This window comes from Lissotriton helveticus, chromosome 5_1 (assembly GCF_964261635.1).
Source record: "Lissotriton helveticus chromosome 5_1, aLisHel1.1, whole genome shotgun sequence".
NCBI lineage: Eukaryota > Metazoa > Chordata > Amphibia > Caudata > Salamandridae > Lissotriton > Lissotriton helveticus.
Window position 1 is genome coordinate 1,506,650,662 of NC_136065.1, and position 72,089 is coordinate 1,506,722,750.

Below are 72,089 nucleotides of genomic sequence, written 5' to 3' on the forward strand. Positions count from 1 at the left end.
GCTTGCCGTGTTTGTGGCTTCTTCATCTTGGGCAACCTTGTTTTCTTCATGTTAGCGGCCTGTCTACGCCGCGAAGAAGCCCCACTGCCTACCAAGCGGGTCCGTGGTGCCATGAACATTAAGACACTAACGGTACGACGAGTCTAATTTGAGGATGGAATATTGGCAGAGTCGCTTTCTGGCTTACTTCAAACACCCCACTTGGGTAAGAATTGTCAGCGCAGCGGCGCCCACTGGGGTTTGGATTTAAAAAGTGAACTACGATAACCATGGTGCAATCTTGGAAACGCCAACTGGGGTTTGATACTTAACATGGGGACTTGGTTCACTTTTCTTGCTGCTGTTCTGTGTGTACGCCAGTGATCAAGGGCTGCCATGCCCGAAACGCGTCTGGCACAACGATTGGTGTTTTTAGCGCTGGTGAAAGGCTGCTGCAATCCTCAAATAAATGGTTCAAGCTCGCCGTGTTTGTGGCTTCTTCATCTTGGGCAACCTTGTTTTCTTCATGTTAGCGGCCTGTCTACGCCGCGAAGAAGCCCCACTGCCTACCAAGCGGGTCCGTGGTGCCATGAACATTAAGACACTAACGGTACGACGAGTCTAATTTGAGGATGGAATATTGGCAGAGTCGCTTTCTGGCTTACTTCAAACACCCCACTTGGGTAAGAATTGTCAGCGCAGCGGCGCCCACTGGGGTTTGGATTTAAAAAGTGAACTACGATAACCATGGTGCAATCTTGGAAACGCCCACTGGGGTTTGATACTTAACATGGGGACTTGGTTCACTTTTCTTGCTGCTGTTCTGTGTGTACGCCAGTGATCAAGGGCTGCCATGCCCGAAACGCGTCTGGCACAACGATTGGTGTTTTTAGCGCTGGTGAAAGGCTGCTGCAATCCTCAAATAAATGGTTCAAGCTCGCCGTGTTTGTGGCTTCTTCATCTTGGGCAACCTTGTTTTCTTCATGTTAGCGGCCTGTCTACGCCGCGAAGAAGCCCCACTGCCTACCAAGCGGGTCCGTGGTGCCATGAACATTAAGACACTAACGGTACGACGAGTCTAATTTGAGGATGGAATATTGGCAGAGTCGCTTTCTGGCTTACTTCAAACACCCCACTTGGGTAAGAATTGTCAGCGCAGCGGCGCCCACTGGGGTTTGGATTTAAAAAGTGAACTACGATAACCATGGTGCAATCTTGGAAACGCCCACTGGGGTTTGATACTTAACATGGGGACTTGGTTCACTTTTCTTGCTGCTGTTCTGTGTGTACGCCAGTGATCAAGGGCTGCCATGCCCGAAACGCGTCTGGCACAACGATTGGATTTTTTTAGCGCTGGTGAAAGGCTGCTGCAATCCTCAAATAAATGGTTCAAGCTCGCCGTGTTTGTGGCTTCTTCATCTTGGGCAACCTTGTTTTCTTCATGTTAGCGGCCTGTCTACGCCGCGAAGAAGCCCCACTGCCTACCAAGCGGGTCCGTGGTGCCATGAACATTAAGACACTAACGGTACGACGAGTCTAATTTGAGGATGGAATATTGGCAGAGTCGCTTTCTGGCTTACTTCAAACACCCCACTTGGGTAAGAATTGTCAGCGCAGCGGCGCCCACTGGGGTTTGGATTTAAAAAGTGAACTACGATAACCATGGTGCAATCTTGGAAACGCCCACTGGGGTTTGATACTTAACATGGGGACTTGGTTCACTTTTCTTGCTGCTGTTCTGTGTGTACGCCAGTGATCAAGGGCTGCCATGCCCGAAACGCGTCTGGCACAACGATTGGTGTTTTTAGCGCTGGTGAAAGGCTGCTGCAATCCTCAAATAAATGGTTCAAGCTTGCCGTGTTTGTGGCTTCTTCATCTTGGGCAACCTTGTTTTCTTCATGTTAGCGGCCTGTCTACGCCGCGAAGAAGCCCCACTGCCTACCAAGCGGGTCCGTGGTGCCATGAACATTAAGACACTAACGGTACGACGAGTCTAATTTGAGGATGGAATATTGGCAGAGTCGCTTTCTGGCTTACTTCAAACACCCCACTTGGGTAAGAATTGTCAGCGCAGCGGCGCCCACTGGGGTTTGGATTTAAAAAGTGAACTACGATAACCATGGTGCAATCTTGGAAACGCCAACTGGGGTTTGATACTTAACATGGGGACTTGGTTCACTTTTCTTGCTGCTGTTCTGTGTGTACGCCAGTGATCAAGGGCTGCCATGCCCGAAACGCGTCTGGCACAACGATTGGTGTTTTTAGCGCTGGTGAAAGGCTGCTGCAATCCTCAAATAAATGGTTCAAGCTCGCCGTGTTTGTGGCTTCTTCATCTTGGGCAACCTTGTTTTCTTCATGTTAGCGGCCTGTCTACGCCGCGAAGAAGCCCCACTGCCTACCAAGCGGGTCCGTGGTGCCATGAACATTAAGACACTAACGGTACGACGAGTCTAATTTGAGGATGGAATATTGGCAGAGTCGCTTTCTGGCTTACTTCAAACACCCCACTTGGGTAAGAATTGTCAGCGCAGCGGCGCCCACTGGGGTTTGGATTTAAAAAGTGAACTACGATAACCATGGTGCAATCTTGGAAACGCCCACTGGGGTTTGATAGTTAACATGGGGACTTGGTTCACTTTTCTTGCTGCTGTTCTGTGTGTACGCCAGTGATCAAGGGCTGCCATGCCCGAAACGCGTCTGGCACAACGATTGGTGTTTTTAGCGCTGGTGAAAGGCTGCTGCAATCCTCAAATAAATGGTTCAAGCTCGCCGTGTTTGTGGCTTCTTCATCTTGGGCAACCTTGTTTTCTTCATGTTAGCGGCCTGTCTACGCCGCGAAGAAGCCCCACTGCCTACCAAGCGGGTCCGTGGTGCCATGAACATTAAGACACTAACGGTACGACGAGTCTAATTTGAGGATGGAATATTGGCAGAGTCGCTTTCTGGCTTACTTCAAACACCCCACTTGGGTAAGAATTGTCAGCGCAGCGGCGCCCACTGGGGTTTGGATTTAAAAAGTGAACTACGATAACCATGGTGCAATCTTGGAAACGCCCACTGGGGTTTGATACTTAACATGGGGACTTGGTTCACTTTTCTTGCTGCTGTTCTGTGTGTACGCCAGTGATCAAGGGCTGCCATGCCCGAAACGCGTCTGGCACAACGATTGGTGTTTTTAGCGCTGGTGAAAGGCTGCTGCAATCCTCAAATAAATGGTTCAAGCTCGCCGTGTTTGTGGCTTCTTCATCTTGGGCAACCTTGTTTTCTTCATGTTAGCGGCCTGTCTACGCCGCGAAGAAGCCCCACTGCCTACCAAGCGGGTCCGTGGTGCCATGAACATTAAGACACTAACGGTACGACGAGTCTAATTTGAGGATGGAATGTTGGCAGAGTCGCTTTCTGGCTTACTTAAAACACCCCACTTGGGTAAGAATTGTCAGCGCAGCGGCGCCCACTGGGGTTTGGATTTAAAAAGTGAACTACGATAACCATGGTGCAATCTTGGAAACGCCCACTGGGGTTTGATACTTAACATGGAGACTTGGTTCACTTTTCTTGCTGCTGTTCTGTGTGTACGCCAGTGATCAAGGGCTGCCATGCCCGAAACGCGTCTGGCACAACGATTGGTGTTTTTAGCGCTGGTGAAAGGCTGCTGCAATCCTCAAATAAATGGTTCAAGCTCGCCGTGTTTGTGGCTTCTTCATCTTGGGCAACCTTGTTTTCTTCATGTTAGCGGCCTGTCTACGCCGCGAAGAAGCCCCACTGCCTACCAAGCGGGTCCGTGGTGCCATGAACATTAAGACACTAACGGTACGACGAGTCTAATTTGAGGATGGAATATTGGCAGAGTCGCTTTCTGGCTTACTTCAAACACCCCACTTGGGTAAGAATTGTCAGCGCAGCGGCGCCCACTGGGGTTTGGATTTAAAAAGTGAACTACGATAACCATGGTGCAATCTTGGAAACGCCCACTGGGGTTGGATACTTAACATGGGGACTTGGTTCACTTTTCTTGCTGCTGTTCTGTGTGTACGCCAGTGATCAAGGGCTGCCATGCCCGAAACGCGTCTGGCACAACGATTGGTGTTTTTAGCGCTGGTGAAAGGCTGCTGCAATCCTCAAATAAATGGTTCAAGCTCGCCGTGTTTGTGGCTTCTTCATCTTGGGCAACCTTGTTTTCTTCATGTTAGCGGCCTGTCTACGCCGCGAAGAAGCCCCACTGCCTACCAAGCGGGTCCGTGGTGCCATGAACATTAAGACACTAACGGTACGACGAGTCTAATTTGAGGATGGAATATTGGCAGAGTCGCTTTCTGGCTTACTTCAAACACCCCACTTGGGTAAGAATTGTCAGCGCAGCGGCGCCCACTGGGGTTTGGATTTAAAAAGTGAACTACGATAACCATGGTGCAATCTTGGAAACGCCCACTGGGGTTTGATACTTAACATGGGGACTTGGTTCACTTTTCTTGCTGCTGTTCTGTGTGTACGCCAGTGATCAAGGGCTGCCATGCCCGAAACGCGTCTGGCACAACGATTGGTGTTTTTAGCGCTGGTGAAAGGCTGCTGCAATCCTCAAATAAATGGTTCAAGCTCGCCGTGTTTGTGGCTTCTTCATCTTGGGCAACCTTGTTTTCTTCATGTTAGCGGCCTGTCTACGCCGCGAAGAAGCCCCACTGCCTACCAAGCGGGTCCGTGGTGCCATGAACATTAAGACACTAACGGTACGACGAGTCTAATTTGAGGATGGAATATTGGCAGAGTCGCTTTCTGGCTTACTTCAAACACCCCACTTGGGTAAGAATTGTCAGCGCAGCGGCGCCCACTGGGGTTTGGATTTAAAAAGTGAACTACGATAACCATGGTGCAATCTTGGAAACGCCCACTGGGGTTTGATACTTAACATGGGGACTTGGTTCACTTTTCTTGCTGCTGTTCTGTGTGTACGCCAGTGATCAAGGGCTGCCATGCCCGAAACGCGTCTGGCACAACGATTGGTGTTTTTAGCGCTGGTGAAAGGCTGCTGCAATCCTCAAATAAATGGTTCAAGCTCGCCGTGTTTGTGGCTTCTTCATCTTGGGCAACCTTGTTTTCTTCATGTTAGCGGCCTGTCTACGCCGCGAAGAAGCCCCACTGCCTACCAAGCGGGTCCGTGGTGCCATGAACATTAAGACACTAACGGTACGACGAGTCTAATTTGAGGATGGAATATTGGCAGAGTCGCTTTCTGGCTTACTTCAAACACCCCACTTGGGTAAGAATTGTCAGCGCAGCGGCGCCCACTGGGGTTTGGATTTAAAAAGTGAACTACGATAACCATGGTGCAATCTTGGAAACGCCCACTGGGGTTTGATACTTAACATGGGGACTTGGTTCACTTTTCTTGCTGCTGTTCTGTGTGTACGCCAGTGATCAAGGGCTGCCATGCCCGAAACGCGTCTGGCACAACGATTGGTGTTTTTAGCGCTGGTGAAAGGCTGCTGCAATCCTCAAATAAATGGTTCAAGCTCGCCGTGTTTGTGGCTTCTTCATCTTGGGCAACCTTGTTTTCTTCATGTTAGCGGCCTGTCTACGCCACGAAGAAGCCCCACTGCCTACCAAGCGGGTCCGTGGTGCCATGAACATTAAGACACTAACGGTACGACGAGTCTAATTTGAGGATGGAATATTGGCAGAGTCGCTTTCTGGCTTACTTCAAACACCCCACTTGGGTAAGAATTGTCAGCGCAGCGGCGCCCACTGGGGTTTGGATTTAAAAAGTGAACTACGATAACCATGGTGCAATCTTGGAAACGCCCACTGGGGTTTGATACTTAACATGGGGACTTGGTTCACTTTTCTTGCTGCTGTTCTGTGTGTACGCCAGTGATCAAGGGCTGCCATGCCCGAAACGCGTCTGGCACAACGATTGGTGTTTTTAGCGCTGGTGAAAGGCTGCTGCAATCCTCAAATAAATGGTTCAAGCTCGCCGTGTTTGTGGCTTCTTCATCTTGGGCAACCTTGTTTTCTTCATGTTAGCGGCCTGTCTACGCCGCGAAGAAGCCCCACTGCCTACCAAGCGGGTCCGTGGTGCCATGAACATTAAGACACTAACGGTACGACGAGTCTAATTTGAGGATGGAATGTTGGCAGAGTCGCTTTCTGGCTTACTTAAAACACCCCACTTGGGTAAGAATTGTCAGCGCAGCGGCGCCCACTGGGGTTTGGATTTAAAAAGTGAACTACGATAACCATGGTGCAATCTTGGAAACGCCCACTGGGGTTTGATACTTAACATGGAGACTTGGTTCACTTTTCTTGCTGCTGTTCTGTGTGTACGCCAGTGATCAAGGGCTGCCATGCCCGAAACGCGTCTGGCACAACGATTGGTGTTTTTAGCGCTGGTGAAAGGCTGCTGCAATCCTCAAATAAATGGTTCAAGCTCGCCGTGTTTGTGGCTTCTTCATCTTGGGCAACCTTGTTTTCTTCATGTTAGCGGCCTGTCTACGCCGCGAAGAAGCCCCACTGCCTACCAAGCGGGTCCGTGGTGCCATGAACATTAAGACACTAACGGTACGACGAGTCTAATTTGAGGATGGAATATTGGCAGAGTCGCTTTCTGGCTTACTTCAAACACCCCACTTGGGTAAGAATTGTCAGCGCAGCGGCGCCCACTGGGGTTTGGATTTAAAAAGTGAACTACGATAACCATGGTGCAATCTTGGAAACGCCCACTGGGGTTGGATACTTAACATGGGGACTTGGTTCACTTTTCTTGCTGCTGTTCTGTGTGTACGCCAGTGATCAAGGGCTGCCATGCCCGAAACGCGTCTGGCACAACGATTGGTGTTTTTAGCGCTGGTGAAAGGCTGCTGCAATCCTCAAATAAATGGTTCAAGCTCGCCGTGTTTGTGGCTTCTTCATCTTGGGCAACCTTGTTTTCTTCATGTTAGCGGCCTGTCTACGCCGCGAAGAAGCCCCACTGCCTACCAAGCGGGTCCGTGGTGCCATGAACATTAAGACACTAACGGTACGACCAGTCTAATTTGAGGATGGAATATTGGCAGAGTCGCTTTCTGGCTTACTTCAAACACCCCACTTGGGTAAGAATTGTCAGCGCAGCGGCGCCCACTGGGGTTTGGATTTAAAAAGTGAACTACGATAACCATGGTGCAATCTTGGAAACGCCCACTGGGGTTTGATACTTAACATGGGGACTTGGTTCACTTTTCTTGCTGCTGTTCTGTGTGTACGCCAGTGATCAAGGGCTGCCATGCCCGAAACGCGTCTGGCACAACGATTGGTGTTTTTAGCGCTGGTGAAAGGCTGCTGCAATCCTCAAATAAATGGTTCAAGCTCGCCGTGTTTGTGGCTTCTTCATCTTGGGCAACCTTGTTTTCTTCATGTTAGCGGCCTGTCTACGCCGCGAAGAAGCCCCACTGCCTACCAAGCGGGTCCGTGGTGCCATGAACATTAAGACACTAACGGTACGACGAGTCTAATTTGAGGATGGAATATTGGCAGAGTCGCTTTCTGGCTTACTTCAAACACCCCACTTGGGTAAGAATTGTCAGCGCAGCGGCGCCCACTGGGGTTTGGATTTAAAAAGTGAACTACGATAACCATGGTGCAATCTTGGAAACGCCCACTGGGGTTTGATACTTAACATGGGGACTTGGTTCACTTTTCTTGCTGCTGTTCTGTGTGTACGCCAGTGATCAAGGGCTGCCATGCCCGAAACGCGTCTGGCACAACGATTGGTGTTTTTAGCGCTGGTGAAAGGCTGCTGCAATCCTCAAATAAATGGTTCAAGCTCGCCGTGTTTGTGGCTTCTTCATCTTGGGCAACCTTGTTTTCTTCATGTTAGCGGCCTGTCTACGCCGCGAAGAAGCCCCACTGCCTACCAAGCGGGTCCGTGGTGCCATGAACATTAAGACACTAACGGTACGACGAGTCTAATTTGAGGATGGAATATTGGCAGAGTCGCTTTCTGGCTTACTTCAAACACCCCACTTGGGTAAGAATTGTCAGCGCAGCGGCGCCCACTGGGGTTTGGATTTAAAAAGTGAACTACGATAACCATGGTGCAATCTTGGAAACGCCCACTGGGGTTTGATACTTAACATGGGGACTTGGTTCACTTTTCTTGCTGCTGTTCTGTGTGTACGCCAGTGATCAAGGGCTGCCATGCCCGAAACGCGTCTGGCACAACGATTGGTGTTTTTAGCGCTGGTGAAAGGCTGCTGCAATCCTCAAATAAATGGTTCAAGCTCGCCGTGTTTGTGGCTTCTTCATCTTGGGCAACCTTGTTTTCTTCATGTTAGCGGCCTGTCTACGCCGCGAAGAAGCCCCACTGCCTACCAAGCGGGTCCGTGGTGCCATGAACATTAAGACACTAACGGTACGACGAGTCTAATTTGAGGATGGAATATTGGCAGAGTCGTTTTCTGGCTTACTTCAAACACCCCACTTGGGTAAGAATTGTCAGCGCAGCGGCGCCCACTGGGGTCTGGATTTAAAAAGTGAACTACGATAACCATGGTGCAATCTTGGAAACGCCCACTGGGGTTTGATACTTAACATGGGGACTTGGTTCACTTTTCTTGCTGCTGTTCTGTGTGTACGCCAGTGATCAAGGGCTGCCATGCCCGAAACGCGTCTGGCACAACGATTGGTGTTTTTAGCGCTGGTGAAAGGCTGCTGCAATCCTCAAATAAATGGTTCAAGCTCGCCGTGTTTGTGGCTTCTTCAATATTGGGCAACCTTGTTTTCTTCATGTTAGCGGCCTGTCTACGCCGCGAAGAAGCCCCACTGCCTACCAAGCGGGTCCGTGGTGCCATGAACATTAAGACACTAACGGTACGACGAGTCTAATTTGAGGATGGAATATTGGCAGAGTCGCTTTCTGGCTTACTTCAAACACCCCACTTGGGTAAGAATTGTCAGCGCAGCGGCGCCCACTGGGGTTTGGATTTAAAAAGTGAACTACGATAACCATGGTGCAATCTTGGAAACGCCCACTGGGGTTTGATACTTAACATGGGGACTTGGTTCACTTTTCTTGCTGCTGTTCTGTGTGTACGCCAGTGATCAAGGGCTGCCATGCCCGAAACGCGTCTGGCACAACGATTGGTGTTTTTAGCGCTGGTGAAAGGCTGCTGCAATCCTCAAATAAATGGTTCAAGCTCGCCGTGTTTGTGGCTTCTTCATCTTGGGCAACCTTGTTTTCTTCATGTTAGCGGCCTGTCTACGCCACGAAGAAGCCCCACTGCCTACCAAGCGGGTCCGTGGTGCCATGAACATTAAGACACTAACGGTACGACGAGTCTAATTTGAGGATGGAATATTGGCAGAGTCGCTTTCTGGCTTACTTCAAACACCCCACTTGGGTAAGAATTGTCAGCGCAGCGGCGCCCACTGGGGTTTGGATTTAAAAAGTGAACTACGATAACCATGGTGCAATCTTGGAAATGCCCACTGGGGTTTGATACTTAACATGGGGACTTGGTTCACTTTTCTTGCTGCTGTTCTGTGTGTACGCCAGTGATCAAGGGCTGCCATGCCCGAAACGCGTCTGGCACAACGATTGGTGTTTTTAGCGCTGGTGAAAGGCTGCTGCAATCCTCAAATAAATGGTTCAAGCTCGCCGTGTTTGTGGCTTCTTCATCTTGGGCAACCTTGTTTTCTTCATGTTAGCGGCCTGTCTACGCCGCGAAGAAGCCCCACTGCCTACCAAGCGGGTCCGTGGTGCCATGAACATTAAGACACTAACGGTACGACGAGTCTAATTTGAGGATGGAATGTTGGCAGAGTCGCTTTCTGGCTTACTTAAAACACCCCACTTGGGTAAGAATTGTCAGCGCAGCGGCGCCCACTGGGGTTTGGATTTAAAAAGTGAACTACGATAACCATGGTGCAATCTTGGAAACGCCCACTGGGGTTTGATACTTAACATGGAGACTTGGTTCACTTTTCTTGCTGCTGTTCTGTGTGTACGCCAGTGATCAAGGGCTGCCATGCCCGAAACGCGTCTGGCACAACGATTGGTGTTTTTAGCGCTGGTGAAAGGCTGCTGCAATCCTCAAATAAATGGTTCAAGCTCGCCGTGTTTGTGGCTTCTTCATCTTGGGCAACCTTGTTTTCTTCATGTTAGCGGCCTGTCTACGCCGCGAAGAAGCCCCACTGCCTACCAAGCGGGTCCGTGGTGCCATGAACATTAAGACACTAACGGTACGACGAGTCTAATTTGAGGATGGAATATTGGCAGAGTCGCTTTCTGGCTTACTTCAAACACCCCACTTGGGTAAGAATTGTCAGCGCAGCGGCGCCCACTGGGGTTTGGATTTAAAAAGTGAACTACGATAACCATGGTGCAATCTTGGAAACGCCCACTGGGGTTGGATACTTAACATGGGGACTTGGTTCACTTTTCTTGCTGCTGTTCTGTGTGTACGCCAGTGATCAAGGGCTGCCATGCCCGAAACGCGTCTGGCACAACGATTGGTGTTTTTAGCGCTGGTGAAAGGCTGCTGCAATCCTCAAATAAATGGTTCAAGCTCGCCGTGTTTGTGGCTTCTTCATCTTGGGCAACCTTGTTTTCTTCATGTTAGCGGCCTGTCTACGCCGCGAAGAAGCCCCACTGCCTACCAAGCGGGTCCGTGGTGCCATGAACATTAAGACACTAACGGTACGACGAGTCTAATTTGAGGATGGAATATTGGCAGAGTCGCTTTCTGGCTTACTTCAAACACCCCACTTGGGTAAGAATTGTCAGCGCAGCGGCGCCCACTGGGGTTTGGATTTAAAAAGTGAACTACGATAACCATGGTGCAATCTTGGAAACGCCCACTGGGGTTTGATACTTAACATGGGGACTTGGTTCACTTTTCTTGCTGCTGTTCTGTGTGTACGCCAGTGATCAAGGGCTGCCATGCCCGAAACGCGTCTGGCACAACGATTGGTGTTTTTAGCGCTGGTGAAAGGCTGCTGCAATCCTCAAATAAATGGTTCAAGCTCGCCGTGTTTGTGGCTTCTTCATCTTGGGCAACCTTGTTTTCTTCATGTTAGCGGCCTGTCTACGCCGCGAAGAAGCCCCACTGCCTACCAAGCGGGTCCGTGGTGCCATGAACATTAAGACACTAACGGTACGACGAGTCTAATTTGAGGATGGAATATTGGCAGAGTCGCTTTCTGGCTTACTTCAAACACCCCACTTGGGTAAGAATTGTCAGCGCAGCGGCGCCCACTGGGGTTTGGATTTAAAAAGTGAACTACGATAACCATGGTGCAATCTTGGAAACGCCCACTGGGGTTTGATACTTAACATGGGGACTTGGTTCACTTTTCTTGCTGCTGTTCTGTGTGTACGCCAGTGATCAAGGGCTGCCATGCCCGAAACGCGTCTGGCACAACGATTGGTGTTTTTAGCGCTGGTGAAAGGCTGCTGCAATCCTCAAATAAATGGTTCAAGCTCGCCGTGTTTGTGGCTTCTTCATCTTGGGCAACCTTGTTTTCTTCATGTTAGCGGCCTGTCTACGCCGCGAAGAAGCCCCACTGCCTACCAAGCGGGTCCGTGGTGCCATGAACATTAAGACACTAACGGTACGACGAGTCTAATTTGAGGATGGAATATTGGCAGAGTCGCTTTCTGGCTTACTTCAAACACCCCACTTGGGTAAGAATTGTCAGCGCAGCGGCGCCCACTGGGGTTTGGATTTAAAAAGTGAACTACGATAACCATGGTGCAATCTTGGAAACGCCCACTGGGGTTTGATACTTAACATGGGGACTTGGTTCACTTTTCTTGCTGCTGTTCTGTGTGTACGCCAGTGATCAAGGGCTGCCATGCCCGAAACGCGTCTGGCACAACGATTGGTGTTTTTAGCGCTGGTGAAAGGCTGCTGCAATCCTCAAATAAATGGTTCAAGCTCGCCGTGTTTGTGGCTTCTTCATCTTGGGCAACCTTGTTTTCTTCATATATATATATATATATATATATATATAATATATTCACAGAAAAAACCATAGGTTTGAGGGGTGTTATAGTTAGCTGGCCATTTCACTCATACAAAACCATAGAAATTCCTCCGTTATAGTTAGTTCTGCTAACTATAACTCACACGCCCGCAATGCGCTGCTGATGATGTCACATACTGCATCATTCATGACATGGTCAGTGACATCAGTGATGTCATTTGATATGTTAAATGAGTTGCAATCCTACAGCCTGTAAGATTGTCACCTGAGGCACCAATGGTCTGCTGAATGTCCTTCAGCTACTGTGATTCAAATAAATGATTCTCTCATTTGATATGTCATCAGTGATGTCATCAGTGATGTCACTGACCATGTCATGAATGATGCAATATGTGACATCAACAGCAGTGCATTGCGGGCACGCGAGGTATAGTTATCAGAACTAACTATAACGGAGGAATTTCTAGGGTTTTGTACGAGTGAAATGACCAGCTAACTATAACCCCCCTGAAACCTATGTTTTGTTCTGTGAATTTCTAAGGTTTTTTTTAAATGCTAATTTCTAACTATAACGTCTCTGAAACACCTGTTTTTTTACGGTGAATTTCAAATGTTTTTTAAATGCTCACTTTTAAGTGTGATAGTAGTTATATCTACTTTTTTGTACTGATGTTCTACAGTTTTTTAAACTGTTTATTTATAAATATTTTATTCATTAAATAACATTATATAGTTTTCTGAAAACTGTAAAAAGATAATTAAAACAAATTCAAACTGAAATATTGATTAATTTTTTTGTTTTTATTTTTTATTTTAATATATTTATAATATTTTCTTTTAAAAAAAATGTTTTCCCAATTTTTTTTCAGTGTGGCGCACTCAAAGCGTACACATCATGGTGGGTGCGCGGATTCTAGACGCCATTTTAGAAAAGTCATGAAGGATCTGCGTACGGTGTGCGATGGCTGCGTGTTTTTCAGTTATATCATATACATTTCATATTACCTGATGTGCGGGATTGGTATGCAACCAATCCGCGACTCCTGCTCCCGCGCATTCACGACACATGCGCGTTACGGTACGAGATGCTTGCATGGTGGCGGGTCCCGCATGACATCATATACGTGCTGGGACGCGCTGGGTGCACGACTCCCGCAAAAAAAATGTATGTTCCAAAATGATATGTATGTGTCTTTAATATACATATTAGGGCAAGAGATTATCTAAGATATTCATAAAAATAATATATTTGTACTTATGATAAACTAATATTATTTTTAAATATAATTTCGTGAAGTCGGGTGCGCGCATCGTGAGCGCAGAGAAACCAGATCAGCAGAGCCGGTGTAGCGCCAGAGACCCAGGTCAGCAGAGCTGCTCCAGAGCCAGAGCCCCAGGTCAGCAGAGCTGCTCTAGAGGCCGAGAACCAGGTCAGCAGAACTGCTGTAGAGCCAGAGAAACAAGGTCAGCAGAGCTGCTTTAGACGGAGAGCACCAGGTCAGCAGAACTGCTTTAGAGCAAGAGAACCAGGTCAGCAGAGCTGCTCTAAAGCCAGAGAACCAGGTGTTGCATAGCGTTTTAGGACCCTAGTGTAATTTTCACGATTCATGCCCTTTTACAGGTAATATTCACATCACCCTTATATTAGCACAGAAATAATACCCATATTTCGGCATAACCCATCCAGTCCAAATACGGCATGGCTACTTCTACTAGTTCCAAAAAGCCACAACGATTTCTTGGAATACTCGGCTTCAGCAGTCAGGGACTTCCCCTTACTTGAATATTGATTTGTCCTAGAAATCATGGCGTTTTCAAAGAACTGCCATTCCCTTGGGGTCCTTCGATGACGTTATTATGTCCGACTTTACGTCAAACCAGGCACCTTCAAGGTATAAATATGCCCACACTTCCCCTAGCAAGCACACAGTGGTTTGGAGCAGTTCGACTATCTACTTGCCCGACGCAGCTCGCTACAGCAAGTGCCGAAGGAAGCCGACCCTCTAGCTGATGCACTGACAGAGAGGCTGCCTTTCTCTCGCTGAGAATCCAGCTCCAGTGTTTCCAAACTCCCCTTGCGGGGTGTTGGGAAATCGAGTCCCGAGACAGAGACAAAAGACCTCCTACATTCTAAACCAAGGTACGGAGCTGATTAGACCCTAGGAGAAATCTTGGATAGATTCTTGGCAAAGAAACTAAACCCATACTTGCTTCTTCCCTCGTACTAGACTTAGGTTTCGTACATCGGGGTAGGCGTATTTAAGAAGCACCAGTTGAGTACTTTTAGTCTTTGTTATTTATGTATGTATTTTATGGCTTAGAAACCATACCATGCTTTTACAGTATTATTTTATAATACTCTTCTTGTTGTACGCATTATACTTTACAGCCAGTATTACGATTGTAGCAGTTAATTTCTTCTGCATGAGAAAGAAGACTGTTCAATAAATACTTTTATTGAAAACGCCCGTCTCTCTATTTCTCTACACCTCTGATGAAACAAGGCATGCACTATTGACTGAGTGAAATATCTATCTATTGTTTCCACGACTCTGAAGATCAGTTTATTCTTGGGGAAACAAAGTTGTCATGTTTATGCGGTTGTCAGAAACTAATCCCTTCTTGTGTATTCAAGAAAGTTTCTAGTGACCTCTGAGCTAGCTGGCACTCAAAATTAAGTCTAATATATTCGATAGAGACCTAGTCGACCTAAGTCCTACGTCAAATCTATAGGATATATTATTCCAATGCGTAGAGCCTATTGGGAATATAGGAACTACAATACACAGGTCAGCAGAGCTGCTTTAGAGCCATAGAACCGGGTCAGCAGAGCTGCTCTAGAGGCAGAGAACCAGATCAGCAGAACTGCTTTAGAGGGAGAGAACCAGGTCAGCAGAGCTGCTTTAGAGCCAGAGAACCAGGTCAGCAGAGCTGCTCTAGAGCCAGAGAACCAGGACAGCAGAGCTGCTTTAGAGCCATATAACCAGGTCAGCAGAGCTGCTTTAGAGCCAGAGAACCAGGTCAGCAGAGCTGCTCTAGAGGCAGAGAAACCAGGTCAGCAGAGCTGCTTTAGAGGGAGAGAGCGAGGTCAGCAGATCTGACCTGGTCAGTGCCGGTCGCTCCTCACGCCCCATCGCTGCCGCTGCCCTCCGGAGATAAGTTCTGAGGCTGCATTCATTTGGTATTGTTGCTGCATTGATTTAATTGTATCTTCCTCCGTGCCCCTGCTGTACTGTTGTGTTCTGAGGCTGCATTCATTTGGTATTGCTGCTGCACTGATTTTATTTCCCCATGCTGATACTGTTGTGCCTGCTTTATTATTGTGCTTAATTTAGTTTTGTGTACATCGCGATCCCCGCCGCTGCTCCCCCGCGGCCCCACCCCCGCTCCCTCCAGCATCACCGATCCCCTCCCCACTCGCCACCCCGCACCTGCCTCCCAGCTGCTCCTCCCTCGCTCAGCCCCCCCCACTTTCTACTTATGACAGATGAACGTACGCGCAGCGTTCACGTGCAGCGGACGCGCCCCATGGTAAGCCTGTCTACGCCCATCCGCGCCTGGACCGCGACCAGCGCCAGACACCCTGGCCCACCCAGAGACCATCCCACCCGCCGAACTTACGACGCCGCAACCCTCTCTGCACTCAACACCGGACGCCTTATCGACTGTCACCGAGCCGCTCCAGGAAGTACCCATGGACCCTTCACTTGCCATTCCTGCAAGTTCTGCTGCATCAGGACCCACACTGCAACCACTAACACCAAACTGAACTCCAACAACAACCACCTGAAGTGCATCCTGCTCAACACCCACTCGGTCCACAGACACGCCATTGAACTATGGAACCTACTCGAAACCACAGCGCCGGACGTCGCCTTTCTCACGGAAACCTGGATGAACGCCTCATCAGCACCCCACATCGCCATAGCCATCCCGGACGGATACAAGATCATCCGAAGAGATCGCATCAACAAAACAGGAGTAGGCATCGCCATTGTCCACAAGAACACCATCCGCATCTCGACCAACTCCGACGACACCCCCTTAGCCACCGAACACCTCCACTTCCAAATCCAAACCGACCCCAAGACCACACTCAGAGGCACCCTCATATACAGACCCCCAGGACCCCGCACACAATTCAGCGAAGACTTCGCTGACTTTGTCAGCCCACACGCCCTCCCCTCCGAGGACTACATCCTCCATAACAGCAAGGAACTCTTTAGCATTGTCAAAGAGCTCACCAACGACATCACTCCCTCTCAAGACCTCTGCGACTCTCTAGCCTCATTCTTCCACAGCAAGATATCAGACATACACAACAGCTTTGGCGACCAGTCCACTCTTCCCACCACCAAACCGAAGCCCCCCACCAACAACCTCCACGCCTGGACCCCGATCAGCACTGAAGACACCATCCGCATGATGAACTCCATCCACTCCGGATCTCCAACCGACCCATGTCCCCATTACATCTTCAACAAGGCCGACTCCGTCATCGCACCCCAACTTCGGGACATCATCAACTGCTCATTCGACACAGCTACCTTCCTGGAAAGCTGGAAACATGCCGAACTCAGCGCCCTCCTGAAGAAACCTACAGCAGACCCCACCGAACTTAAAAACTACCGCCCCATCTCACTCCTGCCGTTCCCCGCCCAAGTCATAGAGAAGACCGTTAACAGTCAGATCGCCGCCTTCCTTGAATCAAACAATTCCCTCGACCCCTCAAAATCCGGCTTTCGAGCCAACCACAGCACCGAGACCGCCCTCATCGCAGCCACAGACGACATCCGGACCCTGCTCGACAACAGAGAAACAGCGGCCCTCATCCTCCTGGACCTCTCCGCAGCGTTCGACACGGTCTGCCACCGCACCCTTGTACGACGCCTCAGGGACGTCGGGATACAGGATAAGGCATTAGCTTGGATCATCTCGTTCCTCGCCGGAAGAACACAGCGAGTCCGCCTCCCCCTTTCAGATCAGAGGCCACCGAAGTCATATGCGGCGTTCCACAAGGATCATCGCTCAGCCCCACCCTCTTCAACATCTACATGTGCCCCCTCGCATCCATCGCACGCCAACACAACCTCAACATCATCTCCTATGCAGACGACACCCAGCTGATCCTCTCCCTCACCAAAGACCCACCCACCGCCAAAACCAATCTACACAAAGGGATGAAAGATGTAGCCGAATGGATGAAGAATAGCCGCCTAAAACTGAACTCTGACAAGACGGAAGTCCTCATCCTAGGCACATCTCCCTCTGCCTGGGATGACTCATGGTGGCACCCGGCACTAGGCAACGCACCAAAACCAACGGACCATGCTCGCAACTTGGGATTCATCCTAGACTCCTCCCTCTCGATGACCAGACAAATCAACGCCGTCTCCTTATCATGCTTCAACATCCTTCGCATGCTCCGAAAGATCTTCCGATGGATCCCCACCGAAACAAGGAAGACAGTCAACCAAGCACTCGTCACCGCCGTTTGGACTACGGAAATACGGAAATACCCATTACGCCGGACCCACAGCCAAATTGCAGAAAAGACAACGTATTCAGAACGCCTCCACTAGACTCATCCTAGACATACCCCGCCACAACCATATATCCGGTCACCTGAGAGACCTGCACTGTCTCCCCGTCAACAAAAGAATCACGTTCTGTCTCCTCACCCACGGACACAAGGCACTCCACGACCTAGGTCCCAGATACCTCAACACTCGCCTGACCTTCTACACCCCCACCCGCCACCTTCGATCGTCCAACCAAGCCCTCGCCATGATTCCACGCATCCGGAAAGCCACCATGGGAGGAGCATCCTTCTCCTACCTGGCGGCCAAAACCTGGAACTCCCTTCCCACCCACCTCCGTCTCACACAGAACCACCTCTCCTACAGAAAGCAACTCAAAACCTGGCTGTTCGATCAATAGTGAACTCATCTCCCTTAAGCGCCTTGAGACCTTCCGGGTGAGTGGCGCGCTATACAAATGTTTAACTTGAACTTGAACTTGAACTTGAACTTGCTTTAGAGCCAGAGAACCAGGTCAGCAGAGCTGCTTTGGAGCCATAGAACCAGGTCAGCAGAGCTGCTTTAGAGACAGAGAACCAGGTCAGCATAGATCCTCTAGAGCCAGAGAACCAGGTCAGCACAGCTGCTGTAGATCCAGAGAAACCAGGTCAGTAGAGCTGCTTTAGTGCGAGAGAACAAGATCAGGAGAGCTGCTTTAGAGGGAAAGTCCCAGGTCAGCAGAGCTGCTGTTGAGCCATAGAACCAGGTCAGCAGAGCTGCTCTAGAGCCAGAGAACATGGTCAGCAGAACTGCTTTAGAGCCATAGAACCGGGTCAGCAGAGCTTCTTTAGAGCCAGAGAACCAGATCAGCAGAGCTGTTGTAGAGCCAGAGAACCAGGTCAGCAGAGCTGCTATAGAGCCTAAGAACTAGGTCAGCAGAGCTGCTCTAGAGGCAGAGAACCAGGTCACCAGAGCTGCTTTAGAGCCATAGACCCAGGTCAGCAGAGCTGCATTAGAGCCAGAGAACCAGGTCAGCAGAGCTGCTCTAGAACCTACGAACCAGGTCAGCGGAGCTGCTGTAGAGCCAGAGAAACCAGGTCAGTAGAGCTGCCTTAGAGTGAGAGAACCAGATCAGCAGAGCTGCTTTGGAGGGAGAGTACCAGGTCAGCAGAGCTGCTTTAGAGCCAAGGGACCAGGTCAGCAGACCTGCTCTAGAGCCAGAGAACCAAGTAAGTAGAACTGCTTTAGAGCCTCAGAACCGGATCAGCAGAGCTGCTTTAGAGCAAGAGAACCAGGTCAGCAGAGCTGTTGTAGAGCCAGAGAACCAGGTCAGCAGAGCTGCTCTAGAGCCTAAGAACTAGGTCAGCAGACCTGCTCTAGAGCCAGAGAACCAGGTCAGCAGAGCTGCTGTAGAGCCAGAGAAACTAGGTCAGCACAGCTGCTTTAGAGCCAGAGAACCAGGCCAGTGGAGCTGCTTTAGAGCCAGAGAACCAGGTCAGCAGAGCTGCTTTAGAGGGAGAGAACCAGGTCAGCAGAGCTGCTCTAGAGCAAGAGAAAGCAGGTCAGCAGAGCTGCTTTAGAGGGAGAGAACCAGGTCAGCAGAGCTGCTCTAGAGCCAGAGGACCAGGTCAGCAGAGCTGCTCTAGAACCTAAGAACCATGTCAGCAGAGTTGCTGTAGAGCCAGAGAAACTAGGGGGCAGATTTATGTCGGACTTGCGCCACGTTTACGATGCCGCTGCGTCACGCAATGGCGCGGAAATGTGGCGCATCCCTGCGACCTATTTACAACGTGACGCATCTAGGCAGATGCGTCACGTTGTAAAGCCCTGCGCCACATGAAACCTGCGTCAGGTTTCATGTGGGCGTTCTGTCGCAGGGTGGGCGTTCCCTCGTAGGAAAGCCCCGTAAAACTGACGCAGTGAAATCTACAAGATTTCACTGAGTCAGTTTTACGACGCTGCTGGGTCAAATCCTTACGCCTGCTTGAACCAGGCGTAAGGAGTGACGCACCACGTTATGTATGGGTGGCCTCTGTACATTGCAGAAGTTGCGTCACACTTGCGACGCTACTCCATCAATGCGCCGCCCGTACACCACAAGATGCGTCACGCATCTGCCCTTCCTTGCACCATGGTGCGCCGCATTGTAAATGCGGTGCATCTGTGGTGCCGCAAGGAGGGAATTGCGTGACGCACCAGTTCTGGCGCATCCCTGCTGATTTGCAGAGATGCGCCAGAACTCATAAATCTGCCCCTAGGTCAGTAGAGCTGCTTTAGAGCGAGAGAACCAGATCAGCAGCGCTGCTTTAGAGGGACAGTACCAGGTCAGCAGAGCTGCTTCAGAGCCAAGGGGTCAGGTCAGCAGAGCTGTTCTAGAGCCAGAGAACCAGGTAAGCAGAACTGCTTTAGAGCCATAGAACCGGGTCAGCAGAGCTGCTTTAGAGTAAGAGAGCCAGGTCAGCAGAGCTGTTGTAGAGCCAGAGAACAAGGTCAGCAAAGCTGCTCTAGAGCCTAAGAACTAGGTCAGCAGACCTGCTCTAGAGCCAGAGAACCAGGTCAGCAGAGCTGCTGTAGAGCCAGAGAAACTAGGTCAGCAGAGCTGCTTTAGAGGGAGAGAAGGAGGTCAGCCCAGCTGCTTTAGCACCAGAGAACCAGGCCAGTAGAGCTGCTTTAGAGCCAGAGAACCAGGTCAGCAAAGCTGCTCTAGAGCATAAGACCCAGGTCAGCAGAGCTGCTCTAGAGCCAGACAACCAGGTCAGCACAGCTGCTGTAGAGCCAGAGAAACCAGGTTAGTAGAGCTGCTTTAGAGGGAGAGAACCAGGGCAGCAGAACTGCTCCAGAGGGAGAGAACCAGCTCAGCAGAGCTGCTCTAGAGCCAGAGAACCATGTCAGCAGAACTGCTCTAGAGCCATATAACCGGGTCAACAGAGTTGCTTTAGAGCCAGAGAACCAGGTGAGCAGAGCTGTTGTAGAGACAGATAATCAGATCAGCAGAGCTGCTCTTTAGCCTAAGAACTAGGTCAGCTGTGCTGCTCTGGAGCCAGAGAACCAGGTCAGCAGACCTGCTGTAGAGCCAGAGAAACCAGGACAGCAGACCTGCTTTAGAGGGAGAGAATCAGGTCAGCAGAGCTGTTTCAGAGCCAGAGAACCAGGTCAGCTGGGCTGCTTTAGAGCCAGAGAACAGGTCAGCAGAGCTGTTGTAGAGCCAGAGAACCAGGTCAGCAGAGCTGCTCTAGAGCCTAAGAACTAGGTCAGCAGAGCTGCTCAAGAGCCAGAGAACCAGGCCAGTAGAGCTGCTTTAGAGCCAGAGAAACTAGGTCAGCAGAGCTGCTTTAGAGGGAGAGAACCAGGTTAGCAGAGCTGCTTTAGAGCCAGAGAACAGGTCAGCAGCGCTGTTGTAGAGCCAGAAAACCAGGTCAGCAAAGCTGCTCTAGAGCATAAGAACCAGGTCAGCAGAGCTGCTCTATAGCCAGAGAACCAGGTCAGCACAGCTGCTGTTGAGCCAGAGAAACCAGGTCAGTAGAGCTGCTTTAGAGGGAGATAACCAGGTTAGCAGAACTGCTCCAGAGGGGGAGAACCAGGTCAGCAGACCTGCTCTAGAAACAGATAACCAGGTCAGTAGAACTGCTCTAGAGCCATAGAACAGGGTCAGCAGAGCTGCTTTAGAGCCAGAGAACCAGATCAGCAGAGCTTTTGTAGAGCCAGAGAACCAGATCAGCAGAGCTGCTCTTTAGCCTAAGAACTAGATCAGCAGTGCTGCTCTGGAGTAAGAGAACCAGGTCAGCAGACCTGCTGTAGAGCCAGAGAAACCAGGTCAGCAGAGCTGCTTTAGAGGGAGAGAATCAGGTCAGTAGAGCTGCTTTAGAGCCAGAGGACCAGGTCAGCCGAGCTGCTTTAGAGCCAGAGAACCAGGCCAGCAGAGCTGCTCTAGCTGACACTGACTGACACTGACTGACTGACACTGACTGATTGACACTGACTGACACTGATTGACTGACACTGACTGACACTGACTGACATTGATTGACTGACACTGACTGACTGACACTGATTGACTGACAATGACTGACTAACACTGACTGACTGACTGACACTGACTGACAATGATTGACTCACACTGACTGACACTGACTGACTAATCTCTACTACCCACTCTCTACTGCTCTCTCTCTACCACTCACTCTCTACTACTTTCTATTACTCACTCTCTACTACTTTACTACTCTCTACTACTCACTCTCTACTACTCGCTCTCTACTACTCTCTCTCTACTACTCACTCTCTACTACTCTCTGCTATTCAATCTCTACTACTCACTCTCTACTACTCACTGTCTACTACTCACTCTCTACTACTCTCTCTCTACTACTCACTCTCTACTTCTCACTCGCTACTACTCTCTACTACTCACTCTCTACTACTCACTCTCTTCTACTTTCTACTACTCTCTACTACTTACTCTCTACTACTCAGTCTACTACTCTCTACTATTCACTCTTCTACTCTCTACTACTCTCTACCACTCACTCTCTCCTACTCTACTACTCACTCTCTACTACTCTCTCTCTACTACTCACTCTCTACTACTCACACTATTACTCCCTACTACTCACTCTCTACTACTCTCTCTCTCTACCACTCACTCTCTACTACTTTCTATTACTCACTCTCTACTACTCTACTACTCTCTACTACTCACTCTCTACTACTCACTCTCTACTACTCTCTCTCTAATACTCACTCTCTACTACTCTCTACTATTCACTCTCTACTACTCACTCTCTACTACTCACTCTCTACTACTCACTCTCTACTACTCTCTCTACTACTCACTCTCTACTTCTCACTCGCTACTACTCTCTACTACTCACTCTCTACTACTCACTCTCTTCTACTTTCTACTACTCTCTACTACTCAGTCTACTACTCTCTACTATTCACTCTCCTACTCTCTACTACTCTCTAACACTCACTCTCTACTACTCTACTACTCACTCTCTACTACTCTCTCTCTAATACTCACTCTCTACTATTCACTCTCTACTACTCACTCTCTACTTCTCACTCTCTACTACTCGCTCTCTACTACTCTCTACTACTCACTCTACTACTCACTCTCTACTACTCTCTACTACTCACTCTACTACTCACTCTCTACTACTCACTCTCTACAACTCCAATACTCTCTACTACTCACTCTCTACTAATGTACTCCTCTCTACTACTCTCTCTCTACTACTCACTCTCTACTAATCTCTACTACTCACTCTCTACTACTCTCTCTACTACTCACTCTCTACTACTCACTCTCTACTGCTCTCTACTACTCACTCTCTACTACTCTCTTTACTACTCTATACTTCTCTCTACTACTCACTCTACTACTCACTCTACAACTCACTCTCTACTACTCTCTCTCTACTACTCTATACTGCTCTCTACTACTCACTCTCTACTACTCACTCTACTACTCACTCTACGACTCACTCTCTTCTACTCACTCTCTACTACTCACTCTCTACTACTCTCTACTACTCACTCTCTACTGCTCTCTACTGCTCACTTTCTACTACTCTCACTACTACTCTCTACTACTCACTCTCTACTACTCACTCGCTACTACTCTCTACTACTTACTCTCTACTTCTCTCTACTACTCATTCTCTACTACGCTCTACTAGTCACTCTACGAATCACTCTCTACTACTCTCTACTATTCACTCTCTACTCTCACTCTCTACTACTCACTCAACTACTCTCTACTACTCACTCTCTGCTTCTCTCTCTCTACTACTCTCTACTACTCACTCTCTACTACTCTCTACTACTCACTCTCTACTGCTCACTCTCCACTACTCTCACTACTACTCTCTACTACTCACTCTCTAATACTTGCTCTCTATTACTCTCTACTACTCACTCTACTACTCACTCTCTATTAGTCTCTACTACTCACTCACTACTCACTCTCTACAACTCCACTACTCTCCACTATTCACTCTACTACTCACTCTCTACTACTCTACCACTCTCTACTACTCTCTCTCTACTACTCACTCTCTACTACTCTCTACTACTCACTCTCTACTATTCACTCTCTACTACTCACTCTCTACTACTCTCTACCACTCACTCTATACTACTCTCTACTACTCTCTCTCTACTACTCACTCTCTACTACTCACTCTCTACTACTCACTCTCTACTACTCACTCTCTACTACTCTCTACTACTCACTCTCTACTACTCTCTACCACTCACTCTATACTACTCTCTACTACTCTCTCTCTACTACTCACTCTCTACTACTCATTCTCTACTACTCTCTACTAGTCACTCTCTACTAATCACTCTCTACTACTCACTCTCTACTTCTCTCTACTACTCATTCTCTACTACTCTCTACTAGTCACTCTACGAATTACTCTCTACTACTCTCTACTACTCACTCTCTAATACTCTCTACTACTCACTCTCTACTCTCACTCTCTACTACTCACTCTACTACTCTCTACAACTCACTCTCTGCTACTCTCTCTACTACTCTCTACTACTCACTCTCTACTCTCTATTACTCACTCTCTACCTCTCTCTCTACTACTCTCTACCTCTCTACTAGGGGTGGGTGGACATCTCCGTTCCGCCCACGGAATGTGCGGAGATTTGCCCCTTCCACCTTTCGCAATGAAGACGGAGAAACGGGGCAAATCTCTGCCGCCCGCCTCCCGCCCGCAATATTAAATGTGATTAAAAAGCCTTAAGATGGGGGGCGTGGCTAGCAGCCGACGATGGCGGCCGCATCCTAGAGAGGCTCCCGAGGTGAGGCGGCTTCCCGCGACAATCCGCAATAATTATCCTTGTCTTTGCTAGCTTTGAGGGGCGGACCGGACCCGGAGTCCGTACAGCAACCAGCGCAGCAATTTTGGGATCGGCGACGGCCCAAACGAACATCGAAGCACCGGACAGATACCGGTGAGGAGTCGGGCCTATCATCAGTTAGAAAGCAGCGGAGCTGCGGCACACCGATAGCCGGCCGGAAGTGCCCTAGTGGCGGTGGTGAGTGGCAGGAAGTACCGGCCCGTCGGGAGTGTTGCCCGAAAAATCAGCGAAACTCTCTTCAGAGACTCGAACACACGGGTGAAGCCCCGCGACACCCTTCAGCGCTCTACAGACCCACAGGCTCCGGCCAGAGGCGCGCAAAGAGCCGCGGACTGCAGAGGCGGCGCCGCCATTTTATCCACTGCGTGAGTGCATCACCCAGACTTCTAGTGGCGGCCATCCGCGTAGAGCGGCGGACACCGCCAGCGGGGGACAGCGGATTTTAAAGGACTCCCTTCTGTGGCATCAGCAAGAGACGTGGCTTGAAGCGGGGGGGGCCCTGGTAGCCCGTATACCGAGGGGGCGCGTGCCTCAGCGCTAGTAGCGACACGCAACGCACCGCTGGTCCCTTCAACGGACCCAATGCAGGGGTGAGGGCGCGGCAGACGGCCCGATTCCGTAGCGCTACTGGGGGAGTGGTCGCAAAGATTATTTTAGACTCTGGAACCATCCTGCACGTGGTGTTTAAGGGGACATTCAACCACCGGAAATTTGCGAAGAGACACTACTCTCCCTCACTAAGAACCCACCTCCACGCCTTTTCACAGCAGACTGCCGGAATACGCGCGGCCAGCCCGAACACTGGCCCACTGTGACATCTGGCAGCGCTGATAAAAACCACGTCATGGCACACAGGGGCCCCAGACACAGCTCTACCCAGGCCAAGCTGACAAATTTGCGTATGAAAAACAGACGCCGCCCCAGGAGCAACGCAAAAACACCGGGAAAATGGCGGAGATCGAGGGGGCTAAAAAGGCCACACTTGAGGATGTCCTGGCGGCATTGGCCCAGGTACAAGCGACGGTGGGTGCGACGGCCACTGAAGTCACCTTAATACGGGCGGACCTCCAGAAAATGAACAAGAGGGTCAAGCAGGTCGAAGTAGTTACTAAATCTCTGGTCGAGGATGTGTCCGAACTGCAAACGGCGATGGAGCGACTACAAGCCGATAACAAACTGCTCAAAGACAAACTGGATGACCAGGAATGCCGCTCCCGGTGCAACAATGTCCGAATTTTAGGTGTGCCGGAATCGGAAGACAGGGGGTCAATGGACCTCTATGTGGAGGACATGATCAAAAACCGACTCCGGCCCAAGGGACTCTCGAACTTCTTCTCAGTTGAAAGGGCGCACCGAATTCCGAGAGGAAAACCTAAGACGGGAGGCCCGCCTCGACCGATACTGGCTAGACTGTTCAACTTTCGAGACCGTGATGCCATATTACAGGCCGCGAGAGTGGCACCGGCCATTCAAATTCAGAATTCGAGGATTGCGTTCTTCCCAGACTATACGGCTGAGGTGTCCAGGAAGAGGAGGACATTCCTGGAAGTGAAAAAAACGTTGAGGGAAAAGGAACTGCCATACTCGATGATTTTTCCGGCTAGGCTGAGAGTAGTAGCGGACAAAAAAGTGTGGTTTTTCGATTCCCCAGAGGCTGCCCGAGACTGGCTGCAGGGATGGCACATTGTTGGCCGGCAACGCAGAACTCATGGACCGGAACATGACCGCAATGGAGGCAGTAGGAATGGCCCACAAACGTCCGCTCGAGTGGAGGGAGCGGAACGCTCTCCGTCCCATGGCCTTGCAGAGGCAGGTGGGGAGGGATGACTCCTACCCCGGGATCTGTACTAATGACTATCGCCGATCATTGACTTCTAAGTTCAAAAGCTGCACATGGACTCTGGCATGGTTGCCCCGGAAGCTCGCAGGGTTGCTGCCTGCTCGGGGAGACGCTCTCCCCCTTACACGCAAGTACTCTGTTTATGGGAAGGGAAAAGCACTCTGCTCAGTTGGGGGGGCGGGCAGTTGAAAGTCCGTTAGGCAGGGATGCAGGGAGGGGGGGAATGGGGAAGGGTTGCTTTTTTGTAGTTAGGAATATGTATGTTAGGTCACGGAAGAATGTCAGGCTCCTATCTGAGTTAACCCCAAAGGGGAAAAGAGTAAGGGGGATTACAGCCTCCACGGGGACAATCACCATCCTCTTATATGACTATACACTCATTGCTTATGCCACATGTACCCACCGACACCCCATGGTACCCATAGTCCCGAATGATTGACTTCCCAATGCAAGACGGTGGGACTGCGGACACCGAGAGACAGTGTCCCTCCCTAAGTCTAATGACTTGGAACGTGAGAGGGCTGGGAGACAAGGTAAAACGGGGACTAGTCCTAGCCGCGCTTAAGAGACAAAAACCCACCATAGTGCTACTGCAAGAAACTCACTTAACAGGGGGGGCTATCAAGGCCATGGATAGAAGAGGGTACAAAATGGTGGTCCACTCTGAATTCACATCCGGCTCCAGGGGGACCGGAATCCTGATGCAAAAAAACACACGGTTTATCCCCCTACAAACCAAGACTGACGATCAAGGCTGCTTTGCAGCACTACAGGGGCAGTGGGAGGGGAGACTCATTAGTCTAGTTTCGGTATACATCCCACCGGCCCTCCACTCGGTGCAACTCCCTAAACTGGGTGAATTTATCCTATCTCTCCCAGAGGGGGAGGTTATCCTCGGGGGGGACTTTAATGCAATCCTGGATACACAACTCGACAGGTTTCCGACACCAGTCTCCACGGGAGGGGTCCCTCGTCTCCAGCAGTTCCTGACAGCCATGGGCCTAGTAGACATTTGGAGGCACCTCCACCCCACGGTACAGAAATACACTTACCACTCCGCAGTACATGGAAGTCTGTCTAGAATCGACCACTTCCTGACCCTAGGAGATGGTCTCCACTATATAGATGCAATGGCGATACACCCCCGGGGGATCTCAGATCACTCCCCACTGACTCTCACACTTTCCTCCCAGACACCGACATGTAGGCGCATATACCCCATACGGGCTGCCTACCTCAAGTTACCCTAGATTCGCAAGGCTCTTAAAAAGACGACGACACAATACTACACTGAGAATGTCCACTCTGTGCTCTCTGCTGAGGTCCTTTGGGAGGCATATAAAACGGTTCTACGGGGACAAGCTATAAACTCCATCACGGGTTACAAGAGAGAAGGTTCCAGGGAACTAGCTGACCTGGAGCTCACCTTGCAGGAATTGACTACAACCCATGAACAGCTTCCCACTCCATCCACATTACACGCACTTACCTTACAACAACAGTTGTATAGCGACCACCTGCGCGTATACGTCAAGAACAGCCTAGCCGATACTCAGAACAGGATATATGAGGTGGGTGACAAGGCGGGGAGAATGCTGGCATGGCTCGATAAAAGAGAAGGGAGTTCAAGGGGAATCCAAAGATTGAAGGATGAACGGGGAGAGGTACACACCAACCCAGGGCACATCGTGGAACTGCTCGCAGACCACTTCGAACGGGTGTACACCCCTGAACGTACAGTAACGCCTGAGATGGCCAGAGAAGTGCTAGCTCCAATCGAGGTTAGTACGCTGACCCCGGAAATGTCAACAGAGTTGGAAGCGAACATCACTGCCGAGGAAATACAACTGGCGATTCGCGCCTTAAATCCGGGTAAGGCAACGGGACCCAACGGAATACCAGTGGAATGGTACCAGGCGATGCCTGAGACCCTCAGTACACATCTGCTGGGAATGTTTAAGGAATGCCTGGGGAAGGGTACACTTCCACCGGATCAAAGGGCGGCGACAATAGTGGCCATCTCCAAGCCGGGCAAACCACCTGAAGAATGCTCTTCCTACCGTCCCATATCACTGCTTAACGCAGAAGCCAAAATTCTTGCCAAACTCCTGGCAACGAGGCTGTTGCCCCACTTACCGTCTCTTATACACCCGGACCAGTCCGGATTCATGCCCCACCGCAACACTGCACTAAATCTACGCAGATTGCACGGGGTGCTGGCTCGGGCAGATTCGGTTACTACTCGGGCAGTCATCTTGGCACTTGATGCTAAGATGGCCTTTGATCTTGTGGAGTGGGCGTACCTGTTTGAGACGCTGTCGCGCCTGGGATTCGGCCCCCGCTTTATTGCGTGGGTGCGATTACTATATACTGACCCGGTAGCTCGGGTGGTGGCTAATGGGCATATATCACGAGAATTCCCTCTGGGCAGGGGCACAAGACAGGGCTGCCCCCTCTCGCCATTGCTGTTCGCGATCTCGCTGGAACCCCTTGCCACTTTAACTAGAACGTCGCCCCAACTTCAGGGTATATGCTGGAAGGAGGGGTGGGATGATCGGCTGTCTCTATATGCAGATGACATGTTGATATACCTAACCAACCCTGACAGTGGAATCCCTGCGCTGTTACACCTCTGCGATAATCATGGAAGGATATCCGGGTACACGCTGAACTGGAGCAAATCAGAATTGTATGTCCTGAAGGGGCGGGCCCCGGTCCTTGAAGCGGACTGTCCTTTGCGGATAGCAGGTACCTCGTTTAAATACCTGGGCATTCAGGTCACCACTGACCCAGTGGAGTTTATGGACAAAAATCTGAAGCCCCACTTAGACAGGCTCAAACATGACGTTCAGTTCTGGTCGGGACTCCCGTTGACGCTTTTGGGGCGTGCCGCGCTTTATAAAATGATGGCCCTACCAAGATTCTTATATGTTTTTGAAAATACACCCTTCCCGGTAGCCCCAAGGTTTTTCCAAAAGGTTGCAGCATTGGTATCTACCCTACTATGGGGGACCCTCCCAGCGCGTATTGCCCAATCCAAATTGCATAGAGGGTGGTTTGACGGCGGTATTGCCTTACCCAATCTAAAATTATACTACTGGGCGGCACACCTTAAGCCCATTAATCAATGGATCCACGCTCTACAGACTGAGCCTGCTTTCCAGGCAGACAGGGCGCAACTGGGCACTAACACCTTATTGGCCCCGTTATACGACCAACGCAAAACCCGCACATTAGTGGGCCCCACTAGACTGACGGTAGCAGTCTGGCATACAGTGACGGCGGCCCTGGGTTGGAAGGGGAGGATCACCAAGTTAACCCTGTTGTGGGACTCTCGAGTCCTTGGTAACATGAGAAATAGCAAAGGCTTCTCACACTGGGACACAATAGGAATTTCTACGGTGGGCGATCTTTGGGAAGGGGGAGGAGTGATACCCTTCAATAGACTGAAAGAAATATACGAACTCAGTGACAGGGAGCTCTACAGATACATCCAGATCCAACATGCACTGCAAACGGCCTTGCCCACGGACACAGACCTGCCAGAGTCTTCCCCGCTGGAAGACCGCCTCCTTACTGACTTTATGGTGGAGCGAGCAACATCTTTCACATATCGCAAATTGCTTAAAAATCTACCAGACCCAACGCTATCCCTGAAGGTGAAGTGGGAGGGGGACACAGATGAGATGAATGAACATGAGTGGAATGAAGCATTAGCTTCACCTAAAGAAGTGGGCATCTCGGCGCGGCTGAGATTAGTGCAATTGAAAATACTGCACAGGGTATACTACACGAGGACAATGCTGCATCGTATCTCCCGGGCACAGCACCCCTATTGCCTTCGGGGATGTGGGGAGGAGGGAACGTTCTTCCACACCATATGGGACTGCCCCCGGATCCAGGAATATTGGAGGCAAATACTGCGAACGATCTCGCAAACACTAGAAATATCCCTATTACCAGAGCCGAAGAGATGCCTCTTAAACGTGTGGGAACCTACAGATATCTCTAGGCATGGGCAACTCTGGGCTACAGTGGGGTTGAGTATAGCAAAACGTGATATTGCACAAAGATGGGGAGTGGCGGAAGTACCAACCAAGTCGTCCTGGTGTCTAAACATGGATAAAGTGATGATAACCGAGAGGGCGGTGTACTCCAACCGAGCCTGCCCGGGGAAGTGGAATAAAATCTGGACCAAATGGAATGTGTACAGGGGGGAGATTTGTGACCCCTTGCCAGAGGACGACCAAGCAGAGTCAGATGAGGAAGAGACAGAGGGCTAAAATCCTGGGCGCCTTGTGAGGAAAAGGGGAATGGGGGAAAGGGTGCCTCGCCACATTAACATGGAGGGGAGTTGGCGTAGGGAGTCTGTAGATCATTACTTGAAAAGGCTGTATACTCGAACACAAGCATGGTAGTCAGGGGCGGTGGGCGAGCATGAGAGGAAAGTCAGATAGAGATACTTAGGTGCAGGGGCCACAAAGGATCAGTATTATCACATACATGGCCACATTACTATTCCTGACTGTTCTTTTGAGTTTTTGTTGTTTACAGGGGGGGGGAAAGACATGAAAAACCAAAAACCAATACTCGCTGGGTTAATTCTACATGTGATGCACCCTTTCCTTTTGGCAGCGGACGTACTGACTACATGTTCGTGGATGTTACGTTAATTGTGTACTGTTGCCATGTGTCCTACAAACTGCTATAGCGGCCAGCCCACTGGGATGTAGGCGTTCCGCTGTGTAACTTGATGGTGCAATACAGGTTTTTGGAGAAAAAAAAAAAGCCTTAAGATAAGATTTAAAATAAAACTTACCTTATCGCGGAGTCATCCTGGGCCATCTAGCCTTCTTCTTGGAATTGCGCATGCGCGGAAGCCTGCGCATGCGCATTCCTGGCAAATATATTTCTAAACGGTACATGTCCAACAAAGTAGAAAAATAAAAGGCAGTTCATGTGACAGTTGTTGTATATAAATAAGTATACATAAGACTAATTGATTGCATGAGTGACTGTATAGATAACTGTACACTTGTAATAGTGATTTCATAACACAGTTACTATCTATATGAATAAATGAAGTGCTATTTGTATAAGTGTGTAGCTGAGTAAATATAAATATGATACATTGTTTTCAAAAGTGAGTGGGATGACTGCCTAACTGAATAGGATGTTTGCTAGTGTGTAATGTCAATATAGGTGTATAAGTATATTTGATACTGTTCTATTGATCATTGACAACATTTATGAGTGAATCTATAGGTAATTGATTATATGTGTGTGTAGATCTAGGAATCACTGAGTGGGTTTTTAGATACTTGTATTGCTGTGTGAATGGATTCAAATATGGTACTCTGTATTTTACAGTGAGTGATGAAAGGTTATACTAGTGTATGATGAGGTATATCAGATTGTCATGTGGATGATGTCATCAGTGATGTCATTTGAGATGTCATCAGTGATGTCATCAGTGATGTCACTGACCATGTCATGAATGATGTAATATGTGACATCATCACCAGTGGATTGCGGGTGCGAGAGTTACAGTTAGTACAACTAACTGTAACGGAAGAATTTCAATGGTTTTGTATCAATTTAATGTCCAGCTAACTATAACACCCCTGAAACCTCTGTTTTTTTCAGTGAATTCCTAAGGTTTTTTAAATGATAATTCCTAACTCAAACCTGCCTGAAACCTATGTTTTTTTCAGGGAATTTCAAAGGTTTTTTAAATGATAATTCCTAATTGTAATGTTCATTAAGAATATCTGTTTTTTTCTATCTTTTTTTGTTATCATCCCATTCTCAACCTAGTAAAAACTGCAAATATTACCACTCTTCAATTGATTCCTTCCTCCAAGAAAATCGCTACAAACCAGAACCACAACTAACGTTATTAATATACAAACTAGGCGTTCCTGTAGAAAAGAAACAAAAAAAAACACCTGTTCCCCCCACTTTCAACAACAAACCAAATCTACAATGCGACCTAAAAAAGAGGCGATTGTGCCATTTACCACTAACAAATTAATATCAACATTTAACTAGTGTAAGGACATCGACGATGTACTGTGTGAATTACATACAACTCACACCCATAAAGACTAATATATGATAGAAGTACTAATTATGCACTTCCAACACACAACAAAATCACAACACCCAGCGCCACCACCACTACAACCACCCCTCCTGACCCGTCCCCCTCTACTCCCTCAGAGGCAGCGTAAAACAGGACAACGGACCTTCCCAAAATAATATATCCCCTCAACAGCACACTAGCTCAATTTTCAGAGATGTGGCAACTAACTATGTATAAGGGAGGAAACATGCACATCAACAATATTTATACAATGCCAAGACTACCGGTGAAATGTTATACACAACTCACTATACAAACCAAAAACATTTCCGCGTGTAGATATACTATTGATACGTGTAGTGTACTGCACAGTGGACACAGCCATATTATCTCAGACTCTGGGGAATATCTCGGCCATGTAGCTGTGTTGTCTCCCCCCGCCTTGAAGCAGAAGTGGAGTAGGCTGGTCCAAAGTACGCAACGTCAGCACAAGAGTATAAATAATTAGGCTACGCCTTGGGTGTGGTTAACTTCTGCAAAGAGAAAAGACTCTGCCACAGCGAAGGTCCTCACTCTGCCAGGTGGCTGCTGCCATGACCACATGCCTCCTCGATACAGGTCCATTGCGAACTCAGCACCACAGCACCGCAGACTTATGTCTGTATCGACTACTGCCTTCGATCTACACTGCGAACATCAGGGTTCACAACTTGAATTCAGCTTTGGATCTACACTACGGACAACATTGAATTTAGCCTTGATTTATTTAAGGCAGAGACAATTGTACACTATGTCCTCAGATTTTGTTAAAATAAGTGACAAAAATTCTTCGTCGAAATCTGTTACTGCCTTCGATCTACAGTGTGGACAGCAGGGTTCACAACTTGAATTCAGCTTTGGATCTACACTACAGACAGCATGAAATTCAGCCTTGATTTATTTAAGGCAGAGACAATTGTACTCTATGTCCTCAGATTTTGTTAAAATAAGTGAAAAAAAGCATTCTTCTATAATTGTGCTGACTACTGCCTTCGAAGTACACTGCGGACAGCAGGTTATACAACTTGAAATCAGTTTTGCATCTACACTACACACAGCATTGAATTTAGTCTCAATTTATTTTAGGCAGAGACAATTGTACTCTATGTCCTCAGATTTTGTTAAAGGATGTGACAAAAAGTATTCCTCGATGTTTGTGTCGACTACTGCCTAATATCTACACTGCAGACAGCAGGATTTACAACTTGAATTCAGCTTTGTATCTACACTACGGACAGCATTGAAGTTAGCCTTGATTTATGTAAGGCAGGGACAATTGTACTCTATGTCCTCAGATTTTAAAATAAGTGACAAAAATTCTTTGTCGATAACTGTGCTGACTTCTGCCTTCCATGTACACTGTGGACAGCAGGGTTTACAACTTGAAATCAGTTTTGCATCTACACTACAGACAGCATTGACTTCAGTCTCAATGTATTAAAGTCAGAGACAATTGTACTCTATGTCCTCAGATTTTGTTAAAGGATGTGAAAAAAACATTCCTCAATGTTTGTGTCAACTAATGTCTAAGATCTACACTGCGGACAACAGGGTTTACGTTTTGAATTCGGCTTTGCATCTACACTGCAGACAGTAGGGAATTCAGCCTTGATTTACTTAATGCAGAGACAATGATACTGTATGTATTCAGATTTTGTTAAAATAAGTGAAAAAAGCATTCTTCTATAACTATGCTGACTACTGCCTTCGATGTACACTGCCGACAGCAGGGTTTACAACTTGAAATCAGTTTTGCATCTACACTACAGACAGCATTGGATTTAGTTTCGATTTATTTAAGGCAGAGACAATTGTACACTATGTCTTCAGATTTTGTTAAAGGATGTGACAAAAAACATTCCTCGATGTTTGTGTTGACTACTGCCTAATATCTACACTGCGGACAGCAGGGTTTACAACTTGAATTCAGCTTTGCATCTACACTACAGACAGTAGGGAATTCAGTCTTGATTTACTTAATGCAGAGACAATTATACTGTATGTATTCAGATTTTGTTAAAATAAGTGAAAAAATGTAGAAGACTGTGCCAAAATGTACCTCCACCACCGGCAATACCAAGTACCTCTGGGGCATCACCTTTAACATCGCCACCAGACATACGTCCCCTATTTGGGAACATTAGAATGCACTGCGTGAAGTGCAATCGTTTAATTTGTTATGGGGAGCAATCAGTAGACCTAGTTTGCAGAGCATTGATAACCATCTATACTAGTTTTTTGTTTTTTGCCTTAAAGTTCATGCAGTCCAGTATGCAACAGTCAATGCTTTGAGAGCAGCCTGTCCAGACCACGCATCATCGCAGGGTGAGCACACGCTAAACACCAGACGTACTACTAACTCAGTACTCCATAAATAATTGCCACGTGGCCTTATTAGGCAAAATTCAGTAGTCAAATCACATTCTTACCAGTGCGGTCTACGTTGAACACGCATCATTGCAGGCTTCACACAAACCGCCCCTACCTCAGTGCACCACAACTCATGAACCCTTTACGATAGAATCTTCTGTGTATTATTTCATATGTAGTGCTGCTACGTTTGTACAGCATAAGACATAAAACGTTTATGACTAAATATCTGTGTATGATATCATGATTACTATTGTACTTGATACCAACAGCAACGTAATAAAATGGAGTTGAGCGCACGTGCCCATACCCACCTCAATTATCCGAGTATTCATTATGTTTGTAAAATTCTGCTCCTCTGCCCTACCGTATTATATTATGCTGTAAACAGCGTATACAACCAACTTACCTCTGGCAGTAACAAAAACTTCAGTTATATAACTTTCTCTCGCTCATTCTACAAAAACTGGAACATTACAATACTGCAAGCAAAGTGTATAGTAAATTTATACGTTTGATATTGCTCGAGTTTTTTTTTTTTTTACCATATTTATGAAGCGCAAAGTTGACCCAAAACTATGTCTTCAATTTACATGAGCAGTGTATTTACAGTACATTTTCAGGCACGCATAGATTACATCATTTCTCTACAATAGCAGGATGTGGACGCGACTCCAACGCTCGAACACTGATTTCCAGCACCGAGTTCAACAGTATACCCGAAAGACCACATACGTATATATATTACCTGCCCTTCATGTGCCAAAAACTGCAACCTGAAGCTTTCATACCCCTGTATTACTACAGCTACAACACTCCACTGAATGTACACCAAACATTTAAATTCGCAGAAATGTGTCATGTCCACCATCTTTTATGTGTGCAACTATGGATGAATGTAGGATCAGTGATTCCCCGTACCTTCCATTTTGGCCATGTTGTGGGACTTTACAGACATAATGACACATTTACGTGTACGACCCGGGTGACGGCAGCACTACAACACAGACACCCGAATCAGTTGATTTCTCATATAGCTCCCGATGGAACCACGCCCATAGCTCCGGAGTCATCATTCACATCCTCGCGCAGCACTGACATAAGTTTGTCCAGTCCACTCCGCTTACTCTTTAAGGAAAACACAACGCTACATGGCCCAGATTTCCATTGTAGTGATTTCTTAGTTCCAGGTCTAGTTGTCAGAACGGCACACACACACTCCCTAATGGCTGGTATACACCCACACCGCACCCAAATAGCACATGTGTTACAACACACGTACCCCTACCAATGAAAAAGAGGGGGCGCACATGCTCCACGCCATTTTAGAGTTGCTCCCCTCGCAAGTGCTCTGATGGCCCGTCCTGGTGGTTCGGACGACTCATGTAGGCCCGAACTACCGAACAGGGGGCCCACCACCACATGTGTTATGTTATGTTATGTTATGTTACTAAGTTTTATTAAGCGCGAACAGCTGCCCCAGCAACGAGGCGTCCCGGCGCTGACCCATAACAATAACCAGAGGGAAGGAGGGAGAGAGAGGACAGAAAGGGATTAGGATGGGGAGAATAGAATGGTTTTAATCGCCTTGCGGAAGACCAGTAAGTTGGTCATGGAGCGGATATGGGGTGGCAGGGAGTTCCAGAGCCTTGCCCCCAGGACTCTGAAAGAGCGGCCGCCCATTCTGCTTAGCCTTATACGTGGGGTAACAACCAAGTTTTGCCCTGAGGAGCGTAGGGCACGCTGAGGGGTGTAAGGCTCTAAGAGAGGGCGCAAGAGACCAGGGCAGTCAGTCTTAAGAATTTTAAAAACAGTAGTGAGAGTTTTGAACTGAACTCGGGCTTCCATACGCAGCCAATGTAGTCTCTGGATGGTATTTCTAGCAGAGCACCTACGAGGGAGGCCTACAACTGCCCTGGCAGCAGAGTTTTGTATGCGTTGCAGCCGCGCCATCTCAGCTTTGTTAAGGCCGAGAAAAAGGACATTGGCGTAGTCCAGTCGAGACAGAATGGTAGACTGGACAATCAGCTGGCGCGTATGATGGTCAAAAAAGCCAAGAATTGGGTGAAGGCACCTCAACAGGCCCACACAGGTGGCAGCAAGTTTCTTAGTGTGGGTCTGGAAGTTAAGAGCTGCGTCCACCCAGACGCCAAGGTTTTTTACCACGGTTTTAGAGGGGGGGATGGGGCCCAGTGCAGATGGCCACCAATGATCAGACCAGTAGTCGGGGTTTTTACCTAGGAGCAGCACCTCCGTTTTGCCAGCATTCAACTGGAGACAGTTGTGTGACATCCAGCGTGCGACTTCCTGTAATCCGGTCTTGAATCTCGCTGCTGAGATTGAGGGGCCTTCGGACAGGGAGATGACCAGCTGGGTGTCGTCGGCGTACGATACCAGCGTCAGGTCCCATTCTTTTGCTATTTCAGCGAGAGGCTGGACATAAAGATTGAATAGGGACGGGCTGAGCGCCGATCCCTGGGGGACGCCTTGCTCTATGGGGTGAGGCTGGGAGGTGAATGGAGGGGCCGAGACCCGAAAAGATCTGTCCGTCAGGAACGATCGGAACCACTCTAAGGCAAGGTCTTTAATTCCTATGTCCTCAAGGCGCCTAAGTAGGATAGAGTGGGAGACCGTATCAAAGGCTGCGCTGAGATCGAGTAAAATCATCGCAGCACTTTGGCCGGCATCCAGGATATCCCGAAGATGTTCAACGGTGGTCAGCAGGGCGGATTCGGTGCTGAATCCTGGCCTGAAGCCGTTCTGTGATGGATCTAAGATTCGATGTTGCATCATATAGTTGGCAAGAACCTTGTTCGCATGGGCTTCAGCAAAGTTTTGAGGCCCATGGAAGCAGTGAGATTGGTCTAAAATTTTCTGGTTTGGATGGGTCTAGGGTAGGTTTTTTTAAGATTGGAGAGACCCATGCCTGCTTCCAGCAAGTGGGAACCACCGCTGAGGTGAATGAAAAGTTAAGTAGGGTCTTCAGAGGAGGGAGGAAAAAATCCAGAGATTCTAGGAATTTGTCGGGTCTCATGGCGTCTGTGGGAGAGCCAGATTTAACTTTAGAGCACAGTTTAGCAAGTTCATCATGTGTAACGCTGGGGATGAAGAGCAAGTTCATCATGTGTAACGCTGTGTGGCCTCTTTGGTCACTGAGTTAGTGGTATCGCAAGGGCCGAGCGGGTGAGGAACCTGCAATGATGATGGGTGCACGAGTATGTCCTTTCCCATAGCGATATCAAGACTCAGCACCAAATGTGAGACTTCTTGGTGGCAGAGCGGGACTGCATAATGTAGAACATGCCCTCTCCGCGAAAAGGTGAGCAGTGAGGCCTGGGTGCACAGCGGAGGGCGTAGATGGGGTGCAGTAGATTGGATACAAAAAGGCGACACAGCGATTTAGGCGTACGCAGTCATATATACCGTATCTTATTGCATTTGTATTTTTTTTCCTATAGCAGGAACATTTTTATAGTCAGTCAAAAGTCCATCGCTCGTGATGATTGAAACCACGTGTATCACTGTGCACCAGGCATATGAAGGCTGCTTCGACACGTGGTGGACCCTCTTTGAATAACGCCAATGGCACAAGGTGAGCAAAGAAGCTTGTTTCCGAAGCAACGAGAAGTCACCTGTGGGCGGAGAGAGTGGATAGTGTGCAGCAACTTGACTGCGTACGAATGTACAATTATCTCCGGGCAGTGGGAGTGGATAGGTTGCAACAGTCTGGGTCCGCAAGAAAGGGCACTCACCTCCGGACACTGGGAATCAATGGGGTGCAACAGTCTGGGTACGGAGTAATGAGAACTCAGCGCTATGCAGTGGGAGTGCATGGGTATAGTACTCTGGGAGAAAAAGAGCACACAGACACCTCCTTGCAGTGGAAGTTGATGTAATACAGTATCCTGAGTGTCCAAAGGCATAGCGCAGAAATATACGTGTGCAGTTGTATGTACTCTGCTATTACTAACTCTATCTTTCAGATCACTAAACTTGAGGGTGCGCTATGATCCAGCACGTGCTTGGACACACACCGGAGGAAAAAAGGTGAGCTACGAATATTTTCTCCAGTATCAACACTACCTCTCCTGCTCCCTCTCACACTTTCAATGTTGTTTTTTCTCTCTTTCTCTCTCTCCCTCTCTCTCACATTGTTTCTCTTTCTCTTTTCAAGTTATGATCGCTGCTGTCAACTCTGCAGATAAATAAATCAAGGCTGAATTTAATACAGTCTGCAGTATAGAACCAAAGCAGAATTGAAGTTGTGAGCTCTGCTAAAAACAGTGTTTGCAAAAGGTAAGCAGAGCGGCCTAGATACACAATGCCTCCAATTAAATGCGCTGCAAATAAACGATATTGTCCTGCATAATAAAGTGATCTCTCACCTAATTCTGTCTCATCTCTGAATCATTTTAAAGACCTGCTGGACCATACTGTAGATCTGACACAGCAGGCACTTCCCTACAGACACCTCTTCAGCACGGGCCTATCAGAAGGGTAGGATGTATCAGGCACACTGCACACGTGCGAATAAGCAGTAAGCATGGGCGGATTTTGCGGATTCGCAATCCGCGAATTTGCGGATTTGCGTATTTGCGGATTGCGAAAATCCGCAAAATCCGCGAATTCTCGCGTATTTGCGTATTTTTTTGGGGGGTGTGTGTTCGCACGGGTTTCTGCAAGTTCGCGAGGGTTTTGTACAATTTCGCAAATTGCGAACTTACTTGTCGGGTCGCCAGTTTTGCGAACTTGTTGTTTCTACGTGCCCAGCCTGTTTGCAAGGCTTTCTTCATCACTGCCACCCTCTGTCACCACTGGCACTCTTTTTGGTCACCCATGCCACCCTCTGGCTCACCCATGTCACCCTCTGTGTCATCACAGCACCCTCTGGTTCACCAGTGTACATTATTGGGGCAAAGCAAAGCACTGCCATCCTCTGTCAACACTGGCACTCTGGTTCACCCATGCCACCCTCTGGCTGCCACACCCATGCCACCCTCGGTGTCATCACAGCACCCTCTGATTGACTAGTGAGTGTACATTATTGTGGCAAAGCCAAGCACACCTGCACTAAGTTTTGCAAACAACAACACCTGCCCTGCCCCAACTGACATTAATGAAGGCTGGCACCTGCTTGTCTGCTCCCTTTCCTTTTTGTTGCAATAACAGGATGCAATGGCATACTTGTAACTATTCTGTGACTGTCAGAGCAGGGTCACACAATAGTTGCAAGTAGGCAACCGGATTCTGGAGGGCCCCTTCAGGAAGCACTACAGGTAAATGGTTACAAATGATGAGCTCGAACTTTTGCACCTGCTCGTTGGTTTTGCTTTTGCAAAACTCGTTTTTCGGTAATTTCGCCCTATTCGCGAGGCGCGGCGTCGTGCGAAATCGACCGTGGAAGCAGCGAACTCGTGCGAGTTACCCCAAGGTTGAGTATGGGCGCCGCCATTTTGTTTGCGTGACGTATTTCCGTTTCCGCCCGCTATGTGTAATCTCGCGCAGTGAGCGCCTTGCGAATGCAAGTTCGCACGAGTTTGCGAGAGAAATCGCGTGCGAACTTACTTACACGCACGTGTTCGGGCCGCCATCTTGTTTTTCATTCATTCCTATGTGTCTGGGCATGGTGTTTCTATCCTCTGTATATCTCTGCCATCCTTTGCTTGTTTTAATATTTTTTTGATCTATTTAACTTTTTTTCTATCCCTCTATTTTTCTAGGTCTATATTTTTGTGTTTTAGGCTACTTTTGTTTACTTTTCAACTACTTTTTTAAACTTTTATTTCCTTCTTCCCTACTCTTATTCTTTTTCATTTTGTCTCCTTACTGCTAACACCTGCCCAGAACATGGTGAAGACAGCTGTCAAGCTGCCCAAGACGGGCACCGCAGCCCGTGCCCGGCTCCCGTGTGGCCGCTTGAGGGCGGAAATGGTGGTGCCCCGGGAGATCTTCAGCCCTGAGGAGGTGGGCGCACTCGTTTTTTATGTGCAGCGCCGTCTCCCCAGGACCATCGCGGCAGGCGGCAGGATCGCTGCTGGTTATACCAACAGCCAGGAGCGACGGAAGCGGTGGGGGCAGGTGTGCCGGGCCCTTTTTAACATCACGGGGGTCCAGCGCACCTACAATCAAGTGACCCACCGCTGGAACGATATCCTGGACCGAGAGCGCGACCTGCTAGACGTGCTGGGAGTGGAGGTCCCCGGGCTTGGTGAGTAGTAGTAGCAATTTTTTCATCACTCACTACTCTGTTTTTTCTCCTGCTCTGTGTGACTGTGTTATATTGCAAATGTTTGCTTTAACTTTTTTACAAAGAGCTGTACATGGAAGTCTGTCTAGAATCGACCACTTCCTGACCCTAGGAGATGGTCTCCACTATATAGATGCAATGGCGATACACCCCCGGGGGATCTCAGATCACTCCCCACTGACTCTCACACTTTCCTCCAAGACACCGACATGTAGGCGCATATACCCCATACGGGCTGCCTACCTCAAGTTACCCCAGATTCGCAAGGCTCTTAAAAAGACGACGACACAATACTACACTGAGAATGTCCACTCTGTGCGCTCTGCTGAGGTCCTTTGGGAGGCATATAAAACGGTTCTACGGGGACAAGCTATAAACTCCATCACGGGTTACTAGAGAGAACGTTCCAGGGAACTAGCTGACCTGGAGCTCACCTTGCAGGAATTGACTACAACCCATGAACAGCTTCCCACTCCATCCACATTACACGCACTTACCTTACAACAACAGTTGTATAGCGACCACCTGCGCGTATACGTCAAGAACAGCCTAGCCGATACTCAGAACAGGATATATGAGGTGGGTGACAAGGCGGGGAGAATGCTGGCATGGCTCGATAAAAGAGAAGGGAGTTCAAGGGGTATCCAAAGATTGAAGGATGAACGGGGAGAGGTACACACCAACCCAGGGCACATCGTGGAACTGCTCGCAGACCACTTCGAACGGGTGTACACCCCTGAACGTACAGTAACGCCTGAGATGGCCAGAGAAGTGCTAGCTCCAATCGAGGTTAGTACGCTGACCCCGGAAATGTCAACAGAGTTGGAAGCGGACATCACTGCCGAGGAAATACAACTGGCGATTCGCGCCTTAAATCCGGGTAAGGCAACGGGACCCAACGGAATACCAGTGGAATGGTACCAGGCGATGCCTGAGACCCTCAGTACACATCTGCTGGGAATGTTTAAGGAATGCCTGGGGAAGGGTACACTTCCACCGGATCAAAGGGCGGCGACAATAGTGGCCATCTCCAAGCCGGGCAAACCACCTGAAGAATGCTCTTCCTACCGTCCCATATCACTGCTTAACGCAGAAGCCAAAATTCTTGCCAAACTCCTGGCAACGAGGCTGTTGCCCCACTTACCGTCTCTTATACACCCGGACCAGTCCGGATTCATGCCCCACCGCAACACTGCACTAAATCTACGCAGATTGCACGGGGTGCTGGCTCGGGCAGATTCGGTTACTACTCGGGCAGTCATCTTGGCACTTGATGCTAAGATGGCCTTTGATCTTGTGGAGTGGGCGTACCTGTTTGAGACGCTGTCGCGCCTGGGATTCGGCCCCCGCTTTATTGCGTGGGTGCGATTGCTATATACTGACCCGGTAGCTCGGGTGGTGGCTAATGGGCATATATCACGAGAATTCCCTCTGGGCAGGGGCACAAGACAGGGCTGCCCCCTGTCGCCATTGCTGTTCGCGATCTCGCTGGAACCCCTTGCCACTTTAACTAGAACGTCGCCCCAACTTCAGGGTATATGCTGGAAGGAGGGGTGGGAGGATCGGCTGTCTCTATATGCAGATGACATGCTGATATACCTAACCAACCCTGACAGCGGAATCCCTGCGCTGTTACACCTCTGCGATAATCATGGAAGGATATCCGGGTACACGCTGAACTGGAGCAAATCAGAATTGTATGTCCTGAAGGGGCGGGCCCCGGTCCTTGAAGCGGACTGTCCTTTGCGGATAGCAGGTACCTCGTTTAAATACCTGGGCATTCAGGTCACCACTGACCCAGTGGAGTTTATGGACAAAAATCTGAAGCCCTACTTAGACAGGCTCAAACATGCCGTTCAGTTCTGGTCGGGACTCCCGTTGACGCTTTTGGGGCGTGCCGCGCTTTATAAAATGATGGCCCTACCAAGATTCTTATATGTTCTTGAAAATACACCCTTTCCGGTAGCCCCAAGGTTTTTCCAAAAGGTTGCAGCATTGGTATCTACCCTACTATGGGGGACCCTCCCAGCGCGTATTGCCCAATCCAAATTGCATTGAGGGTGGTTTGACGGCGGTATTGCCTTACCCAATCCAAAATTATACTACTGGGCGGCACACCTTAAGCCCATTAATCAATGGATCCACGCTCTACAGACTGAGCCTGCTTTCCAGGCAGACAGGGCGCAACTGGGCACTAACACCTTATTGGCCCCGTTATACGACCAACGCAAAACCCGCACATTAGTGGGCCCCACTAGACTGACGGTAGCAGTCTGGCATACAGCGACGGCGGCCCTGGGTTGGAAGGGGAGGATCACCAAGTTAACCCCGTTGTGGGACTCTCGAGTCCTTGGTAACATGAGAAATAGCAAAGGCTTCTCACACTGGGACACAATAGGAATTTCTACGGTGGGCGATCTTTGGGAAGGGGGAGGAGTGATACCCTTCAATAGACTGAAAGAAATATACGAACTCAGTGACAGGGAGCTCTACAGATACATCCAGATTCAACATGCACTGCAAACGGCCTTGCACACGGACACAGACCTGCCAGAGTCTTCCCCGCTGGAAGACCTCCTCCTTACTGACTTTATGGTGGAGCGAGCAACATCTTTCACATATCGCAAATTGCTTAACAATCTACCAGACCCAACGCTATCCCTGAAGGTGAAGTGGGAGGGGGACACAGATGAGATGGATGAACATGAGTGGAATGAAGCATTAGCTTCACCTAAAGAAGTGGGCATCTCGGCGCGGCTGAGATTAGTGCAATTGAAAATACTGCACAGGGTATACTACACGAGGACAATGCTGCATCGTATCTCCCGGGCACAGCACCCCTATTGCCTTCGGGGATGTGGGGAGGAGGGAACGTTCTTCCACACCATATGGGACTGCCCCCGGATCCAGGAATATTGGAGGCAAATACTGCGAACGATCTCGCAAACACTAGAAATATCCCTATTACCAGAGCCGAAGAGATGCCTCTTAAACGTGTGGGAACCTACAGATATCTCTAGGCATGGGCAACTCTGGGCTACAGTGGGGTTGAGTATAGCAAAACGTGATATTGCACAAAGATGGGGAGTGGCGGAAGTACCAACCAAGTCATCCTGGTGTCTAAACACGGATAAAGTGATGATAACCGAGAGGGCGGTGTAAAATCTGGACCAAATGGAATGTGTACAGGGGGAGATTTGTGACCCCTTGCCAGAGGACGACCAAGCAGAGTCAGATGAGGAAGAGACAGAGGGCTAAAATCCTGGGCGCCTTGTGAGGAAAAGGGGAATGGGGGAAAGGGTGCCTCGCCACATTAACATGCAGGGGAGTTGGCGTAGGGAGTCTGTAGATCATTACTTGAAAAGGCTGTATACTCGAACACAAGCATGGTAGTCAGGGGCGGTGGGCGAGCATGAGAGGAAAGTCAGATAGAGATACTTAGGTGCAGGGGCCACAAAGGATCAGTATTATCACATACATGGCCACATTACTATTCCTGACTGTTCTTTTGAGTTTTTGTTGTTTACAGGGGGAGGGGGGGAAGACATGAAAAACCAAAAACCAATACTCGCTGGGTTAATTCTACATGTGATGCACCCTTTCCTTTTGGCAGCGGACGTACTGACTACATGTTCGTGGATGTTACGTTAATTGTGTACTGTTGCCATGTGTCCTACAAACTGCTATAGCGGCCAGCCCACTGGGATGTAGGCGTTCCGCTGTGTAACTTGATGGTGCAATAAAGGTTTTTGAAAAAAGAAAAAAAAAAAAGCCTTAAGATAAGATTTAAAATAAAACTTACCTTATCGCGGGTTCATCCTGGGCCATCTAGCCTTCTTCTTGGAATTGCGCATGCGTTGAAGCCTGCGCATGCACATTCCTGGCAAATATATTTCTAAACGGTACATGTCCAACAAAGTAGAAAAATAAAAGGCAGTTCATGTGACAGTTGTTGTATATAAATAAGTATACATAAGACTAATTGATTGCATGAGTGACTGTATAGATAACTGTATACTTGTAATAGTGATTTCATAACACAGTTACTATCTATATGAATAAATGAAGTGCTATTTGTATAAGTGTGTAGCTGAGTAAATATAAATATGATACATTGTTTTCAAAAGTGAGTGGGATGACTGCCTAACTGAATATGATGTTTGCTAGTGTGTAATGTCAATATAGGTGTATAAGTATATTTGATACTGTTCTATTGATCATTGACAACATTTATGAGTGAATCTATAGGTAATTGAATATATGTGTGTGTAGATCTAGGAATCACTGAGTGGGTTTTTAGATACTTGTATTGCTGTGTAAATGGATTCAAATATGGTACTCTGTATTTTACAGTGAGTGATGAAAGGTTATACTAGTGTATGATGAGGTATATCAGATTGTCATGTGGATGATGTCATCAGTGATGTCATTTGAGATGTCATCAGTGATGTCATCAGTGATGTCACTGACCATGTCATGAATGATGTAATATGTGACATCATCACCAGTGGATTGCGGGTGCGAGAGTTACAGTTAGTACAACTAACTATAACGGAAGAATTTCAATGGTTTTGTATCAATTTAATGTCCAGCTAACTATAACATCCCTGAAACCTCTGTTTTTTTCAGTGAATTCCTAAGGTTTTTTAAATGATAATTCCTAACTCAAACCTGCCTGAAACCTATGGTTTTTCAGGGAATTTCAAAGGTTTTTTAAATGATAATTCCTAATTGTAATGTTCATTAAGAATATCTGTTTTTTTCTATCTTTTTTTGTTATCATCCCATTCTCAACCTAGTAAAAACTGCAAATATTACCACTCTCCAATTGATTCCTTCCTCCAAGAAAATCGCTACAAACCAGAACCACAACTAACGTTATTAATATACAAACTAGGCGTTCCTGTAGAAAAGAAACAAAAAAAACACCTGTTCCCCCCACTTTCAACAACAAACCAAATCTACAATGCGACCTAAAAAAGAGGCGATTGTGCCATTTACCACTAACAAATTAATATCAACATTTAACTAGTGTAAGGACATCGACGATGTACTGTGTGAATTACATACAACTCACACCCATAAAGACTAATATATGATAGAAGTACTAATTATGCACTTCCAACACACAACAAAATCACAACACCCAGCTCCACCACCACTACAACCACCCCTCCTGACCCGTCCCCCTCTACTCCCTCAGAGGCAGCGTAAAACAGGACAACGGACCTTCCCAAAATAATATATCCCCTCAACAGCACACTAGCTCAATTTTCAGAGATGTGGCAACTAACTATGTATAAGGGAGGAAACATGCACATCAACAATATTTATACAATGCCAAGACTACCGGTGAAATGCTATACACAACTCACTATACAAACCAAAAACTTTTCCGCGTGTAGATATACTATTGATACGTGTAGTGTACTGCACAGTGGACACAGCCATATTATCTCAGACTCTGGGGAATATCTCGGCCATGTAGCTGTGTTGTCTCCCCCCGCCTTGAAGCAGAAGTGGAGTGGGCTGGTCCAAAGTACGCAACGTCAGCACAAGAGTATAAATAATTAGGCTACGCCTTGGGTGTGGTTAACTTCTGCAAAGAGAAAAGACTCTGCCACAGCGAAGGTCCTCACTCTGCCAGGTGGCTGCTGCCATGACCACATGCCTCCTCGATACAGGTCCATTGCGAACTCAGCACCACAGCACCGCAGACTTATGTCTGTATCGACTACTGCCTTCGATCTACACTGTGAACATCAGGGTTCACAACTTGAATTCAGCTTTGGATCTACACTACGGACAACATTGAAGTTAGCCTTGATTTATTTAAGGCAGAGACAATTGTACACTATGTCCTCAGATTTTGTTAAAATAAGTGACAAAATTCTTCGTCGAAATCTGTGCTGACTACTGCCTTCGATCTACAGTGTGGACAGCAGGGTTCACAACTTGAATTCAGCTTTGGATCTACACTACAGACAGCATGAAATTCAGCCTTGATTTATTTAAGGCAGAGACAATTGTACTCTATGTCCTCAGATTTTGTTAAAATAAGTGAAAAAAAGCATTCTTCTATAATTGTGCTGACTACTGCCTTCGAAGTACACTGCGGACAGCAGGTTATACAACTTGAAATCAGTTTTGCATCTACACTACACACAGCATTGAATTTAGTCTCAATTTATTTTAGGCAGAGACAATTGTACTCTATGTCCTCAGATTTTGTTAAAGGATGTGACAAAAAGTATTCCTCGATGTTTGTGTCGACTACTGCCTAATATCTACACTGCAGACAGCAGGATTTACAACTTGAATTCAGCTTTGTATCTACACTACGGACAGCATTGAAGTTAGCCTTGATTTATGTAAGGCAGGGACAATTGTACTCTATGTCCTCAGATTTTAAAATAAGTGACAAAAATTCTTTGTCGATAACTGTGCTGACTTCTGCCTTCCATGTACACTGTGGACAGCAGGGTTTACAACTTGAAATCAGTTTTGCATCTACACTACAGACAGCATTGACTTCAGTCTCAATGTATTAAAGTCAGAGACAATTGTACTCTATGTCCTCAGATTTTGTTAAAGGATGTGAAAAAAAACATTCCTCAATGTTTGTGTCAACTAATGTCTAAGATCTACACTGCGGACAACAGGGTTTACAACTTGAATTCGGCTTTGCATCTACACTGCAGACAGTAGGGAATTCAGCCTTGATTTACTTAATGCAGAGACAATGATACTGTATGTATTCAGATTTTGTTAAAATAAGTGAAAAAAGCATTCTTCTATAACTATGCTGACTACTGCCTTCGATGTACACTGCCGACAGCAGGGTTTACAACTTGAAATCAGTTTTGCATCTACACTACAGACAGCATTGGATTTAGTCTCGATTTATTTAAGGCAGAGACAATTGTACACTATGTCTTCAGATTTTGTTAAAGGATGTGACAAAAAACATTCCTCGATGTTTGTGTTGACTACTGCCTAATATCTACACTGCGGACAGCAGGGTTTACAACTTGAATTCAGCTTTGCATCTACACTACAGACAGTAGGGAATTCAGTCTTGATTTACTTAATGCAGAGACAATTATACTGTATGTATTCAGATTTTGTTAAAATAAGTGAAAAAATGTAGAAGACTGTGCCAAAATGTACCTCCACCACCGGCAATACCAAGTACCTCTGGGGCATCACCTTCAACATCGCCACCAGACATACGTCTTTGGGAACATTAGAATGCACTGCGTGAAGTGCAATCGTTTAATTTGTTATGGGGAGCAATCAGTAGACCTAGTTTTCAGAGCATTGATAACCATCTATACTAGTTTTTTGTTTTTTGCCTCAAAGTTCATGCAGTCCAGTATGCAACAGTCAATGCTTTGAGAGCAGCCTGTCCAGACCACGCATCATCGCAGCGTGAGCACACGCTAAACACCAGACGTACTACTAACTCAGTACTCCATAAATAATTGCCACGTGGCCTTATTAGGCAAAATTCAGTAGTCAAATCACATTCGTACCAGTGCGGTCTACGTTGAACACGCATCATTGCAGGCTTCACACAAACCGCCCCTACCTCAGTGCACCACAACTCATGAACCCTTTACGATAGAATCTTCTGTGTATTATTTCATATGTAGTGCTGCTACGTTTGTACAGCAGAAGACATAAAACGTTTATGACTAAATATCTGTGTATGATATCATGATTACTATTGTACTTGATACCAACAGCAACGTAATAAAATAGAGTTGAGCGCACGTGCCCATACCCACCTCAATTATCCGAGTATTCATTATGTTTGTAAAATTCTGCTCCTCTGCCCTACCGCATTATATTATGCTGTAAACAGCGTATACAACCAACTTACCTCTGGCAGTAACAAAAACTTCAGTAATATAACTTTCTCTCGCTCATTCTACAAAAACTGGAACATTACAATACTGCAAGCAAAGTGTATAGTAAATTTATACGTTTGATATTGCTCGAGTTTTTTTTTTTTACCATATTTATGAAGCGCAAAGTTGACCCAAAACTATGTCTTCAATTTACATGAGCAGTGTATTTACAGTACATTTTCAGGCACGCATAGATTACATCATTTCTCTACAATAGCAGGATGTGGACGCGACTCCAACGCTCGAACACTGATTTCCAGCACCGAGTTCAACAGTATACCCGAAAGACCACATACGTATATATATTACCTGCCCTTCATGTGCCAAAAACTGCAACCTGAAGCTTTCATACCCCTGTATTACTACAGCTACAACACTCCACTGAATGTACACCAAACATTTAAATTCGCAGAAATGTGTCATGTCCACCATCTTTTATGTGTGCAACTATGGATGAATGTAGGATCAGTGATTCCCCGTACCTTCCATTTTGGCCATGTTGTGGGACTTTACAGACATAATGACACATTTACGTGTACGATGCGGGTGACGGCAGCACTACAACACAGACACCCGAATCAGTTGATTTCTCATATAGCTCCCGACGGAACCACGCCCATAGCTCCGGAGTCATCATTCACATCCTCGCGCAGCACTGACATAAGTTTGTCCAGCCCACTCCGCTTACTCTTTAAGGAAAACACAACGCTACATGGCCCAGATTTCCATTGTAGTGTTTTTTTAGTTCCAGGTCTAGTTGTCAGAACGGCACACACACACTCCCTAATGGCTGGTATACACCCACACCGCACCCAAATAGCACATGTGTTACAACACACGTACCCCTACCAATGAAAAAGAGGGGGCGCACATGCTCCACGCCATTTTAGAGTTGCTCCCCTCGCAAGTGCTGTGATGGCCCGTCCTGGTGGTTCGGACGACTCATGTAGGCCCGAACTACCGAACAGGGGGCCCACCACCACGTGTGTGGCCTCTTTGGTCACTGAGTTAGTGGTATCGCAAGGGCCGAGCGGGTGAGGAACCTGCAATGATGATGGGTGTACGAGTATGTCCTTTCCCATAGCGATATCAAGACTCAGCACCAAATGTGAGACTTCTTGGTGGCAGAGCGGGACTGCATAATGTAGAACATGCCCTCTCCGCGAAAAGGTGAGCAGTGAGGCCTGGGTGCACAGCGGAGGGCGTAGATGGGGTGCAGTAGACTGGATACAAAAAGGCGACACAGCGATTTAGGCGTACGCAGTCATATATACCGTATCTTATTGCATTTGTATTTTTTTTCCTATAGCAGGAACATTTTTATAGTCAGTCAAAAGTCCATCGCTCGTGATGATTGAAACCACGTGTATCACTGTGCACCAGGCATATGAAGGCTGCTTCGACACGTGGTGGACCCTCTTTGAATAACGCCAATGGCACAAGGTGAGCAAAGAAGCTTGTTTCCGAAGCAACGAGAAGTCACCTGTGGGCGGAGAGAGTGGATAGTGTGCAGCAACTTGACTGCGTACGAATGTACAATTATCTCCGGGCAGTGGGAGTGGATAGGTTGCAACAGTCTGGGTCCGCAAGAAAGGGCACTCACCTCCGGACACTGGGAATCAATGGGGTGCAACAGTCTGGGTACGGAGTAATGAGAACTCAGCGCTATGCAGTGGGAGTGCATGGGTATAGTACTCTGGGAGAAAAAGAGCACACAGACACCTCCTTGCAGTGGAAGTTGATGTAATACAGTATCCTGAGTGTCCAAAGGCATAGCGCAGAAATATACGTGTGCAGTTGTATGTACTCTGCTATTACTAACTCTATCTTTCAGATCACTAAACTTGAGGGTGCGCTATGAACCAGCACGTGCTTGGACACACACCGGAGGAAAAAAGGTGAGCTACGAATATTTTCTCCAGTATCAACACTACCTCTCCTGCTCCCTCTCACACTTTCAATGTTGTTTTTTCTCTCTTTCTCTCTCTCCCTCTCTCTCACATTGTTTCTCTTTCTCTTTTCAAGTTATGATCGCTGCTGTCAACTCTGCAGATAAATAAATCAAGGCTGAATTTAATACAGTCTGCAGTATAGAACCAAAGCAGAATTGAAGTTGTGAGCTCTGCTAAAAACAGTGTTTGCAAAAGGTAAGCAGAGCGGCCTAGATACACAATGCCTCCAATTAAATGCGCTGCAAATAAACGATATTGTCCTGCATAATAAAGTGATCTCTCACCTAATTCTGTCTCATCTCTGAATCATTTTAAAGACCTGCTGGACCATACTGTAGATCTGACACAGCAGGCACTTCCCTACAGACACCTCTTCAGCACGGGCCTATCAGAAGGGTAGGATGTATCAGGCACACTGCACACGTGCGAATAAGCAGTAAGCATAGGCGGATTTTGCGGATTCGCAATCCGCGAATTTGAGTATTTGCGTATTTGCGGATTGCGAAAATCCGCGAATTCTCGCGGATTTTTTTTGGGGTGTGTGTTCGCATGGGTTTCTGCAAGTTCGCGAGGGTTTTGTACAATTTCGCAAATTGCGAACTTACTTGTCGGGTCGCCAGTTTTGCAAACTTGTTGTTTCTACGTGCGCAGCCTGTTTGCAAGGCTTTCTTCATCACTGCCACCCTCTGTCACCACTGGCATTCTCTTTGGTCACCCATGCCACCCTCTGGCTCACCCATGTCACCCTCTGTGTCATCACAGCACCCTCTGGTTCACCAGTGTACATTATTGGGGCAAAGCAAAGCACTGTCATCCTCTGTCAACACTGGCACTCTGGTTCACCCATGCCACCCTCTGGCTGGCACACCCATGCCACCCTCGGTGTCATCACAGCACCCTCTGATTGACTAGTGAGTGTACATTATTGTAGCAAAGCCAAGCACACCTGCACTAAGTTTTGCAAACAACAACACCTGCCCTGCCCCAACTGACATTAATGAAGGCTGGCACCTGCTTGTCTGCTCCCTTTCCTTTTTGTTGCAATAACAGGATGCAATGGCATACTTGTAACTATTCTGTGACTGTCAGAGCAGGGTCACACAATAGTTGCAAGTAGGCAACCGGATTCTGGAGGGCCCCTTCAGGAAGCACTACAGGTAAATGGTTACAAATGATGAGCTCGAACTTTTGCACCTGCTCGTTGGTTTTGCTTTTGCAAAACTCGTTTTTCGGTAATTTCGCCCTATTCGCGCGGCGTCGTGCGAAATCGACCGTGGAAGCCGCGAACTGGTGCGAGTTACCCCAAGGTTGAGTATGGGCGCCGCCATTTTGTTTGCGTGACGTATTTCCGTTTCCGCCCGCTATGTGTAATCTCGCGCAATGAGCGCCTTGCGAATGCAAGTTCGCACGAGTACGCGAGAGAAATCGCGTGCAAACTTACTTACACGCACGTGTTCGGGCCGCCATCTTGTTTTTCATTCATTCCTATGTGTCTGGGCATGGTGTTTCTATCCTCTGTATATCCCTGCCATCCTTTGCTTGTTTTAATATTTTTTTGATCTATTTAACTTTTTTTCTATCCCTCTATTTCTCTAGGTCTATATTTTTGTGTTTTAGGCTACTTTTGTTTACTTTTCAACCACTTTTTAAACTTTTATTTCCCTCTTCCCTACTCTTATTCTTTTTCATTTTGTCTCCTTACTGCTAACACCTGCCCAGAACATGGTGAAGACAGCTGTCAAGCTGCCCAAGACGGGCACCGTAGCCCGTGCCCAGCTCCCGTGTGGCCGCTTGAGGGCGGAAATGGTGGTGCCCCGGGAGATCTTCAGCCCTGAGGAGGTGGGCGCACTCGTTTTTTATGTGCAGCGCCGTCTCCCCAGGACCATCGCGGCAGGCGGCAGGATCGCTGCTGGTTATACCAACAGCCAGGAGCGACGGAAGCGGTGGGGGCAGGTGTGCCGGGCCCTTTTTAACATCACGGGGGTCCAGCGCACCTACAATCAAGTGACCCACCGCTGGACCGATATCCTGGACCGAGAGCGCGACCTGCTAGACGTGCTTGGAGTGGAGGTCCCCGGGCTTGGTGAGTAGTAGTAGCAATTTTTTCATCACTACCTACTCTGTTTTTTCTCCTGCTCTGTGTGACTGTGTTATATTGCAAATGTTTGCTTTAACTTTTTTACAAAGAGCAATAATGCTGCTGATTACATTGATAAGAGAGGTAAATTAATATTTCAAAATCTTCTGTGCATTTCAGGTGCACTGTTCTCCTTCTCTGTGGCGGTGCCACTGCTTATTTGTTTTCTATTTTGTGTTCATTTAATTGGGCTGAGTAATGTATGAGTGCATTTTACAGAACTGCGTAATGCTAGACACAAAGGGGCAGATTTACAAGCCCCTTGTGCCACGTTTACGCTGCCTTACCTGACGCACAGCGACGTAAACGTGGCGCATCCCTGCGAGTCATGTACAACGTGATGCATCTAAGGAGATGCGCCACGTTAAGGCCTGGGCCTGCGCCACAATGGGTGCGTTCCCACGCAGGGGGGGGTAGGGGTGGGGGGTGGCGGTCAGGCAGCTGTGCGCCTCGCAAAAGTGCCTGCGTGAAATCTACAAGATTTAACGCAGGCACTTCCGCGACGCTGCTACGTCAATTCTTTATGCCTGCTTGCTTGAAGCAGGCGTAAGGACTGATGCGGTATGTTGAGTATTGGGCAGCCCTGAGCATTGCTATAGTTGCATCGCGCCTGCGACGCGACTCTAGAGATGTGCCTCTCTTTCGTCACGAGATGCGTCACGCATCTGCCTACCCTTGCGCCAGGGTTTGCCGCATTGTAATTGCGGCGCATCTGCCGTGACGCAAGGTTAGTTTTGCGTTACGCATTTGTTCTGGTGCACATCTGGAGGTGTCCAGCTCAGAACTCGTAAGTATGCCCCTAAGTGTCAGATTAGCAATTACCTGCGCATCCCTGCAAAGTGTGCGGCACGCCAGCACCACCCATGGTGCGCCGTATTTACAATGCGGCACACCATGGTCCCAAAACGTCACCGAAGCGTTACGCATTGGTGCCGTAAAGGCGGCTCATTGATGGAGTTGCGTTGCAACGATGGCGCAGCTCCAGCAATGCTGCGTGAAGCCGTAAGTCTGCTTCATGCAGGCGCAGGGTTTCAGTGACGCATCATTGTCCTAAATGACTGATTGAAATTTTATATATTCCCCATAGCCACTTTTAGCATGCGTTCCTGCGCAGGAACGCCCTCCCTTGCGCTGGAACGCTCCCTAATGGCGCAGGGCTTTAGAATGGGATGCATCTCCCATATGCGTCACGTTGTTAATATACGCCACACCATGGCGCCTCTCTTGTTGTGGCGCTGCGTCACAAAAGTGACGCAAGAACGGAGCAAAAGAGCTGCAAGGGGCTTGTAAATCTGCCCCTAGAGTAGAGGCTCAGGTGCAGTCCTTCCTTTGTAGCCCTCATTTTGGCTGAAATAGTTGGTTCTTGTTCTTTCTAAATGTTTGATTTGGTTGACAAGGACATCGGCAAGCAGCAATCATCAATGTTTTCTGTTCATTCTTTCATGTTGTACGTCAGGTCCGCCCAGGGGCAAGCGGACAGAAAAAGCGGATGCAGTGGCTCCAAAGGAGGAGGATGCAGGCCAGGGCGGCGAGTGCTCCTTTGCTGGCCCCAGTAAGTTTTCATTTAAATATAGAGGACCTATTGTTGTCCAAGCGTTCCTAATTTAATTTTTTCGAAATAGTGTTTAGATAGGAGCAAAATCAAGAATACTACTGTTGCAGGGACAATTCTCCACAAACCGAACTATGGACACCAAAGACCAGAGTAATAATATTTCAGAGTGGCGTGTTTGGCACACTGTATAAACCTGGTAGTGTCAGCGGCACGGACTCATCCTTGCAAAAATTGCAAAACCTTTCGCTCAGTCACTCTGGTCTGGAGGACCAAAAACCACAGAGTCTATTCAAGTTTAAAAGCTTTATTAAAAGTTTAAGTAAACACATATATTAAAATAAAGTTAGTTGGAAATGGAAAAGTGCTTGGTGCTGAGTTGATGAGTAATGGAACACATTTCTTGTGGTCGAGCCGAGCTTTCACCTGGTTTGAAGTTGATGTTGCTCTTGTCCTTTAGAAGTCCAGTTTCTGTCTGTTCAGAGAAAAATGATGTGTGTTAAAATTAATCAAGCATTCATCAATTATGACAAAAAAATGCAGCAAGACAACAACCTTCCCTGGAAGGAGGGACATTTTTACTTTAGACTAGAGTAGACAGTCAATTAATTTTTCTGTTGTTTTCACATTTCTTCATTCATAGACCAAATACTAGTGAGTGGTCTAATCTAACATTCTTAAATCTACTTTGTAGGTGGAACATCTGGTGGCGGGGCCAGCTCGGATGTGGTGGTGATCATTGACTCTGAGTCCGAGGACAGCTCTGGGGAGAATGAAGCGCAAGTGGCCAATGAACAGACTGTGAGGAAGCAGACAGTGGCGGTGGCGAGTACAGGTAAGCTGGATCATGGTACTATCTGACTCTTAGATAGGATATGATGTGTATCCAGTGCTGGCCCAGTGACAAATTACAATATGGTAATTACAGCAGGCTGGGACCGACAGACAGATAGAGGCAGAGACAGAGAGAGAGGAAGACAGAAGGAGAGAGAGAGAGGGAGGGAGCCAGAGGGAGGGTGAGGGAGGGAGACAGAGAGAGAGAGACAGCGAGGTAGAGGGAGACACAGGGAGACATAAAAAGGGAGACAGAGAGAGAGAGAGAGAGGGAAACAGACATATCGCCTGGGCTTCTGCCAGATATCTTTCATATGAAAGAGCATCAAACCAAGGATACAAGTGAGTTGTGGGAAGGGAAATGGTGATTCAAGCGCCCCCCCTTGGCCCTCCCTGCGGACGCCCATGATACTGGCCTGAATAGTTTTGTACTGCGCTGGCTAGTTGCTAGTTGTACTGTGACACAACTTCCTGCTGAATTATTTTGTGTTAATCATATTCTTAAAGAGCATTGGTTACATATTATGTCTTTCTTTCTTCATATAGTTGGTAATACTAAAACCTCAAAACCGACGAGGAGTATGCTGGCTGTACTGGCCCGGCAACGGAGGCTGGAAGCAACTGTTGCCCAATATCGGCGGCTGGTGGAACTGGAGGGGGACGACACGCAGTCCAGTGCATCAAATGTAACATCTGCATCCTCCTCCGTGACCCCACGTTCTGCCGGTAAGCGCAGTGCTCCAGCCAAACGGAGCCATGCTGGCAGACGCCACCGCCAAGCAGCAAAGGCTGCACCTCACAGCAGTGTAAAGGCTTGCTTGCGCCGAGCACTCCGCAGAGTGTCCGACCTAGAGGCGGAGGTCCAGAAATGGAAAGACTATCAGAATGTGGTGGAGGGCCTCCGCTTAGATCACACCACCCTCCAGGAGAAGTATGATGCCCTGGCCCTAAGGCATGATGCCCTGGAGGCCAAACTCAACACTGTGCATCCCTAGAGTGTCCCTTGCCCCTTTTTTAGAGACTTTTGGGGGGTGGGAATTGGGAGTTGGGTTTTTTGGGGACTTTTGAATGACTATTTATTTGTTGGGGTTAGGGAGGGTCTTGCGGGAGATTATTTTGTTAGGGATATAAAAATATACTTTTTCAAACTTTATCTGAGCATACCTGTTTTTTTACTACTTTTGAGCTTGGTGGGTGGTGGTTTTGCAGTAAGTTCATTTAACTGAACACTGTCATCGTGTTGGTTGACGTGTAATAGGCCAAATGTTTTCCAAAGTAAATGCCTGTCACAGAGTTTGTTAATTCAAGAGCCCTAGGACTTTACTACTAGTACCACTGTCACTCTCTCGCCTCTCCGAATACTCCATTATACTACCTCCCATCCAAACGCTTATCTTACCTGTAATTTGTGTTTGAGGGCTGGCTCCACCTGGAATTCACAGTGTCCTAAAGCGTTCTGCAGCAGGGCCCCAACTGGAGTTTCCCGGCGTGGATTTTCTGCAAAACAAAAGCAATCAACATTAGAAATATGGCAGCGGTGCTCACAGACCCCAAAATCCTAGAAGCCCCACAGACAGCACCCCTAAGACAGGCAAGCGAGCAATAATAACGCCTAAACGTTCACGTGTAATAGGCCAAATGTTTTCCAAAGTAAATGCCTAACCAATTTCATCCCTTAATAGACCTTGCCAGCAATGGCCCAGCCAAGACCCGTAAACCCAAACGCAAAAAAGTCACCCTTAGCAAAATGTATTTAAATGAGGACTCACTACTTCCAGACAGTCCCTCTTTAGGGGACTCGTCAACGTAAGTTTCTTCATTGTGCAGATTCCAGGCATCAGCATTACGGGAAATGGATAGGGTGAGTCTGGAGGAGGAGGATAGACGACCAGGACTGAGTTCTTGTCAACTAACTACTGTGAACCTGAGGAATGCTGCGGCATCAAAATCAAGACAGTTCTGCTGATGGGCTTGTTGTTGCTTGTGATGGGGTGATTACAGTTGTGTTGTGAATGTGATCAAGCACTTGCTAAAAAAAGAAAGACAGACACACAGGAATAAAAGTGAATAAGGACTAATGTTAAAGGTAATTAATTATTGACTCATTTTCAGAACTCGCTGTCAGGGAAGCAGAGCTTGTCCTCAAACTCTGCAAATTGAGTCGGTAGTACTTCTGGTAACTGAGGAGAACTTTCCTCAGGTAGGTCGGTGTCCTCGTCTTCTTCCTGCGTGCATTCTCGTACTTTGTAATCTGGTGGTATGAAGTGCTGGTTCATCTTTATCATGGTGAGCCGCTCCACATTTGCGGGCAAGAGGCGGGACCTTTTGCAAGTCACAATGCCACCAGCAGAACTAAAAACACGTTCTGAAGACACGCTTGCGAGTGGGCAAGACAAGTAATTGATAGCCAGGTTGGTGAGCTCTCGCCATATGTTTCTTTTCCCATGCCAATACGCCAATGGGTCCTCAGTAATATTGACCGCTGTTGAGTCATCCAGATAGGCCTGCACCATAGAAACAATGTTCTCCCGGATTCCTGTACTTTGCACTTCTGTGTCCTTTCTGGGACAAGGAAACCCTAGCTCTCTTAGCCAATCCGCTTCAGACATATCGCCTGGGCCTGGTGCAGATGATACGGTTGCTGGTGTGGTTAACGGCTCAGAGGAAAAGTCACTCACTTCTGCCACAGGCACAGATGCAGAAGTGTTTTTTTGGGACGCCTGATGGCCTGCTGATTCACTAGTAGTACTGTCTTCAAGTTCTCCTACAGTTTCCTTCCGCTCTCTTTCAAAACGAATGGCTGACTGAGCTAGCCAACCTTTGTACTCTGTAACATTTGATGTTTCAAAAGGAATTATTACTTTGCCAAACAATGGCTTTTTGTAACGTGGATCCAGAATAGTAGCACAAATGTAGTGCTGTTGTTTCTTGATATTTACAAGCCGTTTATTGCTAACTAGGCGATGTAATAATCTCTGCGCCAACTCATATGCTTCATTCTTTCCAGCATCTTTTAATTCTGAAGACACCACCTTGACTTGGTGCTCGAGCTTCAGCAACAATGGGATAGCTTTGCTCAAAGAACAGTCCTCCCTGCTGACGTCACGCGTGAAGACCTCAAAAGGACGAAGCATGTCTGTCAGGCTTTTAACTAGCTGCCATTGCTCCACCGCTAGCATCATTTCTGTCGTATCACCACCCAGGTTGTAGAAATACTCATTGACTACTGCAAACAGCTCATGCAGACGCTCAAGCATGTAGAAGGTTGAGTTCCAACGTGTTGCCACCTCCTGGATAAGTGCTTTCACTGGCATTCTACGTACATTTTGCTGGCGCCTCAGCTCCTTCCGGGCCTTAAAAGAATGGTTGAAGTGTGTGCATATTCTTCTGCAGATGGTCAGTATTTGGTCGACTGCAAGTTCTTTTTTCAAGAACTTTTGCACGACAAGGTTCATACAGTGCGCCAAATACGGCACTCTGAAATAGTAACCGTTCTCCATGGCCTTAACTACATTGCTGCCATTATCAGTAGAAACATAACCAACCTTGCAATTTCTTGGGGGCAGCCATTGTGAGACCTTTTTGTTAAAGTCATCCAAAATGTTGACTGCAGTATGACTTTTCTTCATGCCAAACATGGCTAATGTTGCATGTTTACGAGCACCCTTAAAAATCTCGACCAAGTCACCACCTGCATTTATCTGTTGTGCAACCCCTGAAAAGGAGACCCAGTGTGCAGTGATGCACATGTAATCAAGGGCTTGGCAACTGGTCCACATGTCTGTTGTCAGGTGTATAGTGTGAACTGCACTCTTCTGGAAAGCTGGTCCAACCAACTCAAGCACCTCTTTATGTAGTGCTGGAACAGCAACCCTGGCAAAATAGAACCGGCTAGGAACCTTCCATTTAGGGGCCAGTGTTGCCACGAGTTCAAGAAAACCCACATTTTCGACAAACGAAAAAGGGAGAAGGTCCACTGCTAGCATTTTAGCCAGCTTAGTGTTATACAGGCGTACAGTTGGGTGGTTGCGTTGAAATTGCGCATCTGAGGAGAACATGGCTGAAATGGTGCGCTGGACAAATTTACTGGATGATGCTGATGCCTTCTTCGACCCACTTCTGCTCAGTGTTGACATTTTCCGCATTGGTGTGTCTCCCAGACTCTCAGTGTGCCTCCTATGTGTTCCGGAGGGTGTGGTGCTGCCAGGGGTACTGGGTGCAACCGGACAAATGTCTGACGCTTCTTCTACCTCCCCGTCATCTTCAGATGAAACACCTAGTATGGGTATATTTTGGCCACTTGCCCTTTGGGATTGCTTTCCCTTGATGTTTGCTAGGTGCGCAAACCATTCGATAGCGTGCCTTCTTTGAAGATGACCTATCTGGCCTCCGGTTCCATAGTTGGTACCAGTCTTACCACGGCTAACTCTAGTCTTACAAATGCAACAAACGGCTATGTTATCATACTTTGCATGGACACTAAAAAAGTTCCAAACTGGGGACTGGAAACTTCTGGTTTTGCCGCACGAGATGATACTGCCAATGCCAGATGAAGCAGTGGTGGATGAGCCTTGCAGACATCTACTGGGTTGTGCAATTATTGCAGCAACCCTACTTGAGGGAGTCGAGCTGGATGGAGTCCCCCTCTGGGGAGAAAATATAGGAGCTGTAGGTTTTGTTGAACTTGTTGTACTACTTGACTGCGTTGGTGGTGCTACCAGTGCCACGTCGCCAGGGTCACGCTCAGCATGACGTCGGGATAGGGTATAAATGTCTGTCTGCTGCATGGCCGGTGTGGCTGGAATGACGTGTGTGATGACTAGGTCATTGCTGTCATCCTGTTCAACAACATCAGAATGCACCACTTCATCAAGTCCGACGTTCGGATCCATAAGTATGAGCTTTCCAGGGCCCTTCCTTTTAACATTTGATACCTTTCGCAGCTCATGGTGTGCCTCCCTCTCAGACGTCGGAGATGGTTGCCAATCTAGATCCAGATCATCATCTGATGGAGCGGGGCTTGAAGAGGAACTTCTACACACACTCCTTGATCTTTTCCTTGGTGGGGAGCTGGGAGAAAATGAATCATCAGGAGGAATGCCTTCGTCTTCCTGACATGATACCCCGGCTCCAAAGTCAATTTCTTCCTTCTGGAAGAACAACCATTGTGGGCACTTACACCGCTCCATGCGCCGCTACATGGGCCTCTTCACTGACCTCTACTTGCAACTCTCCATGGACCTCTCCTTCTCGGCCTTCTCCTTCTCGGCCTTCTCCTTCTCGGCCTTCTCCTTCTCGGCCTTCTCCTTCTCGGCCTTCTCCTTCTCGGCCAGCTCCTTCTCGGACAGCTCCTTCTCGGACAGCTCCTTCTCGGACAGCTCCTTGCGCATGTACTTGTGCTTGTACTAGTAGCCCATGCAGTTGTTGTTGCGGCTTTGGTTGTTGAATAGTACTTGTGAGATGAGTTACAACCTGTGTTGATGGTGTGCTGCTACTTTCTTGCGATGAGCCAACATCACTGGTCGTTGGTGATTGAACTACTAAACAGGCTACCTGTGCAGCACTCATGGTGGGCCTTTGTTTTTTCCCCCAAAATGTAGTGGTCGAGCCACCAGTCTCCTTGGTAAGTGGTGCCACTTGCTTCTTCTTCTCCTTAGTAGAGACATTTTTCTTGCAAGAGGAGCTCGGGCACCTCTTTTTGGAGCCATCTTCTTCAGATGTCGGAACAACAGGCCGCAGCAGGACTTCTTCCTGGCACTGATGCTCAACGATGATGCGGAGTTATTGACTTTGTGCACCTAAAAGCAAACGAAGACAGAGGAACATCAGTAAATATATGTTGCATGTGTAGCGCTTCAATAAATAGTTTGCAAGTAGGCATTTATGAATACACACATGCACACCACACAATATGGAAATTTCAAAATTAGGATTTGCTAAATTTTTAGGAAACAGGAATTTAACATTGATCCAAGAGAGCACACACAGAGAGGGTTATAGTTTCATGTACCACTGACTCCCCCTGGGCTAAATGGGTGAAAGCAAGGCAAAATGGGTGCAGGCCTATGGCACAAAGCTCACTGCCTGCCTTCAAAATGGCCACTTGACCCCCATCCACATGGCCAGGACCATGCCTCAAAATGGCCCCCACCAACATAGCCAGCCCCCAACCCCTACTCCAAAAAGTCAAAAAACACAACACCAATCAAATCACCACAATCCAATGCCATCCATCAAGTTTCAGAAGGTTTAGGCTGCCTGCTGGTGGTTTTCTGGTGCAGAATTGCAATGTTTGCAATTTCGCGAGTGCGAGATTGTTGCTTCACGACGCGAACGTGGCGAAAAACCAGCAAAATCCGCAAACAGACGTATTCTGGCCTGGGCCCCCTGGGCATGATAAAATCACAGCACACTGGGTGCAGGCCTATGGCACAAAGCACACAAACAGGCTTAAAAATGGCCCCTAGACCCCCACCCACACGGGACCAGGCAATAAAATGGCCCCCACCCACATAGCAAGCCCCCAACACCACCCCAAAAAGTCGTAAAACACACAAAAATCACAACAATCCAATGCCATCCATGCCCTGGCCAGAATAATGTTAAAATTAAAAAAAACAGTTGTATCATGCATGCACCCATAACTAAGCCTGGTAGTTTTCAATTCATGTGCAGAATTGTAATTTTTTTACAATTTCGCGAGTGCGAGATTGTTGCTGCGCGGGACGCGAGCAGTGCGAACACAGGCACATTTTTTTTTATAAAATCCGATTTTCGGGTAATCCGCGGGAGTTCGAGGCCCCCTGGGCATAATGAAAGCAATCAGAGCAGACTGGGTGGGCATAGGGCACAAAGCACACTGCCTGACTTCAAAATGGCCGCTTGACCCCATCCACATGGCCAGGACCTGCAGGACCATGCCTCAAAATGGCCTCCCACACATAGCCAGCCCCCAAACCCACCCCAAAAAGTCAAAAAACACACACAAAAATCACCACAAACAAACAACATCAACTTATCAACTTACTTGTAAATCAAATTTCTAATCAAAAAGTAATCCAAAAGGCCTCAAAGCCAAATCTCCAGCAGCATCCACAAAAAGTAATCCTTCCCAGTCAAGATCGAATTCAAAGTGGCCAGGAAATGGACTAAGCAATGGGAGGAGCTTGCTGGACAGGAAGAGGAAGTTGGAGACTGGGTCACTTCCTTCACCCCTCCCCAATTGTAATTTTTGTAATTTCGCGAGTGCGAGATTGTTGCTGCCCGCGCCGCGGCCCGCGAGCAGTGCGAACACAAGCAAAAAATCCGCCGCGCGCGGATTTGCGTATTTTCGCCACATCCGCGAGAGTTCGCGGATTGCGGATTTACCGAAAATCCGAAAAATCCGCGAGCGGAACGGATTTTGCGCCCATGCTTAATAAGCAGTATTGCCAAGTGTTATGTTAATTTGTGATCTTTTACTTCATTCAGTCACATCTCTGTCTCATTTTAAATACCATCTATACCATAAGATAGGCCTAAGCCTGCAAGCAGCGCTGCCCTACAGACTCCTGTTGAGGGTGATTCTGTGGGAGGGGTAGGGTGCACTACCCTGGGTGTGCATGTGAGAAAAAAACGATCTTGCCTTTCGTAAAGATGTAATCTCTCACCTCATTCAATCATATCGATCTAATTTTAAAGACTTATTTTCATTTTTGTTTTGCAGGTTACCTACGCTCCTACCATTGAAGTCCATCTCACATTTTGTTCATTATACTGTTATGTTAAAGTTACGTTTCTATTTATTTATTTTTGTTTAATAAAAGTTAATTAAAAAAAAATGAGTGTTTACGTCTTTTTTTTCTGACAACATTTCACTATTATTTAGTGTGATGATAATCATATGGTTAGGGAAGATTTAAAAATCAAAATGAGAAATAATGTTAATAACTAGCAATTACCAATTAACAATTTACCAGAGTCTGTAGCTGCAATTAACGGTTCCTATGGAAAACTTTAAAAAGTCCAGCACACTTGCTGTTTGGATTAGCAACATTGTGTGGTGAACTTGTGACCAGTGTGCTCAGTTAAGTGTTCCATGAACTGTTACTACGGTAACAGGCAGTAAGCAGTTTGGGGCTAGGGTTGAAAGGTACTGGCTGTACAGATGCCGTTATATTTACCCAGGATCCTCTACATGACAGAAGGGAAAACAAACTGAGACGACAGAACACTGTGTACATTGTGAGCAAAAGAAGTACACAACTCTTCGAATTAACCTCAAGAGAGGGCTCGAGGAATAGCCACTGACGTTACAAAACCCCATGTACAATTTGCCTTTGTACTTAACGATGGGCAATTCTTTATCGATCACAATCAGAAACTGTTGCTTCATGATTCACAGTGTGCACTTCACTAAATACTATGTGCCTATTCAAATGGGAGAAGGGATTGTCGACATTCCAAAACTTAGGGACATATTTACAAGGACGGCGTTAAAATTATCGCAGCTTTAGCGCCAGCAAATTACAGCTAAAACGGTGATAATGGACTTCAAAATCCTTTGTTGTCTACTGAAAGATTTTTTCAACAGTGCTGTTTGCTATGGCAGGGTGTGAGTTGAAGCTCCCGCCCTGCCATAACAAACTTGGTTTTCATTTTGAAAGAGAGAACACAAAAACCTACTCTCTCTTTTAAAATGCAAAGCAGAATGCTTTTCCCCACGTGGAGCTGCATATTAACAGGACCCCGTGTGGAAAAGTAATGGTGGCTTCCGAAGGACGCAGGGAGCTGACTTCCACTGTAGGGACATTGGGCCTCCACCCACAGTCCCCAACGTTGAATATACGCCCATGGGGTGGGATCCCGAGGAAGAATAAAAATGAGTAGTAGGTGGTATTTGTTTTTACGGTAAATATAGGAGTCTGTAATTGGGCATATTTACAAGGACAGCGTTAAAATGTTCTGGTGTAAACCAGGGCTTCTATTGAAATTCTCACTTATTCTCAAAAGCCTATTATTAAGCCCATTATTGCCGCTTTAACAGCACTTTCCTAACGCTAAAGCGACAATAATTTTAACGCTGTCCTTGTAAATATGCCCCAAATATCATGAGAAATACAATGATAATTCATGTTTGCAAGTGAAAAGCTTGTTAATATAAGACTGTGGACTTAACATATCAATCCATCTCGCATATTAAACATGCTTAAGTCTACTTCAGAACAGATGTTAGGACCCGACATAAACCGCAATTATCAAGAGTTTTGCTATTGATCCTCAAATCCAGGGCCGCCTTGTAAATACAACGCTGTTGTCATACCTCCCTCTTCCATGCTATATTGTCATAGGAACACCTACCTTGCCACTGGGAATGCCTACATTGCAACTCATTGGAGATACGAGGTGAGCCATTAGCAAACTGGCTGCTAACATGCGTTAATGCATCTTATTGTCGCTTAGTAAATAGGGCGATATCATTTTCACTGCATTTTTGTCTTTTTTTTAAAAATTGCAGCGAAATGGCTCTTGTTAATATGCCCTCAAGTTTGCTATGACAGAGCGGGAACCTCGACTCCCGCCCTGGCATAGCAAACAGCATTGAACCGGGGGTAGGCACCCCAAGACACAGCAAGAGCCGCTCCTGGGGGGTGGTGTTCCCCAAGGCTTTTGACTGCTCCAGAATGGGGACCATGCTGCCCCCCTCACAAGATATAAAAAGACCCGTAGGGTGGTAATTCCTGGGGCTTAGACAGACATTTATTTTGTTGCACCAAGGAATGGCGATCCCCGAGCTACAGGGCCCCTCTGAACCCCCCCCCATCAAATGTAATATTTTAGACTCCAGGATTTGGCCCTCCCATGTAGCTAATTTTTAAACAAGCACAGGCGCCCGTGTTTCGTTTTTATATTTTTTATGGTGGATCCGTGCACCCAGCGCACATTTCTCCATTAAAAAAAAAAAAGAATTTTGGGGCCCTAGGGGTTCTTGTGGGGTTTTAAAAAGGCACTTCAAAGGGAACCTCAAAGGCCGTCGCTGCACGGCATGGACTAATAAGTCCATGCCATGCAGGAACATGGGGTGCATGCACACGGGGGCATTCCATGTGCCCCCATGCATGTATCCCCAGGCCCAGAGGCACAAGGTGGCTCACTGCTGTGAAAAATGAGGTGAGGAGGAAATTCCTAATATGCTTGGAGGTGCTGCAGCGGCACCGCCTAGCATACTGCGGCCTCAGGACTGCCTCGCCACTGTCAGAGATCAGGTAACCAGGCAGTTGCAGCGGTCCCCGCACTCGTAATGCAGTAGTCAGACCACTGGTGCGGCAGTCCACAACAGCACCTTCACCACGGGTTTCACAGTCCCATGGACCGCTGAACTAGTAATCAGGCCTTTAGTACATCTACCTCATTGTCCCTTGATAAGTGCCTCTGTGTTCAGTCACTTCGGCAAGATGGTTTATTCTTTGGTGCAAGTGTCACGGAAACTTGGGCGGACGAAGCCTCTGGCGTAGACCTGGCACTGGCACTCACGGGGGGCTACTCCATAATTCGGGCGGATAGGATAGGAAAAAGAGGGGGCGGGCTAGCCATAATTTATAAAGATGACCTACAAGCTAGAGCAGTGGTTCCCAAACTTTTGACTCCTGAGGACCCCCATTGAGTCACCACTGGAAGCCGGGGACCCCCAAGCAATTTGTATGAGTTAAATTTCAAATATTAAAACAGTAATTCGAAAAAAATGCACACGTGTGCACACAAAGCAAATACTCAAAGTACTTAGGGGCAGATTTACAATAAGTGACCATCCATGCATATCAGCAGGGATGCGCCACTTATTGTGCGCAATGCCTACGCCACCATTGATGCGTCGCATTTACAATGATTTTCCTCATGGGGCAAAAAAGCACAGATGCATGACGCATCTGTGCAGTAAAGGTGGCGCATTGCTGGAGTTGCGTCGCAAGCGCGAGACAGCTCCAGCAATGCTCTGGGGGGCCGAATCTTGTTAATGCTGCGTCAATCCTTACGCCTGCTTCAAGCAGGCGCAGGGTTTTGACGCAGCATGGGCCCCAAAGTGACTGAGTGAAATCTTGTAGATTTCACTCAGCCACTTTTAGGAGGCGTTCCTGCGCCGGAACGCCTCCTTCTGGCACAGGGCTTTACAACGTGGCACATCTCTCAGATGCGACACGTTGTAAATACCCTGCACCATGGCGCATCTTTTGCGTCGCTGCTGCATCACGAAAGTGATGCAACAGTGGCGTAAAAGAGGAGCAATTGGCTTGTAAATCTGCCCTTAAAGATTTTGGGGCCAGATGTACGACCATTTCATTTAGCGGCTCGCAATCGGCGGCACATTGCGAGTGGCAAATTGCGAGTCGCTAAATGAAATGTACAACAGTGTGTTTAACAACACTGTTTTGGATTCCCAATGGGGTCGCAAATTGCGAGGTTCATTAATATTAATGAGCCTCTCGCAATTTGCGAGCCGATTGGGAATGCCAGCCCTCCTAGGTACGGTGCCTGCTGGGCTCTGCAGGCCACCATGGCTGGGACTGCTTTTAAATGAAGCAGTTTTTAAAAAAATGCAGCCCATTTACCATGCATTTAAAAAAAAAAACTTTTCGTTTCATTTTCTAAGGGCAGGCAGAGGTCCCTGGGACAACTGCCTGCCCTTAAAAAATAATTTTGCATGCATTTGCAAAGGGGAAGGGGTCCCATAGGGACCCCTTCCCATTTGCAAATGCATTACCATCTACTTGAAGTAAGTGATAATTGCAAGTGTTTTGCGACCGCAAAACATTTGTACATGGTTTTAAGACTCGCTATTTGGAAGGGAATGCCCCTTCCAAATAGCAAGTTGCAAAACCTATTTAGCGAGTCGCAAACAAATTGCGACTCGCGAAATAGGCAATGTACATGGCCCAATACGTTTTTGCATGTGAAAGCGGGTTCACGAACCCGTTCACGCATATAAAAACGGATCGTAAATCTGGCCCTTAGTATTTTATATTGAAGTAATAGCCCCTCTGTCACATGTATTTCATTTGTTTTATAGCATCTCTCATACCATTGTAGGATGTCAGAGCACTTTACATCACACACATATAGAGACATTGAATCGTACATGTAAAACAGTGTGTATATAAAATGTTTAAAGAGTGCTTGGTCTGAAAAAGCACAAACTCAGGATTCAGAACATAACACAGTGGCTAGCACTGACTTTAACATTAAAAATGTATTTCCACCCAAATAAATCTTTTTAGCAGCATCAGGCTAATGAATAACTGGGAAAAAACAAAAGTTACTAACTGGTACCATGCAGTTTGCAAGCAGCTCTTTGATGACAGTTTATAGGTCCCTCTGCTACATTACCATTGTCACTTATAAAGTGCACAGTAACAAAAGAATCTCTGTGACAAAAGCAGTAACCACGAACCTATGCACATAAAATGCTGCTTTTTAAAATGCATGTTACACGTTCTTTGCAGTAGGCACATTAACCCTCTGTGCTACATTAGTTAAGTCAAAGCTGCCGCTAAACAAAACTCTCCTCACGCTCCAGCAGGTACATTAATCAAAGGCTTTATTTTGACACTTTTATTGCTGCTGGAAAGCTGCTAATTATACAATAAACTTTTCTGTGCTTTTAAAACTGTTGCCTGCGGACCCCCTGGGAATGTGTCACGGACCCCTGGGGGTCCGCGGACCACAGTTTGGGAAACATTGAGCTAGAGGATCGGCGACAGGTAGCAGCCCGGACTGCGAGATTCTATCCTTCAATATCGCTGTTACAAAAAACTACACCTTTAAAGGCCTCCTGCTTTACAGACCCCCTACAGCAAAAAAAACCCTGACACAACTTCTTGACACTTTCCTAGAATCTATCCTAAAAGAGGCAGACTATACCGTACTGGGGGACTTAAATCTTCATTTAGAAAAAAGCGCAGCCAGGAATACGCTGCTCATCTCACAGACCATAGCCAGTTGCTCATTGACACAAAGGGTCCAACAGGGTACCCATTCCGCCGGGCATACACTGTGTGAGAAGTTGGCCTGATATGCAGTGCTCACTATTCTAGTGAACACTATGTATCAGTCCAAACAACCCTTATTGATGTTTGGTTGTAAGTCAACCTGATAGACCAGCTATCCTAGTAGCATGGACACGTGCAGTCTTTAGGCTAAACTCTAGAGGGCGTGTTAAGCCAGCTGTTTTATCATCACATATACCCCTTGAACACCAAGTGAAAGGACACCACACAAGTTGTTATGAAAAATAAAGTATATTTATTTATAACAAGACTACCCTGGCTCTTTATGAGACAGGGAGCTAAGCACACAACAAAACTCTTAAAGAAATACTTAAAGTCGCACAATTTACACAAATGCCCGAGGGGCACGAAAAACCATATACTATACAAGTGGAATGCGAAATTACTAGCAGGTAAGTACTATTCTCATAGGCTTTAGAATCGCTAGGACTGGACTACTGAACCTTTAGATTACGAGCAGGAGGCCTAGGGACGTCATGTGCAGAGTGGGAACTCTCACGCGTAAGGCGGGAAAAAGTCTATGGAGGCTAGTAAAAGCAAAGTTAGTGCTTTCGGGCGAACCCGACTAGGTAGGTCAAAAACGAAAGTGGATCTAGACACTTAGAGAGTTGGTCTACGCTGGAGCACCGGAGTACTCGGTTTACCTAGCCCAGGGGCTGCAGCTGCATAGGGTTCAAATGTCGTCGGGTTTCTTCGTTGATGAACCAGGAGCCTGAAGAAAGAAGTTGCTGGCAGGCGACCAGTGAAGAAGTTCTTGGGGATCCAAGCCTGGATCGGGAAGAGGAAGACCTGTAAGCAGAGGGGACCAAGTTCTGAATCACTAGCCAGTGATTTAGGTGGGCACCAGAGTGGCACCGGGCGAAGTCACCTCAACCAGGTGAGTGGGCGCTGCTGGGCTCTGCAGTCTCTCGGACCAGGAGGCGTTGTCGGCGACCAGGATGGAGGTGCGAGCTGTCCCACGAGGATATCTGCTGTCGACGTCGCTGGACCCAGGATTGGGGCAACAAGTCTTGGCAAATGCAAGCCCACGCGGTGGACTTAAAATGGCGTCTGGAGTGGACCAGGAGGGTCCAGGGTGCTCCTCTGTTGGAGGGGAGCAAGGGCCAGTCTGGAGCAACCAGACCAGCGGTGTTGTCGTCGTGGTTCGTCGTCAAAAGGGCCACTAGCCAGCGGGCAAGTGACCTGGACAACGCGGTGAGCAGCAAAAAGCAGAGGGCCCCACGCAGATCTCGTGGATGCAGGGGAGCTGAACTTCGGTGCTGGAGCTGCTCAGGGTTGGGGCTTCTCTTACCCCAAAGCACTCGGTCGAGGGTCACTCGGGAGTTGTGCTGGTCAAGCGTTGTGCAGTCTTGGAAGATGGCCGGTCCCTCGAGGTCTCGTCACACCCACGAATCACAGCTGGGCTGATGATGCAGGTAGAGGTCAGAGGTGCCAGGGAAGCCGGTTCTCGTCGAGCTGGGCAGTCTTGATCCGGTGAGGGGACTTACAGCAGACCGCGATGCTTGGTTGGTGCCTGCTGCTGCAGGGTGACTACTCCTTAGTCACAAGGGAGAAATCTTAGGAAGAAGTCTTGAGTTCCTTTCGTGGAAAGTAGTTTCAGGATTCAAAGATGATCTAATTTGGAAGGGGGCCTGCTCCTACCTTTATCCTGCAAAAGGGGGCTGGCACGTGACTAAGTCCTGCCCTATGGGTGGGACTAGGAGGGGGGTGGTTACACCCCTCTCCTTTGGCGGGCTTTCCCCAGATCAGGGGCTGGAGTGCCCCTGGAACTGGTTCAAGCCGGCCTATGCACAGTGAGCACCGGGGTGCCACTTGCAGTCACCTTCCTCTAAAGCCCTGCCTACCTAGGATACACAAAATCCTGTCTGGGACGGTGCTGGCACCGCCCCTGGCAGGAAACCCTTTGTCCTTGCCTCCTGTGCTGGGAGGACTCCCAGCAGCAGGAGGGAAGACTTGTGTCTCGGTGGCAGCATCCATCTTGTGGAGCTGAGGCTATGTCTGACTTTAACCGGGGTTACAGGTGACATACATGTCGTGTCCCTCTAGAAGGGTGGAATGCTAACCCCGTCGCCAGAATTGGCGAGGGGTTAGTATTCCAATTCGTATGACACCTTACTCGACATGTTTTGATAAAGCGATACCAGAGTTGGCATATAACCGCGAGGATTATAATGCACTTAAGAGTATATGGTATGCGTTATCATGGAACAGCTATTAGGACTTGGTTCCGCAAGCTGCAAACGGGCTCAGCTCATGCCAGAGCACCATTTCACATTATTCCACGCACTCTGCCTTCAGGATTGTTAAGGCCTGCCATAGGAGTGACTGATAGGAATATATGTGTCCATTTTAGGTTTAGATATAGGCATACTATATCTAAAGCAAAGGGTGATTACACCACCTTGCCCCAGCTGTCAAGCAGCCAGTTGTGTCTGATTTAGTTAGTCAACCCAGGGGTGGCATAATACATGCTGCAGCTCCTGGGAGACTTCTGGGTGCACCTCAGCCCTGGGCACAGGGACTTGGAAAGGGCCCAGTGCCAATTCAGTACCTGGGTACAATTTGGAGTAGAGAGAACAGCTAGGCTGTGGGTCTGATTAGCAGGCCCACAGCCAGGGAAAGTCATAAACCAGTGAAGCAAAAAGCAAAAATCTGGGTGATCATAGGATTGCAGACCCTACTCTCCTACATGACCCCCCCCCCAAACTTTGGGACAATAAGCTAACCTTGACCAGGTGAGTCTTCTTGCTCTAAGTGGAAATACCTGGAGAGCCCATCAGCATTGCCATGATCAGTACCAGGTCTATGCTCCACTGTAAAATCCATCCCCTGTAGGGAAATGGACCACCTAAGTAGTTTGGGGTTTTCACCCTTCATCTGATTTAGCCATAAGAGGGGCTTATGGTCGGTCTGAATCTTAAAGTGAGTGCCAAACAAGTATAACCTCAACTTTTTCAGGGCCCACACCACAGCAAAGGCCTCCCTCTCAATAGCTGACAAATTTTTCTCTCTGGGGGTCAGCCTTCTGCTAATAAAAGCAATAGGCTGGTCGTTACCATCAAAATTCAGCTGAGATAGAACAGCTCCCACACCCAACTCAGAAGCATCTGTTTGGACAATGAAAGTCTTGGAGTAGTCTGGACTCTTTAGGATAGGTGCTGTGCACATGGCCTGCTTCAGGTCATTGGATGCTTTCTGACAGCTTGCTGTCCACTGAACTTTCTTTGGCATCTTTTTACTTGTCAGGTCATTAAGTGGAGTCACAATGGACCCATAATTTTTGACAAATTTCCTATAGTACCCAGTCAGGCCCAAGAAAGCTCGAACATGAGTCTGGGTGGTTGGAGGAGCCCAGTCCTTGATGGCCTGTATCTTGCTCTCCAAGGGTTGAACCTGGCCTCCACCTACAAGGTGGCCCAGGTATACCACCTGTGTCTGCCCTATCTGGCACTTAGTGGCCTTGATAGTGAGACCTGCCTTCTGCAGTGCCTCTAACACTTTCCTCAGGTGTGCCAGGTGATCCTCCCAGGTGGAACTAAAGACAGCTATATCATCCAGATATGCTGCACAGAAGTCATCCAACCCAGTGAGAACTTGATTCACCAGCCTTTGGAAGGTGGCAGGTGCATTTTTCAAACCAAAGGGCATTACCACAAATTGATAATGCCCACCAGGGGTAGAAAATGCTGTCTTGGGCTTGGCCTCCTCAGCTAACCTGATTTGCCAATACCCAGCTGTCAGGTCAAATGTA